At 42.2% G+C, this 72089-nt stretch overlaps 2 non-coding genes across 2 annotated transcripts; both read right to left on the reverse strand.

Moving 5' to 3' along the window:
* Nucleotides 1-30927: 30927 nt before the first annotated feature.
* On the reverse strand, nucleotides 30928-31060 carry LOC119944836. The gene has a single exon (XR_005455984.1). It is a non-coding gene; the product is annotated as a small nucleolar RNA SNORA7 (small nucleolar RNA).
* A 12707-nt stretch (nucleotides 31061-43767) lies between these two features.
* Nucleotides 43768-43905, reverse strand: LOC119944850. The gene has a single exon (XR_005455997.1). It is a non-coding gene; the product is annotated as a small nucleolar RNA SNORA7 (small nucleolar RNA).
* Between the last annotated feature and the right edge of the window lie 28184 nt (nucleotides 43906-72089).

Below are 72089 nucleotides of genomic sequence, written 5' to 3' on the forward strand. Positions count from 1 at the left end.
AGGCTGTCCATCACCTCGCCCCCTCCTACCTCACCTCCCTTCTTTCCTTCACCAGCCCAGAGGATTGGCAACCCTCCAATCCTCTGCCACTAACCTCCTCAATGTGCCTCCTTCTCACCTGTCCCACAGTTGACCCCCGGCCCATGTCCTCCCCTTGGCCTGGAATGCCTTCCCTCTGCACATCCACCAAGCCAGCTCTCTTCCTCCTTTCAAAGCCCTACTGAGAGCTCACCTCCTCCAGGAGGCCTTCCCAGATGAGCCCCCTCCTTCCTCTCCCCCTCCTCCCCCTCCCCATCCCCCTGCCTTACCTCCTTCCCCTCCCCACAGCACCTGTATATATGTTTGTACATATTTATTACTCTATTTATTTTACTTGTACTTATTTACTTTTCTATTTATTTTATTTTGTTAATATGTTTTGTTTTGCTGTCCGTCTCCCCCTTCTAGACTGTGAGCCCGCTGTTGGGTAGGGACCGTCTCTATATGTTGCCAATTTGTACTTCCCAAGGGCTTAGTACAGTGCTCTGCACACAGTAAGCACTCAATAAATACGAATGAATGAATAAATGAAAAGGAAGCCAAAACAGTCACTTCACAGCATTAAAGGCTGCTGGAGAAAATTTTCAAATTTTCACCACCCTTGCCTGGACATCCCTAGAGTTAAATCTCTCCTGGGTTTTAGATATTCTGCTAGCTTATTTTGACTTTTTTATTATTATTATTCTTACCCTTAATTTTGTTGTATAGTTAGTGAAGTATATGCCCTCCTGTTTTCTCCAGAGATTAGAGACTGTCTCCATGCAGATTAGCAATTCTCATTGTGGGCAGGGAACATGTCCACTAACTCTGTTATATTGTACTCCCCCAAGTACTTACTACTGTTCTCTGCACATAGTAAGTGCTCAATAAATGCAATAATTGATTGAATCCAAACCATCCAGTTGCTTACCAATCAATCAGTGGTCTTTACTGAGCACTTACTGTGTTCCAAGGACTATACTAAATGCCTGGGAGAGTCAATAATAATAATTGTGGTATTTGTTAAGCACTTACAATGCGCCAAGCACTGTAATAATAATAATATTAATAATAATAATAATAAAGATGGTATTTGTTAAGCACTTACTATGTGTGAAGCACTGTTCTAAGCACTAGGGGGATGCACGGTGATCAGGTTAGAACAGTGCTTTGCACATAACGCTTAATAAATGCCATTATTATTATTATTATCAGGTTGTCCCATGTGGGGCTCACAGTCTTAATCCCCATTTTACAGATGAGGGAACTGAAGCTCAGAGAACTTATTCATTCATTCATTCAATCGTATTTATTGAGCACTTACTGTGTGCAGAGCACTGTACTAAACTCTTGGGAAGTACAAGTTGGCAACATATAGAGACAGTCCCTACCCAACAATGGGCTCACAGTCTACAAGGGGGAGTTAAGTTACTTGCCCAAGGTCACAAAGCAGACATGTGGCAGAGCCGGGATTAGAACCCATGACCTCTGACTCCCAAGTCCAGGCTCCTTCCACTAAATGCTCGAGTGGATACAAGCAAATCAAGTTGGACGCAAGCCCTGTCCCACATAGGGTTTACAGTCTTAAGCCCCATTTTACAGATAAGGTAACTCTGCACCTCAGAAAAGTGAAGTGATTTGCCCAAGGTCACACAGCAGACAAGTGGCAAAGCTGGGTTGGGAACTCAAACTTTTGATTTCCAGACCTGTGCTTTATCCATTATGCTTTATTATTAAGCCCTTACCAGGTGCTCTTCAGTTTCTTTTTTGGTCAGCCTCATTTCCTGTTTCTGCCTAACCCTGTACTCTTTGTGAACTCACACTGGTGAGTTTTCTGGGTTTTTAAAAATATTTTTTCCCATTGATGCCATTGCCTTTTATCCATTAACCATGCAAGGTTCTGTTTGATCATCTGCTCAGTGGCACACTTCACCAGAGTTTCCTTTAACAGAACCCGATTTCCTTAGCCTATTTTAGCCTACACTTTGAGCTTTCCCTTAAGGTCCTTAGTAGTCAATTTCCTGTGCGTTCTAGCACTAGAAAGGATTTCTACCCTATCTTATCCTACCCTCTCTTTTCATCCTGATAACTTCTCTACCCTCCTTTCTAGCCAGATCAATCGATCACTGGCATTTATTGTGCAATTCTACCAACCAATCATTGGCATTTATTGAGCACTTTTTTATGATAGCATTTATTAATCAATCAATCGTATTTATTGAGCGCTTACTGTGTGCAGAGCACTGTACTAAGTGCTGTGGAGGTTACAAGGTGATCAGGTTGTCCCACGGGGGGTTCACAGTCTTCATCCCCATTTTACAAATGAGGTAACTGAGGCCCAGAGAAGTTCAGTGACTTGCCCGAAGTCACACAGCTGACAAGTGATGGAGCCGGAATTTGAACCCATGACCTCTGACTCCAAAGCCTGTACTCTTTCCACTGAGCCACGCTGCTTCTCCAACTTAACTATGGCCTAGTAGTTAGGTCATGTCCTGGGAGTCAGAAGGATTGGGGTTCGAATCCTAACTCTGCCATTTTTCTGCTCTGTGACTCTGGACAAATTGGTTCACTTCTCTGTGCCTCAGTTACCTCACCTGTAAAATGGGGATTAAGATTGTGAGCCCCATGTGGTACAGGGACTGTGGCCAACCTGAAAAATGTATATCTACTCCAGCGTTTAGTACAGTGCCTGACACATAGTGCTCAAGAAATACCACATAATTATTATTATTATCCCTTAATCATTGTCCCTGGCCCTAGGAGATGTTGCCATCAATTTGGGTAGACTGGAGGACAGAGCCATCAGATTTTATCAGCTTCACTGGAACACACTAAAATCTTGCAATCTCACTTTCCTTCTTGCACAGCCTCCAGAAGACATACCACTGTTCAAGCGATTCTCCAGCTCTGCTTCCTACTCTGTACGATGGCAAGAATGTTGAATAAATATGCATAGGTCCTCCAGGATTTCAGGATTCAAATGTAACCTGAAAAGCTTGCTTGAGCAGTGAGATGCATGACTGCTGAAACAATAAACAACAGCGAATTGTTGAGAGCAAAGGTAAAATTGAAAAAGCAGAGCCTGGCCCAAAAGGAACGAGCATAGCATATAAATAATAATTATAAAAATGATGGTATTTGTTAAGTGCTTACTATGTGCTAAGCACTGTTCTAAGCTCTGGGATAGATACAAGGTAATCAGGTTGTCCCTCTAATCCCGACTCCATCTCTTGTCAGCTGTGTGACTTTGGGCAAGTCACTTAACTTCTCTGTGCCTCAGTTATCTCATCTGTAAAATGGGGATTAAGGCCGTGAGCCCCATATGGGACAACCTGAGTTACCTTGTATCTCACCTAGTGCTTAGAACAGTGCTTGGCACATAGTAAATGCTTAACAAATACCATCATTATTATTATTATCATTATTACTAATCCCCATTTTACTGAGGTCACTGAGGCACAGATATGCTAAGTGGCTTGCCCAAGGTCACATAGCAGATGAGTACAGTGCTCTGCTCACAATAAGCGCTCAATAAATATGATTGAATGAATGAGCGGCAGAGCCAGGATTGGAATCCACGTCCTCTGACTTCCTCCATGTCAGTTCCTGCTCAACTTGGCTCATTTTTTCTTTGTTTCTCTGCCTCACTCTCTGCATCTCTCATGCTGTCTGCACCTCTGGCGTTTATTCTCTGCCTCTCTCTCTCATCCACCTCTCTCTTTCTATGTCCCTTTCTGTGCTTCCCTCTCTCTCTCTCCCTCCATCCCCCTCTCTACTGTATTGTGCTCTCCCAAGTGCTTAGTACACAATAAGCACTCAATAAAGACAAACAATTGAGCACAAAAGACAATCTTCAGAAGTCAAATGTGAAATGGAGAATCTGTCAACTGTCAAGTCTTTTCAGCTACATCCGGATACATACATAGTTTGCCATTACAAAAATCTCTCTATCTCTGTCTCTCTCTTCCTCCTTCCCTCTCCCCCCTCTCTTTTTTAGCTCTCTCTCTCTCCCCATTGTTGCAATGCCTAATATCAGGTTCTCAAAATAACATCTCTCAGTTGCACAATACTTATTCAGAGAAATCTGATATTTGGTTGATTTTATGATGCTGAAATGGCAGGAATTGAGGTGGACTGTGGTTTTGCCCTTTTCTCTCTCTCAGAGTCGGGGATTAAAACTGTGACTGTGGCATCAGGTGAGCACTGAGCAGAATTGATGAAAGAGACAGATACCTACTTATAGCAAATCTAGAGAGGCACTGAGGCCTAGGGGAAAGACCTAAGGTCTGGAAGTCAGGCGCTACAGGATATCAGGGTTCTAGTCTCAGCTCTGTAACTGGTCTGCTGTGTGACCTTGGATAAGTCATTTTACTTCTCCGTGTCTCCATTCTTTCATCTGAGCCGAAGCAAGCTTGGTGGTTTTTGGTGGGAAAAGGAAGACATCTCTAGCCAGAGGCATTTCATCCCCAAACTTTTCCTCCAGTTCTTCCTATTATTGTTATAATTAATAATAATGACAATAATTCAATCATATTTATTTATTTGTTATTGACAATAATAAAATAGTGTTATTTGTTAAGCACTTACAATAGCACTGTGGGCAGGGAATGTGTCTGTTTATTGTTGGATTTTCCCAGGAGCTTAGCACAGTGCTCTGTACACAGTAAATGCTCAATAAATATGATAGAATGATTGAATACTTACAAAGGATGTTTTCAGTGCTTATAATATCTCCTCAGCATCTGGCATTTGCATAAACACCACAGTGCTGCGGCCTCTTCATGGCATAATGGATAGAGCTTGGGCCTGGGAATCAGAAGATCGTGAGTTTAAATCCAGACTCTGCCGCATCTCCGCAGTGAGACCTTGGGCAAGTTGCTTTCCTTCTCTCTGCCTCATTTACCTCATCTGTAAAATGGGGATTGAAACTGTGATCCCTACGTGAGGTAGGGACTGTGTCCAATCCGGTTTACTTGTATCCACTCCAGTGCTTAGTACATTGCCTAGCATCTAGTAAGCACTTAACAAATATCACAATTATCATTATTATTATTATTATTCATGAGTCGACAGCATTTAAGGTTTAAGTCCAGGCAGCTTCAGACTATCTGTTATGAATCACTTTAGTACAATGGTGCTAAATGAAATAACTCAAGCACTGTAGTTTTAAGGGATTTTCCCATCTACAAAAACTGAAAGCTTGACAATTGCGATTCTTTTGACTTCTGATTAATCTCAATATTCCTTTCACTGCTAAACCTCTACAAAAGTCCATGCTATATGATTATTGTTGTTATTACTGCTATTCACTATTTTCTGGACACCCACCGTGTCCTTTGGGCTGTCCAAATCTAAAGACATGGTTATAATTTGAGGCAGCACAGGAGAAACTAAATATGTTGCCTAAGAGGTGATTATATTGCAGAGAATTACATGTCTTGGCATATATTCCCTTGGTAGTTTATATTTGAATATTATGGCTCTCCCTCCCCACCCCCCGCCCTTTTTTCCCATGAATGTAATCGGGAAGAAAGGGATGATTAGTTAAAACTGGAGAGGTTTAATAATTCCCAGTACAATTTTGTCTCAGTTGAGTATGTGTAGAAAGCATTCGTTGAGAACCCGACTGTGTGTGGAGCACTTCTGTTCATATTTTTAGATTCAGGTTTGGTTTTTTTTGTTAAATGATATTTAAGTGTTTACTATGTGCCAGGCACAGTATTAAGCACTGGAGTAGATACAAGCTAATCAGGTTGGACACAGACTGTGTCTCATGTGAGGCTCAGAGTCTCAATGTCCATTTTACAGATGAGATGTTAGACCCAGAGAAGTGAAGTGATTTGTCCAAGGTCACACAGCAGACAAGTGGTGGAGTCAGGATTAGAACCCAGGTAATCTGACTCCCAAGCTCATGCTCTTTTCACTAGGCCATTCTGCTTCCCTATCTGCCATTTACTTTTATATTGTCTCCACACCAGATTATAAACTCCTTAAGGATAGAGATCATGTCTCCTAACTTGGTTGTAAAAATAATAATAATAATAATGGCATTTATTAAGTGCTTACTATGTGCAAAGCACTTTTCTAAGTGCTGGGGATGTTACAAGGTGATCAGGTTGTCCCAAGGGGGCTCATAGTCTTAATCCCCATTGTTTAAATAGTAATTGTGGTATCTGTTAAGTGCTTAGTATGTTCCAGGCACTGTATTAAGCACTGGGGTGAAAACAAGCACATAAGGCTAGGCACCTCCCTGTCCCACGTGGGGCTCACAGTCCCGATCCCCATTTTAGTAAGCGCTTAACAAATACCAACATTATTATTAATGACGGTGTCTGTTAAGCACTAACTATGTGCCAGGCACTGTACTAAGCCCTGGGGTGGATCCAAGCAAATCAATTTGGGCACAATCTGTGTCCTATGTGGGGCTCACAGGCTCAATCCTCATTTTAAAGATGAGGTAACTGAGGCATGGAGAAGTGAAAGCACTTGCACAATAATAATAATAATGATGGCATTTATTAAGCGCTTACTATGTGCAAAGCACTTTTCTAAGCGCTGGGGAGGTTACAAGGTGATCAGGTTGTCCCACGGGGGGCTCACTGTCTTAATCCTTATTTTTTACAGATGAGGTAACTGAGGCCCAGAGAAGTTAAATGACTTGCCCAAAGTCACACAGCTGACAAGTGGCAGAGCTGGGATTTGAACCCATTGCCTCTGACTCCAAAGCCCGTGTTCTCTCCACTGAGCCATGCACAAGGTCACCCAGCAGACAAGTGGCGGAGCCCGGATTAAAACCCGGGTCGTTCTAACTCTCAGGCCAGAGCTCTTTCCAATAGGGGGTGTCCTGTAAACTCCCAGCCGGAGCCTGTAAGCTTCTTGTGAACAGAGATGGCACCTTTCATTCATTCATTCAATCGTGTTTATTGAGCGCTTACTGTGAGCAGGGCACTGTACTAAGCGCTTGGGAAGTACAAGTTGGCAACATATAGAGACGGTCCCTACCCAACAGCGGGCTCACAGTCTAGAACCAATTATGTTGTGATGTACTTTCCCAGACCCTTAGTAAAGTCTTCAGCTGATAGTAAACATTCAGCAAAAAACACTGATTGATCATTCATTCATTCATTCATTCAATTGTATTTCATTCGATTGTATTTATTGAGCACTAACTGTGTGCAGAGCACTGTACTATGCACTTGGGAAGTACATGTCGGCAACATATAGAGACGGTCCCTACCCAACAACGGGCTCACAGTCTAGAAGGGGGAGACAGACAACAAAACAAAACATGTGGACAGGTGTCAAGTCATCAGAACAAATAGAATGAAAGCTAAATGCACATCATTAACAAAATAAATAGAGTAGTAAATAGGTACAAGTAAAATGAATAGAGTAATAAATCTGTACAAACATATATACAGGTGCTGTGGGGAGGGGAAGGAGGTAGGGCAGGGGGGATGGGGAGGAGGAGAGGAAAAAGGGGGCTCAGTATGGGAAGGCCTCTTGGAGGAGGTGAGCTCTCAGTAGGGCTTTGAAGGGAGAAAGAGAGCTAGCTTGGCGGATAAGTGGAGGGAGGACATTCCTGGCCAGGGGGAGGATGTGGGCCGGGGGTTGATGGTGGGACAGGTGAGAACGAGGCCCGGTGAGGAGGTTAGCTGTGGCAGAGGAGCAGAGGGTGCAGGCTGGGCTGGAGAAGGAGAGAAAGGAGGTGAGGTAGGAGGGGGCGAGGGGATGGACAGCCTTGAAGCCGAGGGTGAGGAGTTTTTGCTTGATGCATAGGTTGACAGGCAGTCACTGGAGATTTTTGAGGAGGGGATTAACATGCCTAGAGCATTTCTGCACAAAGATGATCCGGGCAGCAGAGTGAAGTATAGACTGAAGTAGGGAGAGACAGGAGGATGGGAGATCAGAGAGAAGGCTGATGCAGTAATCCAGTCGGGATGTACTAAGCACTTGGGAAGTACAAGTTGGCAACATATAGAGACGGTCCCTCCCCAACAACCGGCTCACAGTCTAGAAGGATCGATTGACTGAAAGGTACCAAATGGGTTTGTAAACACCGCCACCATCAGACTCACCCTGAGTTCATTCATTCATATTTATTGAGCGGTTACTGTGTGCAAGGTACTGTACTAAGTGCTCGGGAGAGTACCATAGAACGATAAACAGACACATTCCCTGACCACAAAGAGCTCACAGTCCATAACCCGTCACGGGTCTATAGCCTGGGTGAAGTGTTTAGCGGATTTCCTAGATTTTTGGACCGCTGTTCAGAGAGAAACTGACCTGCTGTCATCTCTATCCCTCTAGGAAGAGACCAGAGGAACTGAATGGGAATTTCACACTTGGTTAGAAAGCAGACTGCTAATTTGCTTCTCCGCTTCTCAAATCAGTCTCTCAACCACCACTCCCGTCTCAGAGAGGGATTGAAACGAGAAAGCCGGCTTACTGCTGAGCTAATGCTCCCTCCTTTTCTTTTTAACCGGAGCAGGTTCTGGCCAACGAGCCCTGGAAAACAGAAAGGGAACAGAAGCCTGGCGCGCCTTGCCAAATGCATGTGACACGCTGCTCATCCGTCACTTATTCTCTGCCGATTCCCACTCTCTAAAATTGGGTCATAATTTGTACCCTGTTGACTCAAGTCATTTCAAGAAATCCGAAAATGCGCTGAGAAGCGTAAGCAGAGAGCTGCGTACGCCAATTTAGAAGCAGATAGGCCCAGCTCAGCAAGTGCCCAATTTATACAGATTACAGGTGCAATTAAATTAGCCTGGGGGTCTTGAAGGAAATAGGTGAAATGGGATTTTAACCAAGATTCCTCTCCCTGTTAATGAAAACCACACTACAGATCAGCCTTTGCTATCACTAAAACTTTAGGCATCTCATTTCCAGCAAGAGACCATGAATACTAAAGCAACCTTCCGTGACTAAATGCTCATTTTTCCCCTACCCACCCGCCTCCTCTGTGTTGCCAATGGATTTAGCTGTATACCCCTTAAGCCCTCTGATAAGCCCTCTGATAGTCACCCCAGTCCCACAGCACTTACATACATATCCTCATACTTGACTATTTCCCCATCTGTAATATATTTTGGTCTCTTCCCCCCTGCCCACCCCCCACCTCCATAAACTGTAAGCTCTTTGAGAGTAGAGGTTATGTGTACCAACTCCATTGTACTGTGATAATAATGATGGTATTTGTTAAGTGCTTACTCTGTGCAAAGTACTGTTCCAAGCGCTGGGATAGCTATGAGGTAATCAGGTTGTCCCACGTGGGGCTCAGAGTCTTAATCCCCATTTTCCAGAAGTGGTAACTGAGGCATAGAGAAGTGAAGTGACTGTCCAAAGTCACACAGCTGACAAGTGGCAAAGCAAGGATTAGAACGCATGACCTCTGATTCCCAAGCTCTTGCTCTTTCCACTGAGCCACGCTGCTTCTCTTGTACTTCCCCCAAGCATTCAGTATAGTTCTGTGCACTCAGGAAACAATAAATAGGTTCACCAACTACATTGCATTGTACTTTTCCAAATGCTTAGTACAGTGCTCCACAACCAGTACATGCTCAAGAGATACCACTGAGTGAGATGTACATTATACAACTTTCCTTGCTGAGGCTGAATCTCTCTGAGCCTAAATTACTCTGAATAAGTAGGAGAGATACTACTCAGGATTCCAGAAATTCATTCAGGACAGACCATCTAGCTTATTTGTGGTCTTTGCTTTTCTGCAAATCCCCACTGTTCCAGAAATCTTGAAGAATTTATGATTGTTTCAGAGCGATAGAAGCGGTTAGGAGGAAGATGGTTGGCAAATGACTGGACTAGCAATCCTCTCTTCCTTGTTAATAATAATAATAATAATAATGGCATTAATGAAGTGCTTATTATGTGCAAAGCACTGTTCTAAGTGCTAGGGAGGTTACAAGGTGATCAGGTTGTCCCACGGAGGGCTTACAGTCTTAATCCCCATTTTACAGATGAGATAACTGAGGCTCAGAGAAGTGAAGTGACTTGCCCAAAGTCACACAGCTGACAAGTGGCGGAGCCAGTATTTGAACCAACGACCTCTGACTCCAAAGCCTGGGCTCTTTCCATTGAGCCACACTGCTTTTCTAGCCATGCTGCTTCTCTTGCTCCCCTTGTTCTCCTACCCCTGTGTCTCCTCTCTCTTTCTTGCAGGTGGCCAACTCCAGGTTCATTCATTCATTGTCATATTTATTGAGCGCTTACTGCATGCAGAGCACTGTACTAAGCTCTTGGGAGAGTACAATAGAACAATAAACAGATAGAGGTAAGGAGGGGACATCTGACCTGAGTGGGGTAAGCCAAAACTCCTAGCTGGGCTTAGGGGCAGAGGGAAGAGAAAGTGATGTTTTCATTCATTCAGTTATATTTATTGAATGCTTACTGTGTGCAGAGCACTGTACTAAGCACTTGGAAAGTACAATTCAGCAGTAGAGACAATTCCTGCCCACACAGGCTTACAGTCTAGAAGGGGGGAGACAGACATCAAAGCAAGTAAATAGGCAGCAATTGCATCATTATAAATAAATAGAATTATAGATATATACACATTCCTCCTGGCCAGGGAGTGATGGCAACAAAGATGGTAAGTGTTAAGCACTTACTATGTGTCAAGCACTGCTCTAAGTGCTGGGGTAGATACAAGCTCATCAGGTGGGATCCAATCCTTGCGCCATGTGGGAGTCACAGTCCATTTTCGAGAACTGAGGCCCAGAGAAATGAAGTGACTTGCCCAACATCACACAACAGACAGGCGATGGAGTCAGGTTTAGAAGCCATGTCCTTCTGACTCCCAGGCCTGTGCTCTAATAATAATAATAATGATGGCATTGATGAAGCTCTTACTATGTGCAAAGCACTGTTCTAAGCGCTGGGAAGGTTACAAGGTGATCAGGTTGTCCCATAGGGGGCTCACAGTCTTCATCCCCATTTTACAGATGAGGTAACTGAGCTCCAGAGAAGTTAAATGACTTGCCCAAAGTCACAGAGCTAACAATCGGAAGAGCCAGGATTTGAACCCATGACTTCTGACTCCCAAGCCGTGCTCTTTCCACTGAGCCACGCTGCTTCTAACCACTAAACCATGCTATTTGAGGTGCAGGATGGGAGATACTCAGATTCAAGCTCCATTCATTCATTCATTCAATTGTATTTATTGAGTGCTTACTGTGTGCAGAGCACTGTACTAAGCACTTGGGAAGTACAAGTCGGCAACATATAGAGACGGTCCCTACCCAACAACGGGCTCACAGTCTAGAAGGGGTCCCCAGAGCTGACTAGTCAGGATGGGCAGGCCTGGGTGTTTCAACAGCTCCCTCCCAGACCCTTCTTGGAGTTAGTATTTTTCTGCAATTGCCTCAGCAACCAGAGATGCCCCACGCGACCTGGAAATGAGGACAGGCCTAGGAAAGGCAGCATGGCTTAGTAGAAAAAGCATGGGCTTGGTAGTCAGAGGACATGGGTTCTAATCCCGGCTCCTCTACTTGTCTGCTATGTGACCTTGGATAAGCCATTTTACTTCTCTATGCCTCAGTTCCCTCATCTGTCAAATGGGGATTAAGACTGTGAGCCGTATATGGGACAATCTGATTACCTTGTATCTATCCAGAGCTTAGAACAGTGCTTGCCTCATAAGAAGCGCTTAACAAATACCATCATCATCATTATTATTATTATTATTCTTATTATGGAGCCAATAAGATTCCTCCAGTTGTGAATCCCCAGCTTGGTGGCCTTTCTGAATTCATGGTCATTGGAATATTTTTACAGGGGCGACCGAATTTAGGTCGTTTTAACAGACTGCTCGGTGTATGACAGGTGTTCAGCTCATGAGAATAACGATAATAATGATTTTGCTCTTCAAGTGCTTACTAGGTGCCAAGCACTGTTCTAAGCCCTGGTGTGGATACAAGTTAATCAGGTTGGACACATCCCCTCTCCCACGTGGGGCTCACAAAATAAGGAGGAGGGAGAATAGGCATTGAATCCCCATTTTAATAATAATAATAATAATGGTATTTGTTAAGCCCTTAACTATGTGTCAGGCACTGTACTAAGTGCTGGGGCATTTGTTAAGTGCTTACTATGTGCCAAGCACTGGGGGAGATAAAAGGTTATCAGGTTGTCCCATGTGGGGCTCACAGCCTTAATCCCCATTTTACAGATGAGGTAACTATGGCTCTGAGAAGTGAAGTGATTTGCCCAAAGTCACACAGCTGACAAGTGGTGTAACTAGGATTTGAACCCACGACCTCTGACTCCCAAGCCCATGCTCTTTCCACCAAGTCACATTGCTTCTGAGGAAACTGAGGGATGGTGAAGTGACTTGCCCAAAGTCACACTTCAGGCAAGTGGCAGAGCCAGGATTAGAATTTAGGTCCTCATACTCCCAGGCCTGGGCTTTTTCTACTCTGCCACAGTGCTTGTCCAATGTCACTGATTGATGGGCTTATCATCACAATGATCATAAGTATTCACTCTTTTCCGTTAGATTAGAGAATTTGTTTGAGTACTGGGGACAAGCCATAGTCAAAGTTAATGAGCAACGTACCAGTGCCCGAATTAAACAGGGCTTCCTCCTATCTAGCTGCGGTCCTGTGCGGATCTCATGGGAGAATGACTTTACCTATTCACCTAGGACCCTTCTCAGAGCGGCACCAGAGGTTCCAATCCTCTTCCAGTCTCAGCTATGGGAGGGAGAGTCAAACAGAGACCTACCCATTCCACTCCTTGCTTGGGCAGTGGCTAGCGAGTGGAAGGCAATCCGCTACAAGTCAAGGCTCACCTGTGCTGGGCAGCTGGGGAACGGGGGAGAGTTGAGGAAAGAGTCTCAAATTTGCTGCATGGAAGAAGGAGATGGTCAACCACTTCTGAATTTTGACCAAGAAAACTCTGTGGATCCACTACCAGAACGATTGCAGATGGAGGAGGGCGTTTTGGGAGAGATATGTCTAGGGATGACTCGATGGCATAAGACAAGACAAAATTCACCTAGGGCCTCCATGCTGGCTGCCCAATTTCCCACTCTTCCAGTGAGATTCTCTCAAAGGTGGAAAGGGGAAGGTAAGGGATAAACAGGTTATTAGCTAACACATCCGTTTTAGAATCTGAAGGATACATAAAAGCTTAACAGAAAGGGCTTCCCCAGGTAGAATAAAAATAATAATAAATATTTATGGTATTTGTTAAGCACCTACTATGTACCAGGCGCTGAACTAAACGCTGGGGTGGATCATCATCATCAATCGTATTTATTGAGCGCTTACTGTGTGCAGAACACTGTACTAAGCGCTTGGGAAGTACAAGTTGGCAACACATAGAGACAGTCCCTACCCAACAGTGGGCTCACAGTCTAAAAGGGGGAGACAGAGAACAAAACCAAGCATATTAACAAAATAAAATAAATAGAATAGATATGTACAAGTAAAATAAATAAATAAATAAATAAATAAATAAATAAATAACTAGAGTAAAATAAAATAAATAAATACATGGAAAATCTGGTTGGACACAGTCCCTGTCCTGTGTGGGGCTCACAGTCTTAATCCCCATTTTACAGACGAGGGAATGGAGACCCAGCAAAGTAAAAAGACTTGCCCAAGGTCACACAGTAGACAACTGTCAGAATGGGGATTAGAACCCATGACCTTCTGACTCCCAGGCCTGTGCTCTAGACACTATAGCAGGCTGATTCTCTAATTATGAAATAAGTCTCTGTAAATACACAGCGATATGAACTAGCGATCTGATGCTTCAGAGGGTTATCTATGCCCAAATTTCTAAAATTAGGGAAGAGAGGGGAGCACTGTGTGCTTTATCCAGATTGGCCAAATAGACTGCTTTCCGTTTAATTTTGCCTTTATAGACCCAACTTGACAAAAGGCTCTTTCACTCTTTGACCTGGAAGATCGTTATCAAATATATGCTCTTAAAAATGAATCCATCATACTAATCTGTGGTACATAAATGTATCCAAGTAAAATTAACCAGTCACTATAATTATTTACCTGACGAACACAGTCTAAGCAGGGAGAAATGTGAAAATTTGAGCAGGACTTTTTAAAGTTCAATCTTTAACAACCCCTTTCTGCGGTACCTATATTCAGTGCTTGATACAGTGCCTGACACATAGTAACCGCTTAACAGATACAATTATTATTGTTACAGAAGATTTATTAATATATAATATTCTAGAAAATCAACTTGACTGACTTCCTCTAAAGTACCATAAGGATGTTCCACGTGTATTCTTCATTAACTTTAAATATACCATTGGCCAAATGCCAAAGTGATGACTAATGTTTTAAGTAAATATGATCTAGAATCCATTGAGCTCTGTGAGTTCTTAATTTCTTAGGTTGAGAGAAAATAAACAGCCACCTGCTCACATTGCACCATTGTGTTTGAATAATTTACCTGTTGTTGCAAAACTGACACCCAAGGCAAGGATGGTCAAAGATTGATGGGTTAGTATTTGCTCTCCGGAGGCAGCTGTATTCTCAAGCATTGTTTTGGCAGAGGTAACAGGTTGGGTTATATTTGCTGTCCAATTATCCCTGGACATATAATGCTTTGACTCATCTGAAAGGTGCAAAACAATGAAAACGACTGCAATGCAGCCAAAGTGACTCACATGGGTTAGGTGAATGAAGAAGATGAATCAAAGTTTCTGTATTAGTCATGAGCATATTTTGTCCCCAAAGCACTAAATCCATGTTAAATTGAAAAGGTAAAGGAGTATTTTTAATTAAGGGGAAACAAGGTTCTTTCACATAGACATAGCCTTTGAAAAGCCAGCAAAGATTCCTTTTTTTTTTTTACTAGTTGCCTCTTAGATAATGTTCTTTTTACAGTAATGGAGACATTTATATTTTAATGCAATACTTCTACCTTAACGAAGGATTCATATGTTTAATGTACCTATAGTAACATGCACATTGAACAGAATTGAAGGGAAGGATACCGCCTGTGAATTGTTAAGCATTTTCAGAGCACTTGGAACTCAATGTTGTATTCTTCGAAAGGGATTTTCTAACATTTTCTCTGAAGCAGGTCCCACATTCACAAAATGTGAAAAAAACAAGTCTTTTTTTTTAATCACGTTCTTTACATGCAGTACCATTAAGCCAGCCACTCATTCGCCTGAACACCAATACTTTAGGCACTTTCTATCTATTTCTGAAATTATTATATAAATACAACTGTAATACCTTTCCATTTTAAAAAGAATAATGCACCATCTGCAGCCAGTATACCGAATCGGTAAAACTCTCCTGTTTGTTTTCATTTGAGCGTCCAAACCGGAGCCAGCATTAATTAACGGTGCTCGGTCACACTGACCACTGAAAGACAAATGTCGAGTGCTTCCGAGTGGCCTCACCCTCTTCGCAACCGAAAGAATTTTTTTGCCGGCTGCATTTCGAAAACTCAGAGAACTGAAAGAGAGCAGCATTATTTAAAGCCTTTTCAAAGATCAGTGGAAGCCCATTTCTCCCTTCCTCGCCCTGCCTCTCGAGAAGATGGAGTGTGTTTCTCAGAAGCTTGAAAAAAGAAAGACCAGATGCAACTTTTCCATAGGAAGTCTAAATTACTTACATCTAACCTCAGCCATTCAGAAGATCCACAAAGGAGCATGTACAGTAAGTATATGTTGAATACTTTGGTCCTGCATGGAAAGAAGGCCTCTTCAGATATTCCATGGCCTTGAAGTGTCCAGAGCCTATGTATAGCTTTTAGTTCTTTTTGTGTGTGTGTGTGTGTATCTATGTGTGTGTCTGGATCATTGCCTGTTTACTATAGAGCTCCCACAGCCTGAAGAGATACAGGACTGAGATGTTTTATCTCTTGTCTGAGCTCGCTTCAATTAAATTAATGGATCCATTGAGCTCCCTCTTTCCCCTTTCAGTCGCATCACTGACGAATACATTAAAAAGATCTTAAGTCTCAAGATGGTACATCACGGCATTAGCCGGGGCACTCATTTCCCTCTGTCTTCTTTTTCTGTAAATCAAATAATTAATGAGAGTTCCACCTCAATAAAGCCCTTCATCAATATTTTGAAGCAATGGAGAAAAAAAAAAAGTATGTGCTCTTTCTCTGTTGCAGAGCTTTAATCTCCACGTGGGTAGGGATTTTGTGGATCACCGTAATAATTCTGAAAGGACAAAATATTGACCATTTCTTTCAGTTTACTCTGAATATCTGGAAATAAAAAAAGATGCTTGGAAGGGTTCAGAGGACTTCCCGGAGATGAGAAAGTGATGGGGTGTTACCGGGCCACTCAGCATTTGCGTTTCGAACGTTTGCGTTCAGAACGACCCCCGGAACTAATCTTGTTTTGGTAGAGTTTAGCGCTAGTGGAGGTTTTCATACCGAATGATGTTTCCATGGAAATGACTGTACATTGTCCAGAGAAAATGGCTTCATTTTGGAAACAGGATGGCTATAGTTAGCCCGCCGTTAATTATTTATTTACCCCAACTTGCAGATTTGGAGGTGGTAAAAATAGGATCAAAGAACTCTATTTTTGAAAGTACGTTAAATGAGTTCTGATGAATTAAAAATCCACCTTCAAACTTTCTGGATAGTGACATTATTCTAAACAATCACATATAGCTGCTTCTTGAAATATCGGATTGATTTTTCAGTAAGGAGAACATACTGACATTCATATTTGGTAAAATAAATTGGAAAGCTATCATCTGACATGTTTTGAGTCAATTCTATCATAACAGAATTAATGAGGACTGATTAAAATTAGATGAAATTCCTTTATTAATATGGTTATTTCAAAAATAAAGGCACGGGTAAAACACGCAACTAAATAAGAATAGAGGACATGTTTCATTAAGGCAGACAAGAAAATTCTCATCTTGATAGAATTCTCTGTATCACAATAAATCACCACTTATCGAGAGAAAGGTAGGATGTCTGACTTTTGAAAGAAATGGCCAATGAATAATTTAAAACAATGTAAAATTACAAAACAAAGTTTACTGAGACATTCATACTGATAAGAGATAATTGAGCAGCAAACGTTTAAAGAGGAGCTTTTTGTGGTACTTTTGAAAATACGCTAGATTTATTTTAATTTCCTAAAAACATGCTCTATATTTATATAACTTAGATGGATGAGGGAGTAAGAGCTGATCATACATATCCATAATTTATTTTAATTTCTGTCTTTCCACACCTCCTCATTTCCTCTTCTACACCTATCTGCTTCATCCTGATTTGCTCCCTTTATTCATCACCCTAGCCCAGCCCTTGGGCACTTATACCCCTATCCATAATTTATGTAAAATGTCTGTCTCTACTTCTAGACTGTAAACTCACTGTGGGCAGGGAATGGGCCTACCATCTCTCTACTCTCCCGAGTTCTGAGTCAATGCTCTGCTTATAGTAAGTATTCAGTAAATTAATTAATTCATTCATTCAATTGTATTTATTGAGCACTTACTGTGTGCAGAACACTGTACTAAGCACTTAGGAAGTACAAGTTGGCAGAAGTACAAGTTGGCATGTCATTGTATTCAATAAATGTCACTGAGAAGCAGCGTGGCTTAGTGGCAAGAACCCATGCTTGGGAGTCAGAGGACGTGGGTTCTAATCCCAGCTCTGCCACCTGTCTGCTATGTGACCTTGGGCAACCCATTTCACTTATCTGAGCCTCAGTTACCTCATCTGTAAAATGGGAATTAAGATTATGAGCCCCATGTAGTGACCCTGTATCTATCCCAGCGTTTAGAACAGTTCTTGGAATATAGTAAGCACTTAATAAATACCATCATCATTATACCTGAATACCAGATCAGGAGGAGTCCCTTCCCTACCTGGGAAGTCTAAGGGGAAGCAGGGGCAGAAGAACAGCTATTTTGGGTCTCTCAAAACACTAAACGATGGTCACAACAATTTCTCAATTATTTTAGTCAACTGCAAATAGTGGCATATTTCCTTTCTCTTTTACTGGAGAGGAGAAGGTTTAGAAGCATGTTCTGTATCTGCAATATGATGCTGCAGAAGCAAAATAATATTATAATTCCTGTTAATCGCTGGTATTTACTGAGTGTTTACAGTATGCAAAGCACTGTATTAAGTGCCTGGGAGAAGACAGTCGAGTTGGGAGACCATGATCCCTGCCTTCCAGGATCTTACAGTGACTTTACAAACTTAACACAGACTAAGGCCACAGTAAAGAATTCCCTTGAAAATCCCCTGCTCTTTCTCTCCCAAACCATTTCCTCTCTTAATTTGACAGCAAACTCCTCTGCATTAGCCTTGAACCTCGTTACCTAACACATCATCATCATCATCATCAATTGTATTTAAACACTTATGGCGTGCGGAGCACTGTGCTAAGCATTTGGGAAAGCACAGTACCATAGAGTTGGTAAGCACATTTCCTACACACAATAAACTTACAGCTTAGAGGGAGAGATAGTCAATATAAATCAAGAATTTAAAATAGATACTCTAAAAATATGTAAGTAAGTGCCATGGGATTGATTGCGAGGGGGGGTAAATCTCAAATCCCTGAAGGTCACAAATCCAAGTGCATAGATGACGCGGATGAGAGAGGGAGTCAGGGAAAACGGCTTATTCAATCAATCAATCAATCGTATTTATTGAGCGCTTACTATGTGCAGAGCACTGTACTAAGCGCTTGGGAAGTACAAATTGGCATCACATAGAGACAGTCCCTACCCAACAGTGGGCTCACAGTCTAAAAGGGGGAGACAGAGAACAGAACCAAACATACCAACAAAATAAAATAAGTAGGATAGAAATGTACAAGTAAAATAAATAAATAAATAAATAAATAGAGTAATAAATATGTACAACCATATATACATATATACAGGTGCTGTGGGGAAGGGAAGGAGGTAAGACAGGGGGATGGAGAGGGGGACGAGGGGGAGAGGAAAGAAGGGGCTCAGTCTGGGAAGGCCTCCTGGAGGAGGTGAGCTCTCAGCAGGGCCTTGAAGGGAGGAAGAGAGCTAGCTTGGCGGATGGGCAGAGGGAGGGCATTCCAGGCCCGGGGGATGACGTGGGCCGGGGGTCGATGGCGGGACAGGAGAGAGCGAGGTACAGTGGGGAGATTAGTGGTGGAGGAGCGGAGGGTGCGGGCTGGGCAGTAGAAGGAGAGAAGGGAGGTGAGGTAGGAGGGGGCGAGGTGATGGACAGCCTTGAAGCCCAGGGTGAGGAGTTTCTGCCTGATGCGCAGATTGATCGGTAGCCATTGGAGGTTTTTGAGGAGGGGAGTAACATGTCCAGAGCGTTTCTGGACAAAGATAATCCGGGCAGCAGCATGAAGTATGGATTGAAGTGGAGAGAGACACGAGGATGGGAGATCAGAGAGAAGGCTAGTGCAGTAGTCCAGACGGGATAGGATGAGAGCTTGAATGAGCAGGGTAGCAGTTTGGATGGAGAGGAAAGGGCGGATCTTGGCAATGTTGCGGAGAAGGCCTCTTGGAAGAGATGCAACCTTAATAGTGCTTTGAAGCAGGGGAGAGTGGTAGTCTCGTGAAGCAGGAGGGAGTTCCTGGCTAGAAGAAAGATGTGGGAAGAAGATTGGTGGTGAGCTAGAAGAGTTTGAAGCACAGTCAGTAAGTGGTGCTAAAAGAGCGAAGTGTTTACGCTGGGGTGTAGTAAGAAGTTGCTGAGGTAAGGTAGGAGGGGGAACACTGATTGAGTATTTAAAATCAATGATAAGGAGTTTGTGTGTGATGTGGAGGTGGATGGGCAACCACTGGAGGTTCTTGAGTTGGGGAATGTGGAAACTACTTTTCTTAATAAAAAAATGATCTCTGAATTATGGACTGGGGTAAAGAGAGACAGGAGGCAGAGAGGTAAGCAAGGAGGCTGATATGGTAATCAAAGCAGGATAAGATAAGAACTTGGGTTAGAACAGTAGTGGTTTTTGTTGGAGAGGAAAGGACACATTTTAGATAGGCCGTGAAGGTAGAACTTACGGGATTTGGTGCCAGATGAAATATGTGGGTTGAATGAGAGAGATGAGTCAACAGTGCCAAGGTTATGGGCTTATGAGATAGGGAGGATAGTGGTATTGTTTTTCCTAAACATTCTATTCTTAAAAATGTTTGTTCTTCCCTTTTTCTAATGGCTACATTTCTATAAAGTATTTATATTAATGTTTGTCTCCTCCTCTAGGCTGTAAACTCACTGTGGGCAGAGACCTTGTCTACCAACTCTGTTGTATGTTTGATGCGGATGTCAAGCACTTAGTACAGTGCTCTGCACACAGTAAGTGCTCAACAAACAATATCAATTGATTGCTAATTAACATCGCACCCCCTTTCAGATGACATTTATTAAGCATTCATGGGTCAAGCACAGGCTAAGAAAGAAAATCATCACACGTGCATCTCCAGCCCTGATCTATCTCCCTCTCTGCAGTCTCGCAATTCCTCTTGTCTTTAAGACAGCTCTACTTGGATGTCCCACCGTCAAATCAATCAATCAATCGTATTTATTGAGCACTTACTGTGTGCCGAGCACTGTATTAAGCGCTTGGGAAGTACAAGTCGGCAACACATAGAGACAGTCCCTACCCAACAGCGGGCTCACAGTCTAGAAGGGGGAGACAGAGAACAAAACCAAACATACTAGCGAAATAAAATAAATAGAATAGATATGTACAAGTAAGATAAATAGAGTAATAAATATGTACAAACATATATACATATATACAGGTGCTGTGGGGAAGGGAAGGAGGTAAGATGGGGGGATGGAGAGGGTGATGAGGGGGAGACGAAGGAAGGGGCTCAGTCTGGGAAGGCCTCCTGGAGGAGATGAGCTCTCAGTAGGGCTTTGAAGGGAGGAAGAGAGCTAGCTTGGCGGATGGGCAGAGGGAGGGCATTCCAGGCCCGGGGGATGACGTGGGCCAGGGGTCGATGGCGGGACAGGCGAGAACGAGGTACGGTGAGGAGATTAGTGGCAGAGGAGTGGAGGGTGCGGGGTGGGCTGGAGAAGGAGAGAAGGGAGGTGAGGTAGGAGGGGGCGAGGTGATGGAGAGGTGATGGTGATGATCAAACTTAACACGTCCAAAAGTGAACTCCTTATCATCCCACCCAAATCCTGCCCTTCCCCTGACTTCCCATTCCTGTAGAGGGAACCACCATCTTTTCTGTCTCACAAACCCGTAACTTTGGCGTTCTCCTTGACGCCTCTCTCTCATTCAACCCTTTGCACTGCTCCCTCAGCCCCACAACACTTATGGATGTATCTGTCTCCCCCTCTAGACCCTGAGCTTGTTTTGAACAGGGAGTTTGTCTATGAACTCTGTTAAATTATGCTCTCCCAAGCACTTGAGTACTCTGCACACAGTAAGCACTCAATAATTAAAATCGATTGATTATAATCTCAGCTCTGCCAGTTACCTGCTGTGTGACCTTGGGCAAGTCACTTAACTTCTCTGTGTAGCCAGAGAAGTTCGACCTTCACAACATCACTAAAATCTGCCCTTTCCTCTCCATCCAAACTGCTACCACATTAGTCCAAGCACTTTATTGTATCCTGCCTTGATTTCTGTATTGGCTTCCTTGCTGACCTTCCTGCCTATGGTCTCTCCCTACCCCAGTCCTTACTTCACTCTGCTGCCTAGGTAATTTTTCTACAAAAACATTCAGTCCACATTTCCCCACTCCTCAAGAACCTCCAGTCGTTGCCCATCAGCAACCGCTTCAAACAGAAACTCCTTATCATTGACTTTAAAGCCCTCAGTCACCTCGCCCCTCCCTACCTCACCTTGCTACTCTCCTATTTCAACCCAGCCCAGACACTTCTGGGCTTCACTTCACTTCTCTAATGCCAACCTATTCACTGTATAAGTGCTTAGTACAGTGATCTGCACACAGTAAGTGCTCAATAAATACGATTGAATGAATGAATGAATGTATCTCGATCTCCTCTAGCTCAGCACCTGCCTCTGGCCTGGAATGCCCTCCCTCTTCATAACTGAGAGACGATGACCCACCTTCAAAGACTTATTGAAGGCACATCTTCTCCAAGAATCCTTCCCTGACTAAGCCCTCTTTTCTTTTTCTTCCCCTCCCTTCTGCATTGCCCTGGCTTGCTCCCTCTATTCATCCACCCAGCCCCACGGCACTTATGTACATTTCTGTAATTTATTTATATTAATGATTGTCTCCCCCCTAGACTGGAAGCTCAATGTGGGCAGGGAATGTGTCCATTGTACTGTCGTGTTGTACTCTCCCAAGCACTTAATACTTAGCCCTGCACAAAGTAAGCACTCAATAAATAAGATTCATTGATCGATCAGACAGTCACTCTCCCATATGAGCTCAACAACACAGTTAGTAGACGCATTCCATGCTCACAATGAGCTTACAGTCTGGAGGAGGAGACTCTCCTGTTACTACTGTTTTGTTTATATATGGTATTTGTTAAGTGCTTACTATGTGTCAAGTGCTCTTCTAAGCCCTGGGGTAGATACAAGTTAATCAGGTCGGATGCATGCCTTGTCTCATATGAGGTGACAGTCTAAGTAGTGGAGAGAACAAGTTTTGAATCCCCATTTTACAGTAGAAGAAACTGCCACACAGGGAAGTTATGTGACTTGCCCAAGGTCACACAGCAGGTAACTGGCAGAGATGAGATTAGAATCAATCGATTTTATTTACTCAGTGCTTACTGTGTGCAGAGTACTCAACTAAGTGCTTGGGAGAGCATAATGTAACAGAGTTGATAGACACATTGCCTGGCCAAAACAAGCTCAGAGTCTAGAGGGGGGAAGACAGGTGTGTCCATAAGTGTGGTGCTGAAGAAGGGGAAGGATGCAAATCCAAGTGCAAGGATGACACAGAAGGAAATGCGGACTTAGGGCAGGCCGGTTGGAGGAGATGTGCCTTCAATAAGGCTTCGAAGGTGGGGAGAGTCATTGTCTGTCAGATAGGAAGAAGGAGGATATTCCAGTCCATAGGCAGGATGTGGGTGAGACATCAGCAGTGAGATGAGCTCAAGGTAGAGTGAGAAGGTTGGCGTTAGAGGAGTGAAGTGTTTGGGCTGGTTTGTAGCAGGAAAGCAGCGAGATAAAGTAGGAGGGAGCTAGGTGAGAGAATGCTATAAAGTCAATGGTAAGGAGTTTCTATTTAATAAAGAAGTGGAGGGACAAACCCTGGAGGTTCTTGAGGAATGGAGAAACATGGACTAAATGATTCTGTAGAAAAATGATCCCGGCAGCAGAGTGAAAAATGGACCCGAGGCTGGAAGGTCAGAAAGAAGGCTGATGCAATAATCAAGTCAGGTTAGGAGAAGTGCTGAAGGGCTTGATTAACATAGACGTTTGGCTGGAATAGAACCCAGGAACCTCAGCCTCCCAGGCTTGTGCTTTTTCTACTAGGCCAAGCTTCTTCCCTCTTCTCCCTCAGACTGATCTCTCTGAGGGATAGGGCCTGTATCCGGTCTGACTGCCTTGTTTTCACTCCAGACTAGCCCAGTGCTTGGTGCAGAGTAGGTACTTAATACCTACCATTATTAAATTCCACAGGGACATCCAGAGCACTAGGAGATTAACCTTTGGAGATCTGTGAACAGATATTCATACTGAGAACAAAGAATTGCCTTTCCATCGTTTTCCTCTCCACTAATCAGTCGTGGGAGGATAAATCTTAGTTTCATCACCTTTTAATTCATTAACACTCATTCATTCATTCAATCACATTTATTGAGCACTTACTGTGTGCAGAGCACTGTACTAAGCGCTTGGAAAGTACAAGTTGGCAATATATAGAGACAGACCCAGCTCAACAATGGGCTCACAGTCTATAAGGGGGAGAAAGACAACAAAACAAAACATGTGTACAGGTGTCAAGTCGTCAGAACAAATAGAATTAAAGCTAAATGCACATCATTAACAAAATAAATAGATATTTATTCATTTATTTATTATTTAATAACATTTAATATTTATTAACAGCCCCACTTCTTTAATTTTTTGAACAGAAGGTGTACCATGGCAACAGGCCATAAATGGAAAAGAAACTCAAAAGATCGAGAACTACCATAGAGCCACCCAAAATCTTCAAAGTGTTTAGAGCAGACGGCACCACCTGCACCCATCTAATTTTGGGTCTGACAGACTACCACCCCCTTCTGAAAAGGATGGCAAATTTGATACTGGCTTAGGCTGGAGGAGAAGAGGGAGCCATGGTGAGTGACTCTGGCTTGAGAACTGAGCCTGCTCCGGTGGAGAGGATTATTTTTATTAGTGCCAGTGGATAATTCTCTTTCTGTGAAACATCTGTGGGGATTCCCCTCTTTCAATCTGGCTTTGATATCTGTAAGCAATCAAAATACAAGGAGAAACACCTGTGTGCCAGAAAGGCCCAGCTGTATGAACCTCAACTGTTTCTGCTATAAATTCATTTGTCTATTCAGGGTGGACAGAGTCAAGAAGCAGGATTATCTATTAGGGCAGCTGGAGCCATGGCTAAATCAAAAATATATGGTTTTTGTCTGTGGCGTTCACATAATGTATAGTCATGAAAATATAGAGCAATGGCTTTTTTATAGTATTTGTTAAGTGCTTATTAGGTACTAAGCACTGGAGTTGATATGAGTTTATCAGTCCTTGTCCCTCATGGGGCTAACAATTTTATTCCCTGTTTTACAGATGAGGTAACTGAGGCACAGAGACATGAAGTGACTTTCCCAGGGTCACACAGCAGACAAGTGCTGGAGCGGAGTTAGAACCCAGGTCCTTCTGACTCCTAGGCCTGTGCTCTATTCACTAAGCCATGTTGCTTCTCCTTAGGATAATTTCCTGCCTGGTGTAATTCATTTGCTGGCACTAAATTAAGATCTTGCAAGACAATTATCCCATCTAGAGGATCCATTTAGCATGGCCCAGAGGAAAGAGGAAGGGCTTAGAGGCAAAGGACCTGAGTTCCAATCCCATCTCTGCCAATTATCTGCTTTGTGGCCTCAGGCAAGTCACAACTTCTTTGGGCCTCAGTTCCCTCCTCCGAAAAATGTAGATTCAATATCTGTTCTCCCTCCTACTTAGAATGTGAGCCCCATGTGGGACCTGATTATCTTGTATCTACTCCAGTGCTTGGCTCATAGTAAGCTCTTAAATACCACAATAATAATTCATAATTAGTAACTGTGGCATTTGTTAGTGCTTACTGTGTTCCAGGCACTGAACTAAGCAATGGGATGGATACAAGCAAATCTCTGTCCCACATAAGGCTCACGGTCTCAATCTCCATTTTACAAAGTACGTAACTGAGGAACAGAGAAGAGACTGACCCAAGGTCACACAGCAGACAAGTAGTAGAGTCAGGATTAGAACCCACAGCCTTCTGACTCCCAATTGCTCTATCCACTACTGCAAGCTCCTTCTCTTATTAACAAATCTTTAGATTATTATTAACTCCTTAGAAGGTTTTCCATTATCATTATCCTTGGGATTCAATGATGTTTCCAATGACCTTGGCATTTGAGCATATGTAAAGCTGGCCTTTTATGGCTTCTCATAGTCATGAAGCAGTGTGGCTTAGTGGAAAGAGCAGGCTTGGGAGTCAGAGGTCATGGGTTCTAATCCCGGCTACTCTGCTTGTCAGCTGTGTGACTTTGGGCAAGTCACTTCACTGTACCTCAGTTACCTCATCTGTAAAATGGGGATTAAGACTGGGTGCCCCACATGGGACAACCAGATTAGCTTGCAGCTACCCTAGCACTTAGAACAGTACTTGGCACATAGTAAGCGCTTAACAAATACCATAATTATTATTATTATTTATTATTTTCCGGTGCTTCTGAGAGTGTCCCTAGGCAGGCATCCCAGTAAGCCATCGCCTCATAATGGCTCATCAACAATGAACACCCTGAGGGATTTTAATTGGTGTTTCCATTTTGGATTTTTTCCCATTCACTTTTTTTTAATGGCATTTATTAAGTGCTTACTATATGCAAAGCACTATTCTAAGTGCTGGGGAGGTTACAAGAAGATTAGGTTGCCCCACGGGGGACTCACAGTCTTAATCCCTATTTCACAGATGAGGGAACTGAGGCACGGAGAAGTTAAGTGACTTGCCCAAAGTCACACAGCTGACAATTGGCAGAGCTGGGATTCGAACCCATGACCCCTGACTCCAAAGCCCGTGCTCTTTCCACGGAGGCACGCTGCTTCTTTGATCAAAATCATCATTCAGTTGTATTTATTGAGCACTTACTGTGTGCAGAGAACTGTACTGAGCGCTTGGGAGAGTACGACGTGACAATAAACAGATACATTCCCTGCCGATGATGAGTTTACAGTCTAGTGGACAGGCTTACAGTATGTGTGTGACTGTAAAAATCAAGACAATACTAATAATAATCATCATCATCATCATTTCAGATATTCTGAATGCCAAATCATCTGTCTCCCTTCTCTTTTTTTTCATGGTATTTGTTAAGCACTTACTATGTGCCGGGCACCGTACTAAGCACTGGGGAAGAGACAACACAATTCGGTTGGACACAGTTTAATAATCACTAGTAATTAACTGGGGCATTTTAAGCACTTATAGTGAATCAAGCAGTGTCTTATGCACTAGAGTAGATAGTCCCTGTCCAAATGGGGCATACAGTCTAAGTGGGAGAAACAACACAGTTATTCCTCATTTAGCAGATGAGGATACTGAGTCACAGAAGTCCAGTAACCTGCCCAAGGTTATTCAGCATACAAGTGACAGAGCTGGGATTAGGACCCAGCCCTGAGCTCTTTATATTAGAGAACATAAATATGGTCTAATAAATTAAATATTTTACATTTAAAAATAATAATAACTGTGGTATTTGTTAAGTGCTATGTGCCAGGAACTGTTCTAAGTGCAGGGGTAGCTATAAGTTAATTGGGTTGGACACAGTCCCTGTCCCACATAAAGCCCAAAGCCTTAATCCTATTTTGCAGACAAAGGAACTGAGGCACAGAGAAGTGAAGTGGCTTGCCCAGAGTCAGACAGCAGACAAGTGGTGGAACTGGGTTAAGAACCTATAACCTTCTGACTCTCAGGCCTGTGCTTAATCCATATTCACAGCTGTCCAGTTAGTCACCATGGCCAGTGTTTGAAGGACCTTTTGCTGTTGGGGTCCTGTTTTATCCCTCATCATAATCTACCCGGAACAATTGTCCCAAATAATCCAACTCACCTCTACGAGCCGTATGTGAGGAGTTTGGTCATTCTTCTTTTGTACTTCCCAGGAGTCCCCAGCTACAATTTGCCTCAAACAATAAACAGAGATCCTTCCAGATATTCTGAAGGCCAAATCATCCAACTCCCTTTCTTTTTCATGGTATTTGTTAAGCACTTTCTATGGGCCAGCCACTCTTCCCAGCACTGGAGTAGTTTACAAGATAGGCTGGGCCCAGTCCATGTAATAATAATGATAACTATGGTACTTGTTAAGCACTTACTATGTGCCAAGCACTGTTTTAAGTACTGGGGTAGAAATAGGTGAATCAGGTTGGACACAATCCCTGTTCTACATGGGGCTCATACTCCTCTAATCCCCAGATGAGGTAACTGAGGCCTAGAGAAATTAAATGACTTGCCCAAGGCCACACAGCAGAGCCAGGATTAGAGCTCAGGTCTCTCTGAATACCAGGCCCATGCTCTTTCCACTTAGGAGCAGCCTGGCTTATTGGAAAGAGCATGGGCTTCTGAGTCGGAGATCATGTGTTCTAATCCCGGCTCTGCACTTGTCAGCTGTGTGACTTTGGGCAAGTCACTTCACTTCTCTGGGTCTCAGTTACTTCATCTGTAACATGGGGATTAAGACTATGAGCCCCATGTGAGACAACCTGATTACCTTGTATCTATCCCGGAGCATAGAACAGTGCTTGGCACATAGTAAGCACTTAACAAATACCATCATTATTATTATATTATTAAATCATGCCGCATCTCATGCCCCACATGGGGCTCACAGTCTTAATCCCCATTTTATAGATGAGGTCACTGAGTCCCAGAAAAGTGAAGGGATTTGCTCAAGGTCACATAGTAAACAAGTGGCGGAGCCAGTATTAGAACCCAGATCCTTTCCCAGGCCTGGGCTCTATCTACTGGGCAACACTGCTTCTCATTAATAGGCACATGATATCTTCTTCATTAGTGAGAGCTCATCACCCAGAGAGCTTGGAATGGTTCTAACAGAGCCGTTCATTGCTATTCAGAGACAAGATACTATGGGTTATCTCTCTAGGAGTGGTCTTAATCCTCCAGGCTTGACATTCAACAGTTTGTTTATTTTCTCCTTCGTATCATGTTCTCAATTAACCTGCCTGATGCATAAAATACCTATTACAGTTTGGGCAGCTGTAATTACATAACAGTTGTATGTAATCCTCAACCAGGACTGGTCCAAGTGGAAAGAAAACCCCAGAGATTTCTTTCATATACAAAGTATCCAGTGGTACAAGAGCAATTATTGAGAGCTAACATGAGTTGCCTATGTTGGAAATAGTTAAAATTGTCTTTTGTAAGGTAATATGCTCTTCTGCTATTAAGAGTCATTTTATTATTATGTGTATTCCCGTCTCAAAGAATGAAAAATCTGACAGCCAAGGTGGTGTGAGCCCTCCTGAAGATCTTGTTACTAAAATTCCTTTTAGAGGCCTCGAGAACCTTCAAGAAAATGAACATCTTATGCTGCTGAATCTTAATGGATCAAAGGGGCATATAATTTGTGTAAAACACCGACATATGTGGCAAAGTATCAGGCATACCATGTAAAAAAAAACTCTCCTATTAGGGAAACCAAAGGGCCTCAGTCCCATGGCAACTGACAACAGAAACTTTAGAATCTATTTCTAGACTCCGTATTCAGATTGTCGGGTGCGATACGGCGATGAAGTCTGTCCTTGATGCGCCAGTCGAGTAACTAATCTCAGTTCACTGGTGACAGGTGCAAACGTTATGCTTTTGCTCTGCGGGATCATTATAAAATGGCACCTAATAACTAGACCTGTGTTTGAACCTACTGAGAGCATCTGCTATCTTTTATCTCTACCCCACTGAAGCACTAATTCACGGTGGCCTGCAAACGTTGTATCGCTTATCACTTAAAGTACTTTATTAATTGAGAGAGGATTTTTGAACACTCAAATAGTGTTGATCTATTCTAGGTGCTTACTCTGTTTTAGCTCATTGACAGATTGAAGAAATAAAAGTTGCTGTGGGCTGAGCACTGGTATAAACGCTGGGGTTGTAATAATAGTAATAATAATTCTGTTATTCGTGAAGTGCTAACTCTGTGCCAAGCACTGTTCTAAGAACTGGGGTAGATACAAGGTAATCAGGTTGTCCCACAAAGGGCTTACAGTCTTAATCCCTATTTTACAGATGAGGTAACTGAGGCCCAGAAAGTGAAGTGACTTGCCCAAGGTCACACAGTGGACAAGTGGCAGAGCCAGGATTAGAACCCATGTCCTCTGATTCCCAAGCCCGTGCCCTTTCCCCTAAGCCACATTGTGGGCAGGTACCATGTCTGCCAACTCTGTTGTACTGTAATAATAAAAACAACTGTGGTATTTGTTAAGTGCTTACTATGTGCCAGGCACTGTACTAAGCAATGGGGTGGATTCAAGCAAATTGGGTAGGACATAATCCCTGTCCTATTTGGGGCTCCCAGTCTTCATCCCCATTTTACAGATGAAGGAACTGAGGCCAAGAGAACTGACTTGTCCAAGTGACAAGTGGGAGAGTCAGGATTAGAACCCATGACCTTCTAACTCACAGGCCTGTGCTCTATCCACTACACCATTGTAGTATCCTATGTGGTTAGTACGGTGCTCCGGACACAGTACGTGCTCTATAAATAACACTTAGTGATTGTTTTATTACCTCGCTGTACAGACTAAAGGAAAGGGAGATGAGGCATTTAATCCCTATTTTATAGATGAGGAGAAAGAGGCACAGAAAAATTGACTCGTCTAAGGTCATACAGTATGCAAGAAGCAGAGCCTGGATTAGAATACAGGTCTTCTGGCTTCCATGCTCACACTCTTGCCATTCGTCCACATTGCTTCCAAAAATAATAGCAATATTTGTTAAAGTGCTAACTATGATGATGATGGCATTTGTTAAGCGCTTACTATATGTGAAGCACTGTTCTAAGCACGGGGCGGAGGGGGTACAGATTGTCTCACGTGGGGCTCACAGTCTTAATCCCCATTTTACAGATAAGGTAACTGAGGCTCAGAGAAGTTAAGTGACTTGCGCAAAGTCACACAGCTGACAAGCGGCGGAGCCAGGATTAGAACCCATGAACTTTGACTCCCAAACCCGTGCTCTTTCCACAGAGCCACACTGCTTCTTGTATGTGCTAAATGATGAGTTAAGCACTGGACTAGGCACTGACAATAGATATAAAATAATCAGGTCTGACAAACTCCCTGTCCCACATGGGGGTCACAATCTAAATGGGAGGGAGAGTAGGTTTCATCCTTATTTTACAGATGGGAAAACTGAGGCATAGTGAAATTATGACTTGTCCACGATCACAGAGCAAGAAAAAAACACTTAGATTTGGAACCCAGTTCCCCTGACTCCCAGCCCTATGCTCTGTCCAATAAATATGATGCTCCTTTGCAAATTTATTATTTGTTGCTCACCTACCTTGTGAATATACTGTCTTGTCTTATGCTGTCGAGTGGTCTCCAAGCCGTAGCGACTCCATGGAAACATCTCTCCCAGAATGTCCCCACCTCCATCTGCAATCGTTCTGGTGGTGGATCCATAAAGATTCCTTGGTAAAAATCCGGAATTGATTTACCATCGTCTCCTTTCACGCAGTAAACTGGAGTCTCTGCCTTCAACTCTTTCCCTTGCCCCTGTTGCCCAGCACAGGTGAGTTTTGACTTGTAGCAGATTGCCTTCCACTCACTAGCCACTGGCCAAGCTAAGAATGGAATGGGTAGACCTCTGCTTGACTCTCCCTCCCTTAGCCAAGCCTGGTAGAGTAAACTCTCCAGGTATGGCCCTGAGAGGAGCGAATATACCGTACAGGGTAAATTATTCATTTATATTAAGGTTTGTCTCCCCTGCCCCCCAGACTGTAAATTCATTGTGGGCAAGGAATGTGTCTGTTGATTGTTGTATTGTACTCTCCCAAGCGCTTAGTACAGTACTCTCTACACACTAAGTGTTCAATCAACACAATTGAATGAATGAACAATATAAGTGAAGGCAGGCCAACCTGATTAACTTATATGTACCCCAGTGTTTAAATCAGTGCTTGACAGAGTAAGTGCTTAACAAATACTATAAAAAAGTTTATGATTTAGTGAGGAAGACAAACATAGACAAACATAGGAAGACATAGACATAGACATAGGCATATGTCTAGACATAGACATAGACATAGGAAGACATCAAAAACCCATACCAATTAGACATCAAAGCTAATCCTTTTGCAACCTTTCATATCTCTAGCCCAGTAAAACCCAAGTCCTACAGTGTCCTAAATAGTTACCCATGGCAGGACCTCTTGGAAAGAGGATGGCCCTGTAATTCATCCTGCATATTTTCCTGGTGGGTGACCTTGGGCAAGGCAGTTAACACTTCTCTGTTCTTCAATTTCCTCATCTATGAAATGGGGATTAAATACCAGTTCCTGTTCCTTCCTACTGTTGGTTCCACCTAGACCAACAACCATATCTGGCCACCTACCTCAATGCCTAGAGGGAGAGACAATCAGGAGAAGATCATGAGACTACAAAAAGCTGTGGAACCATGTGATCAAGGTTTTCCTTAGGAAGTTCCACCAGGGCCATTGAAATATTTTGAAAACAAGCCAAATTCCTTGGAGAATTTACACCGAGGACCTCCATTCACGATAAATTGTTTAGAATTTTACATCTCTGTGTGAATATCAAGAATAACTGATAGAAAACCAATTTTTTTAAAAAAAAGAAGAGTCAAGGGTTAACTTGAAAGTGTAATGAAAAGGACAAACTGGATTTAGATTGAACTCTACATTGTAGAAAGAACTTCAGCCCTAATAAAACTGACCTTACATGTTATGTCTAAATTCAGTCCACTGTGGGCAAGGAATGTGTCTGTTTATTGTTGTATTGTACTCTCCTATGCGCTTAGTACAGTGTTCAGCACACAGTGAGTGCTCAATAAATGATTAAAAGAAGGGTCTTTCCCAAACTCTGGTGATGGATTGTTTCATTTGTAACTTGCTCAAAAAGCAGTGGAAATAGCCTCAGTTTGAGGTGGCAAGGGAGTTTGGTTTCATTTTGAAAAAAAAGTTCTTGTTCTGCTTAATGTTTATGTCATCATTTAAACTACATTTGTTGTGATCACTAAGTCTGGAGATTTTCAATGGGAGTCGGGCTGCCTTAGAGTATTTTGTCTCCAAAGAATCTCTTCGGCTCCACTTCCTAAGGAAGCTGACTCTATTTTAATCCCTTTGGCCCTTTAAGAGCAGTTTTAAAAATGTCTATGTCCAGCCTGAGGCAAGGGAAAGCTGCACTGCTAACTATGTTTTTTTCTGCCCACAGTCACTTGTCTTTGGGCAGGGAAAGAATGCTAATTACAACAAGGAGATGGCTTAAATCTTAACAGGGCAGTGAGAGTTGAAAGGGTAAATGACTTGTTAGGGGCCTTAGTCGAGGTTAAAGAGTATGCCCTTCTCCAAGGTCTTCAAACTGAGAATTGCCATATTCAGTGCTGAGGCAATTTGGTGTGGTGATGAAGAATGGGAACAAAGTTTTATCGGGAGTTGTCATCTAATAGTTTTTAAATGACCTTGTCTTGGGTCTGGTTTTCAACGGCCTGGGAATTTTATTATGATATGTAGGATACTCAAAGTGTTATCAGCCATGCATTAAAAACGTTTAGCTAACTATCAAGTTTCTTTTGCAGTCTTAAACTACATAGAGGACACAGCTGAATTCTTGTTACAGAAAACCCAAGACATAGAGTGTACCATCTTTTTTCACTGGTTAAAATACTTGGACAATTTTTATTGATAAAATTGTTGATCAGTTCACTGATATTGAAAGTGTGTGAAGAACTTGAATTTCTTTGGAATAAAAAAAATTCAAAACTACCAAAATCTGTACTGAGGAAAAATAGAAAACTTCATCCTGTGGTTCACTGTTTTTAGAAAATGTTACCAGTGAAAACACAAGGTATTAAAATAATTTTGTGAACATTTTAGTTGGAATGATCACCAAAATTTGGGATATAAATGACAGAGCATAGAACTACATCTGGAAAATTCATTCCCGACAGAGATAGTGGATATAGTCCTGTTGTTTTTAAGTAACAGAAATTTAATCCAGAGTATTTGTTGGTATTTTGCTTTCAGCCCAGTTAAAGAAAGTCATTTTGCAAATCAAGCCATTGGTAAGACTAAGGATTGTTGCCCAGGTTCACATCCTGGTAGCCTTTTAAGAACTACCCCACAATTAGAGTGTTTTCAGCAATTTGATAGGCCATCGTAACTGACTGCTGGAAATTATTTTGCTTCTCATCACTAATTGCCCTGCTTTCCATTCTAATGAAATTACCTAAAAATTATTCTCCCAGGATACATTCATACTCATATTTAGCAAGTTAGACTAAACTATTAGTGTGTATTTTTTTTAAAAAAAGGGTAGAAGTTAATATCACCAAAATCTAAGCAAACGGGCAATTTGAGACACCTTTGGTACATTCTCCAACTCCCACTGGTCTTAATTAGAAGAATTGAAAGTAACTGTTCATTTTGGTCAGCTGGGAAAATCAGTCAGTTCAACTTCCAGTTAGTTCATAAGCAAGAAGGTTAGTAAAAATGATTCTTCCTGGGAAATCATGAATACGAATGGTTCTTTCAAAATGATGACTTTAGGGTTCACTGAGTTGACTTTCTACTACAATCCAACCTGTACATTTCATTCTTCTAATGCCAACCTACTCACTTTGCTTCGACCTCAACCATCTCACTGCTGACATCTTGCCCACATTCTGCCTTTGTCCTGGAATGCCCTCCCTCTTTATTTGAGACAAATCACTCATTTAACCAAGAATTCATATTAAAAGCTCTTCCAAGAGGCCTTCCCTGATTAAACCCTCGTTTCTTCTTCCACTCCCCTCTGTATCACCCTTCCACTTAGTTTTGCACCCTTTATTTACCCGTCCCTCAGCTGCACAGCACTTGTATATATACCTGTAGTTTTATTTTTTACTTTTAGTTTCATTTTATATTTCATCTTAAATCTGTGTCCCACTCTAGACTTTGAGCTCGTTGTGGGCAGAGAATGTATCTACCAACTCTGTCATATTGAACTCCCCCAAGTGCTTAGTACACTGCTCTGCACACAGTACGTGTTCAGTAAATATGATGGATTGACCTGATACTGTGAATGTTTGTAGGGCTCTGTTTGATACCTGAAGTATTGTGCATGAGTTATTCTGCAGTGTGCTTTCTTAATTCATTCAATTATATTTACTGAGCACCTACTGTGTGCAAAGCACTAAGAGCATGGGAAAGTACAAGAAGCAACAGCATGGAGAAGCAGCATGGTGTGCTGGATACAGCACGGACCTGGAATTCAGAAGGTCATGGGTTCTAATCCCGCCTTGGCCACTTGTCTGCTATGTGACCTTGGGCAAGTCACTTCACTTCTCTGAGCCTCAGTTACTTCATCTGTAAAATGAGGATTGAGACTGTGAGCCCCACATGGGACAGGGACTGTGTCCAACCCAATTTGCTTGTATCAACCCCATCACCTGGCACGTAGTTAAGCGCTTAACAAATACCATCATCATTATTATTATTATTTTTACAATATAACAATAAACAGATACTTTCCCTGCCCACAATGAGCACATGGTGAAACTGTCTTTCATTACAGGGTTTGAGGTTTCTGAATCAATCAGTGGCATTTATGGAGTGCTTACTATGTACAGAGCTCTCTACTAAGCTCTTGAGTACAATACAGTGCAATAGAGTACAATAGACATGTTCCCTAACTACTATCATTACCCATAGAAAATTTACCTTTATTGAGAGAATGAAAATGTTTACATACTGTGTGTATTTTCAGGGACCAGTGATAATAGCCAAACAGCAAAACTTAAATATTTGGAAGAAGTAAATGAAAAATAGAACAGAATACTTTTGTTCCTTCACCTGTGCCCAAAACAGTACTTTTCAAATGTTTCTAAATGTCCTCCCTCCTCATATCCAACAGATAAAACTTTCTCTCCCTTCAAAGCTTTATTGGAAGACATCTCCTTCAAGAGGCTTTCTCTGATTAAGCCCTCCTTTCCTCTTCTCTCTCTTCCTTCTGCGTCACCCTAACTCCCTTTATTTATCCTCCCTCCCAGCCACACAGCACTTACGTACATATCTGTCATTTATTTATATTAATGTTTGTCTCTCCACCTCTAGACTGTAAGTTCGTTGTGGGCAGGAAATATGTCTGTTCATTGTTGTATTGTACTCTCCCAAGAGCTCAGTACAGTGCTCTGCACACAGTAAGTGCTTAATAAGTACAATCAAATGAAAGAATAAATAAGCTTATGAAATCCCAGAGGAAAATAATAAAAGTAAACTGTCATTACTTTCCCCAATTCTCAAAATTATGAAAAGTAGAGTATTGCTGAGTTGATAAACCTTTATATGTTTCAAAGTTGGCTGTACTAGAGAACACAAAACTCAAATTTAAATAAGGGAACTTGTACTAGAAGAGGTTTAGGGCTTGGATTAACTGAGCTCTCCCCATCTTGTCAAAAAATGACTTCTCCCCTAGCTGTAAGACTTGAGGAAGGGCGAAGGAGGAGTGAAATATGACCAATTATCCCACTTTAAACAGGATGGCCCTGAATTTTCAAGGTGCCAGTAGAATCTACCACACAAAGAGCTAGTCATCCACAGTAATCTGTCCTTTGCTCTCCATCCAAACTGCTACCGTGCTGATCCAAGCGCTTATACTTTTCCATGATGAATACTGCATCTGTCTCCTCGATGACCTTCCGGGCCTCCTGTCTCTCCCCACCTGAGTCCATACTTCGCTCTGCTGCATGAATCATTTATCAACAAAACCGTTCAGTTCATGGCTCCCCACTCCTCAAGAAGTGCCAGTGGCTACTCATCCACCACTGCAGCCAGGGGAATCTTTGTACCATTGACTTTAAAGCACTCAATGAGCTTGATCTATTCTACCTCTCACCTCGCTGATCTCCTACTCCAGCGCAGCCCGCACACTCCACTCCTCTAATGCCAGTTTACTCACTGTACCCCGATCTCATCCATTTCACTTTTGACTCCTTTCCCAAGTCCTTTCCCTCCAAATATGCCAGACCACCACTCTCCCATCATTCAAAGCATTACTAAAGTCGCATCTTCTCCAAGAGACTTTCCCTGATGAAGCTCAATTGCCCCAGCTCCACCTCCCTTCTGCCTCATCTACGCATTTCAACCTTTAACCTTCAAGCATTTGAAATGCACCCCACCCACAACCTCAGGGCCATGGCACTTAAGGACATATCTTTAAATTACAGCTGATAAAATATTTATTCATATTAATGTCCATCTCCCCCTCTAGACTACATGATCATTTTGGAATGGGAATGTGTCTGTTAAATTCTGTTGTATTGTACTCTCCCAAGTGCTTAGTACAGTGCTCTGCACATAGTAAGGACTCATTCTTTTATTCATTCAATCATATTTACTGACCACTTACTGTGTGCAGAGCACTGTACTAAGCGCTTCGGACGTACAAGTTGGCAACACATAGAGACGGTCCCTACATAACAACGGGCTCACAGTCTAGAAGGGGAAGACAGACAACAAAACAAAACATGCAGACAGGTGTCAAAATCGTCAGAACAAATAGAATTAAAGATATATGCACATCATTAACAAAATAAATAGTAAATATGTATAAGTAAAATACATACAATTGATTAATTAATGAGGAAACCACTGAATTCTTAAATGACTTCACTTTTGCATCTTACAGTGTGTTCTCCATTTTGAAGGGTTGCTTCTTCTCTACACTTGGAGTCCTGGGTGGACAGGGATTGTGTCCAACCTGATTATCTTGTATCTACTCCAGCGCTTAGTACAATGCTTGGCCCAAAGCACATAAGTACCATTTAATAAAATGAGTGGAGGAGTACATTTAATACCTGTACTATTGTGCTCTGCACTACGTAGCTATGAATTAGGTACTATAAATTATTTATTCACTTTAAAGTCTGTCTCCCTCTTTACACTGCAAACTTTTTATGGGCAGGGAACATGTCTACCAGCTGTGTTGTACTGAACCTTCCCAAGTTATTAGTATAGTGCTGTGTACTCAGTAAGCGCTCAATAAATAATAATAATAATAATAATAATAATAATAATAATAACTGTGGTATTTGTTGAGCACTTATGCTGTACCAGGCACTGTATTAAGTGCTGGGGTAGATACAAGGTAATTGTGTTGGACACAGTCTCTGTCCCACATAGGCTCACAGTCTTAATCCCCATTTTCCAGATGAAGTACCAGAGGACCAGAGAAGTGAAGAGATTTGCCCCAGGTCACACAGCATTCATTCATTCATTCATTCATTCAATCACATTTATTAAGCGCTTACTGTGTGCAGAGCACTGTACTAAGCACTTGGGAAGTCCAAGTTGGCAACATATAGAGACGGTCCCTACCCAACAATGGGGTCACAGTCTAGAAGGGGGAGACAGACCACAAAACAAAACCTGTGGACAGGTGTCAAGTCATCAGAACAAATAGAATTAAAGCTAAATGCACATCATTGACAAAATAAATAGAATAGTAAATATGTACAAGTAAAATAAATAGAGTAATAGATCTGTACAAACATATATACAGGTGCTGTGGGGAGGGGAAGGAGGTAGGGCGGGGGGATGGGGAGGGGGAGAGGAAGGAGGGGACTCAGTCTGGGAAGGCCTCTTGGAGGAGGTGAGCTCTCAGTACAGCAGTCGGGATTACAGTATGGCTTAGTGGAAAGAGGATGGGTTTGGGAAGCAGAGGATATGGGCTCTAATCCCAGCTTCACCACTTGTCTGCTGTGTGACCTTGAGCAAATCGCTTCACTTCTCTGTGCCTCAGTTACCTCATCTGTAAAACGGGGATCATGACTGAGAGCCCCACGTGGTACAACCTGATTACCTTGTATCTACCCCAGTGCTTAGAACAGTGCTTGGCACATAGTAAGCACTTAAATACCATACTATTATAATTATTATTATTATTTTAAACTCAGGTCCTTCTGACTCTCAGGTCTGTGCTCTATCCACTAAGCCGTGCTGCTTCTGTGTAATCATCATCAATATTGAGATTCATTTATTCATTCATTCAATTGTATTTATTGAACGCTTACTGTGTGCAGAGCACTGTACTAAGCACTTGGGAAGTACAAGTTGGCAACATATAGAGACAATCCATACCCAACAACAGGCTCACTGTCTAGAAGATGAGAGATGATACACATAGAAATGATATGATACACATAGTAGACTTAATAAATACAATTACTAAACATGATTACTTTCACAATTCTAGGTTTCCTGCTTATCTGGAATGAGGCCGAAACTGTCCATCTTCAATCTTCAGAGGATCAGTAATGGTATGTTCAGGCCATATAGTGTTTTAATATTGTGGAGCAGTCCTGGGTTTTGTGGCCATCAGCCATAAAATGTATGAATGTAACTTAGCAGGTTGCTGCAAGTTGATTCTCTGTCTTGGTAATTTGCCTGAAACCCAACTTGGTTCCTGGCAATGCCTAATGTCATGACATCTGCCTGGTAAAATGTGAAGGGAAAATGTCCACTTGTTTTTCATTTAGGAGACTGTGGTTGGAGTTTTCTGTTCTAAGAGGGCTGTCGCTGTGAAACTCCTTTCCAGTGTTCTCATTCACCAGGAGCTTATGTTCTAGTTGTCTTGGCAGATTGGAGGCCAACACAAGCTGAAAAGTTTATAGAGTCAGTGCTTAGAGTTCAGAGAGCATGAGAAGATGGTTCTACTCCCCATGAATGCTAGAATCCATACATCCTCTAGACTGTAAGCTTGTTGTGGGCAGGGAATGTGTCTGTTTATTGTTGTAGTGTACTCTTCCAAGATTTTGGAACAGTGCTCTGCACACAATAAGTCCCTTAAAAATGCAATTCACTGAGTGAATGAAATACCACTGTTTGTTTAAATTGTGGATGGACTCAGGATGTCCTTTTGCTTAGTAAATGGAAAATGATCCTGGTGATCTCTAGAGATGGTGTTTATCTAATAATAATAATAATGATGGCATTTATTAAGTGCTTACTATGTGCAAAACACTGTTCTAAGCACTGGGGAGGTTACAAGGTGATCAAGTTGTCCCACGGGGGGCTCACAGTTTTAATCCCCATTTTACAGATGAGGTAACTGAGGCCCAGAGAAATTAAGTGATTAGCCCAAAGTCACACAGCTGACAATTGGTGGAGCTGGGATTTGAACCTATGATCTCTGACTCCAAAGCCCGTGCTCTTTCCACTGAGCCACGCTGCTTCTATTTGCTGGGATGGACTATGGTTTCAGTGAAGGGATTTTATTACCTGGTTAATTTGACCCGGTTCTAAACCTGGCTCTGTCCCTTGTCTGCTGTATGACCTTGGGCAAGTAACTTCACTTCTCTGTTCCTCAGTCCTCTCATCTGCAACACGAGGATCAAGAGTGTGAACCCCATGTGCTCATATCTACCCTAGCATTCAGTACTGTGCCTAGATACAGTAAGTACTTAATACCATAAAAACCAAACAAAAACAAATTATCTCAGTGAAAGTAAGTTATTTCTCTGTATGGGCCTTGCATCAATGGAAGTGTTGGAAGTACCTATTATCAATCCATCAATCATATTTAATGAGCATTTACTGTGTGCAGAACACTGTAATAATAAATTAATTAATGATGGCATTTGTTAAGTGCTTCCTATGTGCAAAGCACTGTTCTAAGCGCTGGGGGGGATACAAGGTGATCAGGTTGTCCCACGTGGGGCTCACAGTCTTAATCCCCATTTTACCGATGAGGTAACTGAGGCTCAGAGAAGTTAAGTGACTTGCCCAAGGTCACACAGCAGACATGTGGCGGAGCTGGGATTAGAACCCATGGCCTCTGGCTCCCAAGCCCGTGCTTTTTCCACCGAGCCACGCTGCTGTATTTGAGAGTACAATGCGACAATCTTGATAGACACATTCCCTGCCCACAACAATTCTAAATAGCTCCTTTGTTGTTGGCATACTTATAGTGAGTTTAAACCGTTATCAGAAATGCCCTTCACTGCAATTGGTCATTTGGGGGACTTAGGCACTGACATACATATTTACATACATACACATATACATATACACATAGACATATACACATATCATTTGTTAAGATGTAAAGCACTGCACAAAGCTCTGGAGTAGATTCAAGATAATCAGGTCAGACACAGATCTACAACAATGGAGAAGCACCATGGTTTAGTGGATAGAGCATGTGACAGAGACAGAAATCAATCAATCAATCATATTTATTGAGCGCTTACTGTGTGCAGAGCACTGTACTAAGCGCTTGGGAAGTACAAGTTGGCAACATATAGAGACAGTCCCTACCCAACAGTGGGCTCACAGTCTAAAAGACCTGGGCTTTAATTCTGGCTCTGCCACCTGCCTGCTGGATTACCTTGGGCCAATCACCTCAATTCTCTGTACCTCAGTTGTCTCACCTGTAAAATGGGATTGAGACTCTGAGCCCTATATGGGACAGGGACTGTGTCCAATCTGATTATCTTGTATCTACCCCAGCACTTAGAACAGTGCCTAACACATAGTAAACACTCAATGAATACCACAGTTATTATTATCTCAACTAGGGCTCACAGTCTAAGTAGGCCAGGGAATAGGTATTGGATTCCCATTTTACAAATGAGGAAACTGAGAAATAAATGTTAAGTGACTTGTCCTAGGTCACTCAGCAGATAAGCAGTGTGGTGTAGTAGAAATAGCAAGGATTTGGGAGCCAAGGGACCTGGGTTTTAATTCTGGCCCTGGAAATTACTTGCTCAGTGATCTTGGGCAAGTAAAGGTTTATATTTCTTAGTAAAAGTTGACTTTCAGCTATTTGTTTTTGCATAACATATGTGGCACTCACGAGTCACATTCTACTGGTGAGACCATGTAATTTAGGTGAGGCTGGCAAGTTTTAGACAACTTTTCTGGCCCCTTCTCCATTTGGGGTGAGCAGTGTACTCCTAAATCAGTTGACTCAGCTTTCTAGGGTTTGGCTCAATGGCAATGACACCTCTTCAGTGACCAGGAGACTGGTATTTGTTCAGAACTTGCCAGATGCCAAGTACTGGCAGATAAAAGATAATCAGGTTGGCCACGGCCCGTGTCCGGAAAAATACTTAAACCCCATTCTACAGATGAGGAAACTGAGGCCCAGAGAAGTTAAGCGACTTGCACAAGATCACATTGGAGGCAAGTGGCAGAGCTGGGATTAAAACCCAGGTCCCACAGTCTTTCTACTAGGCCATACGACTTCCCAAACAATATCCTGAACAGCTGGTGTTTTAGGACTTTTTTGAATATAAGCTTTGTAGGATTACAACCTCCATATGATCTTGGCTTGAGTTGATTTTTCACCAAGGTGAGTCATACATACTTCTTTTCCCAATGCCCTTGTATCCAAAAATCAGTCATATTTATTGAGCACTTACTATATGCAGAGCTCTGTACTAAGCACTTGGGAGCATGCAATCGTCAGAATTGACAGATGTGTTTCCTGCCCACAAGGAATTTACAGTCTACAGGGGGAGACAGACATTAATATGAATAAAAAAATGCATAATATGTAATTTAAAGATTTGTCCATATGTGCTGTGAGGTTGAGGGTGGGAGAATATCAAATTCCCAGAGGTCCCAGATTCCTTGCAAGCTGGGTTTGGATCTGCTAATTTTATTGTACTCTTCCAAACACTTAGCACAGGGAGTAAGGGCTCAATACGTACGATTAGATGATAAGCAACCTAGGGTAGAGGTTGAACCCCATCTCCAATCTGATTTTCATATATCTACAACAGGGCTTAACAAAGTGTTTGCAGCATAGTAAATGCTTCATGAATACCACTGTCTTAATCATCATCGTAATATTAATGGCTTTAATATTTGACTGGAAAAAGTATATATCTGCACGACAAGCTATCAAAGCTATACAGTGGAATTCACTACCACTTTATGCAGCAGATAAAATGATTTCCATCAGCGGATAACATTTTAGTTGATTCACAAACTTTTTTTATGCCCAAGCTACACGTTTTCATTTTTTCCCTAAATAGAAAAGAAAAATCTGAATATCACTTGTCTGATATTTACAGAAGTTATCCATTTAAAAGGCTGTTACAAGGACATTCTCGTTTTCCAGAAAGAAAGAAAAAACCCTTATATGCTGGCTGGCAGAAAAGTACTCTCTTCCCACTTTTCCCTCTCAGTAAATGAAGACAGGATGAACAGCTAAAATTACTAATTGGTTTACTGATCAGTTGTACTTTGTTCGATTGATTTGCAATTAATTCTGGTTCTTGGTGGTCAGCAGAAGAAGGTTGGCGCCAACCTTTGTGATGGCTGATACCTAATACTCTCCCGGAGAGAGCCGGGGCAGAATGTTAATACCAAGTGTCGAGGGTCTCGCTGTTTTTCCCAGATCTGCAATATTGAGGGTCTAAGAGACAAGTTTCAGCAAATAGCCAACTGTGAAAACCCGTCCCTTTTCCCATTCCCTCCGTTTTTACTGAATGCAAAACTGTTCTTATTAGAAAACATAGCAAATCTAACAGACCCCCCGTTGGGTATGATCTTTCCATGAATTTCCATGGTTTTTAAGACATTTGTGAAATCTATTTGGACGCAAACCTCTTGCCTTTTCTGGCAAAGGTGGCATAAGTCCTTGTAAAATCTACTTCAGCTAGGGAGGCTGGGAGGCGGAACTTAAAACCCCAGAGACTTTTCTGTTTTGATCTGACCTGGGCTGACCTAACAATAGCACTTCTCTGAGGCTCTGACTTGGAACTCCCTCCTTTTATAAATACAAAAGTTGTATTTGTTAAGTGCTCACTATGTGCTGGGATCCGTAGTGAATGCTAGGGTAAATACAAGCTCATCAGGTTGGATGCAGTCCATGTCTCACATGGGACTCACAGTTTTAATCTTCATGTTATGGATGAGGGAGTGAGGCCCAGAGAAGTGAAGTGACTTGCTCATGGTCACACAGCAGATAGGTGGTGGAGCCGGAATTAGAACCCAGGTCCTTCTGCCTCCCAAGCCTGTGTTCTATCCACTTGACCATGCTGCTTCTCTACACCAGAGATGCTTCTCCTTCCCCATATCAGACAGCCCACACAGTTCTCCCCAGGTTCAAAGCCCTCCTAAAATCCCCCTCCTCCACCAGGCCTTCCCTGATTAATTTCCCTCACCTGGAGCCATAGCATTCTTTCTGTCAATTCCAGCCTTGTCTTATGCCATCGAGTCATTTCTGACCACCACAGACACATCTCTCTCAGAATGCCCCACTCTCCATCCGCAATCGTTCTGGTAGTGGATCCACAGAGTTTTCTTGGTTAAAAATCCGGAAGTGGTTTACCATTTCCTCCTTCCATGAAGTAAACTGAGTCTCTGCTCTTGACTCTCTCCCATGCCGCTGTTGACCAACACAAGTGAGTTTTGACTTGTAGCAGATTGTCTTCCACGCACTAGCCACTGACAAAGCTAGGAATGGAATGGGTAGGCCTCTGCTTGACTCTCCCTCCCATAATCGAGACTGGTAGAGGACTGGAAACTCTCGAGGTGAGACCCTGAGAGGGGTCTGTCAACTCTAGCACTTATTTTTAGACTGTGAGCCCACTGTTGGGTAGGGACTGTCTCTATATGTTGCCAATTTGTACTTCCCAAGCGCTTAGTACAGTGCTCTGCACATAGTAAGCGCTCAATAAATACGATTGATGATTAAATGATGTACAACCTCCTTCGCACTCATGTATATGTGAAGTCAATTATTTATTTTGACTGTCATTCAGTCATATTTATTGAGCACTTACTGTGTGCAGAGCACTGTACTAAGTACTTGGGAAAGTACAAACCAACAATAAACAGACATATTCCCTGACTCCAGCTGTGTTTTTATGCTTGTCTTTCCCATTAGGAAATATTCTCCTTGTGGACAGGGAATGTGTCACTGTAGGGAACATGTCTATGTATTGCCGACTTGTACTTCCCAAGCGCTTAGTACAGTGCTCTGTACACAGTAAGCACTCAATAAATATGATTGAATGAATTGAATGAATGTCTACAGACTCTGTTCTGTCGAACACTCCTAAGCATTTAGCACAGTGCTTTGTACACAGAAAGTGTTCAATAATAGTAATAACTACAGTTTTTGATCAGCACTTACTATGTGCTGAAAGAAGCAGTGTGGCTCAGTGGAAAAGAGCACGGGCTTGGGAGTCAGAGTTCATGGGTTCAAATCCTGGCTCCGCCACTTATCAGCTGTGTGACTTTGGGCAAGTCACTTCACTTCTCTGGGCCTCGGTTACCTCATCTGTAAAATGGGGATGAAGACTGTGAGCCCCACGTGGGACAACCTGATCACCTTGTATCCTCCCCAGCGCTTAGAACAGTGCTTTGCACATAGTAAGTGCTTAACAAATGCCATTATTATTATTTATTATTATTATGTGCTAGACACTTTACTAAGCACTGTGGTAGATACAAGCAAATCAGCTTGGACACAGTCCCTGTCCCACATGGAGCTCAGGGTCTCAATCTCCATTTCACAGATGAGGTAACTGAGGCAAAGAAATGAATTGACTTGCCCAAGGTTACACAGCAGACAAGTGACAGAGCTGGGATTAGGAACCATGACCTTCTCAATAAATACGATTGTTCGATTCTGCTCTTCCCAAGTACTTAGTACAGTTGACAGTGCCAACTAGAGAAGTAACATGGCCTAGAGGAGAGCAGGGACCCAGGAGTCAGAAGGACCCATGTTCGAATACCCTCCCAGCCATATATCTGCTTTGTGACGTTGGGAAAGTCACTTTACTTCATGTCTCAGTTCCCTCATCTGTAAAATGGGAATTAAGTGTGTGAACCCCATGTGGGATAGGGACTGGGTCCAACCTGGTTAACTTCTAGACTGTGAGCCCGCTGTTTGGTAGGGACCGTCTCTATATGTTGCCAACTTGTACTTCCCAAGCGCTTAGTACAGTGCTCTGCACACAGTAAGCACTCAATAAATATGATTGAATGAATGAATGAATTTATAGTCAGTCAATCGTATTTATTGAGCACTTACAGTGAGCACTTACAGTGCTTGGGAGAGTACAGTATAACAGACACATTTCCTGCCCACAAGCTTAACTTATTCCTACCCCAGTATTTAAAATAGTGCCTGGCACATATTACCACTAACAAGTGCCATTATTATTATTATTATTCTCATGAGACTAAAAGCTAATTATGGTCAGGGACCGTGTCTGTTATGTATGTTGTAATGTACTCTCCCAAGTGTCAGTACAATGCTCTGTACTTAGTAAGTGCTCAATAAATACCACTGATTAACAAATGCCATTAAAAAAACAACAATAATTTGGCGCCTAACAAAGTCCCAAAAAAATCCATCCAATAAATCCAATAGGCATCCAATAAATACTGCCACTACTCGAGAGAGAGGAAATCCCTTAACCCTCCTGCAAAAAGACACAGAGGCAGAAGAACATTCTTATATCTACCCCAGCACTTAAAACAGTACCTGGCTCATAGTGAGTGCTGAACAAATGCCACAGTTATTATTATCATTATTATTATTACACCAATTAGACCATCATTAGGCAACATCTCCCGATTTGTGCCGACAATGTTCAAAAACCAAACAGGATGGCCAGTGTCTGGCCTAGCCAAAACAGAGTGACTTGTCGCTGTATTTGTAATTGGACTTGTTAAGATGACAACCTCCCTGGCTATCTCCTCATTCTGGTTATCAGGTGGAATGATAGTTTATCATTTCAAACTTAAAAATGAAAATTCAGAACATGAATAACTGTAGAGATACCTAGTAGCATGCCTTGTATTTTTATCTCTCCTTTTTTCCACTAAAGCCCACTGATCAGAAAGCTTTGGGGGAAAAACTATTTTCTGCACTGATTCATTGTGTAATGGAGTCATTAGGACTCCAATTATATGATCAGTCCTTAGCACACTACTTTGGCACATAAGAATGATATTCATTAAGCTCTTCCTATATTATTTGAGAACTCGATTCTAAATGACACCCCTAGGGAAAAAATTGGTATGGATATTAACTGTGGACAACTAGCAACAATTAACGGTGTGGAAACTTTTTCTTAGAGTAGAATCTCTCTGAGGACAAGGAACCCGTCCATTAGTATAATTGCCTCTGTATCATCCTGACGAAGAGAATCTTGAATTTTAATAATGTCACTCATTTTTTTCTCAAGTTTGCCTTGTAAAGACACCACCACAATGAACGTCTTCAAAAAGTTGGGTGACTTGACTAAAAGCTTTTGATTGGCAGGAAGATCCTATCCAGAATCCACCTGGCCAGGCTGCTAGTGATATTTGTTTACCTTGCACTGTGAGTGCGGATCATTCTGTTTAGGGGACCAAAATCCAAACACTCGACTAAACACTGGAGTAAATAAAAGATAATCAGGTCAAACATAGGCCCTGTCCCACATGGGGATCGCGGTCTAAGTGGGACGGAGATTCATCCTTTAATCCCCATTTTACAGATGAGGAAACAGAGGCCTTGATAAGTTGGGTGACTTGCCCAATGTCACACAGCAGGCTAGTGGCAGTGGGATTAGAACCCAGGCTCATGCTCAATCCAGTAGGCCCTGCTGCTTCTCAGTTATTCCAGGAGATGCACTTCCAAATGATAATTCCAGCACATAGGATTTGTGCAGTGTCTTTATTTTTATCAAAGGTGCTTTAACAATGTTTTCCTCACTTTATCCTCATGAGATCCTTGTGAAGTGGGGGAGAGGTAGATGTTATTTACCCATGTGGAATCTGAGACTTTGACATCTAATCAGTGGCATTTTTTGAGAACTTACTGTGGGCAGAACACTAGAGAGAGTATAATATAGCAGAAATGGTAGACACCCCCCAGCCACGAGAAGCTTACCGTCTGGAGGGGGAGACAGACTTTAAAATAAATTACAGTTATGTACATAAGTCCTGTGGACCAAGGGTTGAGTGACTATCACTTGTCCAAAGGGTATAAATCTAGCCACAAAGGCAAAACAGTAGGGTGAGGGAGTAGGGGAAATGAGGGTTTAGTCGGAGAAGACAGCAGGAAACAGCTCACCCCAGTAGAGAGGACACACGTCTGGGACCCGGAGGACCTGCGTTTTAATACCAGCCCCACCATCAGTCTCCTGTGTGACCTAGGGCAAGTCACTTAACCTCTCTGTGCCTGTCACCTCATCTGTAAAATGAGGATTCAATCCCTATTCTTCCTGCGGCTTAGACTGTGAGACCCACGTGGGACAGGGACGGCTTCCAACCTGATTACCTTCCATCTACTTCAGTGTTCAGAACAGAGTGTAGACTGTAAGCTCATTGTGGGCAGGGAATGTGTCTGTTTATGATTGCATGGTACTCTCCCAAGTGATTAGTAATAATAATAATAATAATGGCATTTGTTAAGTGCTTACTATGTGCAAAGCACTGTTCTAAGCGCTGGGGAGGTTACAAGGTGATCAGGTTCTCCCATGGGGGGCTCACAGTTTTAATCCCCATTTTACAGATGAGGGAACTGGGGCACAGAGAAGTGAAGTGACTTGCCCAAAGTCACACAGCTGACAATTGGCGGAGCAGGGATTTGAATCCATGACCTCTGACTCCAAAGCCCGAGCTCTTTCCACTGAGCCATGCTGCTTCAAGCCATGCTGCTAGTACAGTGCTCTGCACAAAGTAAGCCCTCAGTAAGATTGAATTGAATGAATGAATGAACTGTGCTTGACACATAATAAGCGCTTAACAAATACTATGATTAATCATCATTAAAGCCTCTTGGAGGTGATGGGACTTTTAAGGAGGCTTTGAAGGTGAGGAGTAACAGAACTAGAGCTAAAACTCAAGTAGCCTCACTCCCAGACTTGGCTTCTTTCCTGGAAATCAGATAGCCTTCTGAACACCAGGTGAAGCCCTGGAATATTATCAAATCTCTGATGGATAAGGAAGTGCTCTGCTCCAATAATATTTGGGAATCTTCAACCTAAATATTTCATACATGTCCTCATCCCTCTGACTCTAAATTTTGAATCTGCCCTATCTTCATACTTACATTCCCTCCAACTTTGCTTTTCCCCAAGTCTTTGGCAACAAATTTTCCTCCCCCTGCTAGAGTATAAGCTCCTTGTGGGCAGGGAGCATGTGTACTAATACTATTATGCTCTCCCAAGCCCCTTTGAGATCACAGGAGAAAAGGGGAACTCCTGGAATAAAACATAGCAAGAATTTTCTAGAAATCCATGAATTAACCAAGCTTAATTAACGCCTGGAGTCTTTATATAACCGGACCTCAGCTCCAAATTGTGTCACATCTGAAGGCCTATTAGTGTTCAGTTACAATCTGGTATCAGCAAATGTCACTGGAACTTATTCACATCTGCACTTAAGCACATACCATAAAAGAAATCCATTAAACTAAGCAAAATATGTCAAGAAGCCAAGTTGGCATTTAGCCTTATTATGCCTTCTTTCTATTTAATATATCAATAGACACTGGGTGGTTACCTTTCAGCGGTTTTCACGTTGTTTTTCTTTACATTTCACTGTAATTAATTGAGAATTTAAGGAGTCTCAAGAGATTAACAGTGTTCTCAGAAACTACTCTGTGCACAAAATTTGCACTTTTCTAGAGATATTTCTTGGTTCCTATATTTAACCTTGGGTGGGTGTTAACTCCCTTTTTAAATGTTCTGAAGTGAAAAAAATTTCCTCACCCTTTTCCATGATCCTACACTTTGGGGGCTGTCCATTTGAATCAGAAAAGTCGCCCCTTAGCTTACAGATAATACCATGAACTCTCTCTGCTGAAAGACACCTGTTTCCTCTCTGCTCGTATTTAATGACATGTTACAATTGTGATCGGGAAACAAATAGAAAGAGTAAAATGAGGTAAATACTGAGTGACCATTCATTCCACTACTGGGCTTCTGATAAATAAAACCGCCTGATTCAAGCTAGAACAGAACAGTGATAAGAAAACTGACTCTTAGGGTGCTGCTTAAGAGTTGGGCTTTTCATTATGGACGGGATCTTGTTTCAAATGGTGAATGAGTTACAAACTGCATTTTAGTGGCTACATTAGGGAGACAATTGTAGCAGCTGAGCATTCCCGTGAGAAAGGAGAGTGGGTTTAGTGACTCCGAGGATAAACTCTGTCCCGGAAATCAGGTTATCAGATTGAGATCTGGGCTGATGTCGGACCTTAGCCATTCCACTTTCTGAGACCTTTTGCTACTTACAAGATGCTGACAGAGACATGGGGCAAGTTGGTTGCCTGGGGAACTTTATGGTGCTCAGATAAAATTAAGTTTTCAAATGGGGACTGTGAAAGTCTGTAAAATGGCGACTAAATCCTTCCTCCTTCTGCCTTAGCCTGTTAGCCTCGTGTGGGACAGGGACTGTGTCCAACCTGATTAACTTGTATCTTCTCCACTGTTTTGGTACAGTGCCTGGAACAGAGTAAGCCCTTAACAAGTACTATTAAAAGAAAAAAAAAGTGTTCCCTGTAGTTTTTTGTCTTAGAAGCTAGCCAGAGTGTTTTGCATGAGCCTCCTCTCTGATCTCCCATCCTCCTGTCTCTCCCCACTTCAATCTATACTTCATGCTGCTGCCTGGATCGTCTTTGTGCAGAAATGCTCTGGGCATGTTACTCCGCTCCTCAAAAATCTCCAGTGGCTACCAATCAACCTATGCATCAGGCAAAAACTCCTCACTCTTGGCTTCAAGGCTCTCCATCACCTTGCCCCCTCCTATCTCACCTCCCTTCTCTCCTTCTACAGTCCAGCCCGTACCCTCTGCTCCTCTGCCACTAACCTCCTCACTGTGCCTCGTTCTCACCTGTCCCACCATCGACCCCCAGCCCCCGTTCTCCCTCTGGCCTGGAATGGCCTCCCTCCACACATCCGCCAAGCTAGCTCTCTTCCTCCCTTCAAAGCCCTACTGGGAGCTCACCTCTTCCAGGAGGCCTTCCCAGACTGAGCCCCCTCCTTCCTCTCCCCCTCCTCCCCCTCCCCATCCCCCTGCCTTACCTCCTTCCCCTCCCCACAGCACCTGTATATATGTATATATGTTTGTACATATTTATTACTCTATTTCACTTGTACATATTTATTCTATTTATTTCATTTTGTTAATATGTTTTGTTTTGTTGTCTGTCTCCCCCTTCTAGACTGTGAGCCCGCTGTCTCTATATGTTACCAACTTGTACTTCCCAAGCGCTTAGTACAGTGCTCTGCACACAGTAAGCACTCAATAAATACGATTGAATGAACGAATGAAGTGTGTGATTTCTGAACTTTCAGTGAAACTCCACACCTTAAAATGTGTTTTCCCACTTCATTTAATGTCATGAAACATAGTCAAGAAGCTCATTCTTTTGATTCAGTTCATTCAGTTGTACTTATTCAGCAGAGCACAGTACTAAGTGCTTGGGAAAGTACAATATAACAATAAACAGACATTTTCACTGCCCACTATAAGCTTACAGCTTAGCCATAAGCTCGCTGTGGGCAGGGAACATATCCACCAACTGTGTTATATTGTACTCGTCCAAGTGCTTAGTACAGTGCTTTACATAGAGTAAGTGCTCAGTAAATGCCAATTACTGATTTGATAGTCAGTTATATTTATCTGAGAAATCTAGGTTGGCTACTTTAGTATGGGAAACTACACCTTATATATCTCATATAAAACTCTCTCTCTCTCTCTCTCTCTCTCTCTATATATATATATATATATATATATAAAATCAGTCATCAGCTCCGAGATCATTTAAGCTAATTTTATACCTGTCTTTTCAAGACAGCATATCAAATGCTAAATTTAGCTAAAGCTATATTTTCTCCAGAACATCTCTCCATATATTCATCTTCCAATTACATATCACAAGCAGTGTATTTTGCCATGAGGTGTCTTTTTAAGAACTGCCTAATCTTGCTATATATATTTTATGCATAGCCTTTTGTCTAGGTACCATGCATTTTATGTGTTACTATGAATTGGAGAAAAATTTACAGGATGGTCTCAGCAAGGAGATTAATTTTTTTGTCCTTGTCTTTCACCAAACTTTTGCCAGGTTAATTTTTTTTTCCTCAATTTCTTCCACTTTTGGAACTGTGAGGTTTTTTTTTCCAAAACCAACTCAGTTATTTGAAAAGCTTGCAAGTTCATTTCATTTTAAAATGTCAGTCCCATCCAATCATCAATCATATTTATTGAGTGTTTAATGTGTGCAGGACACCATTCAGCACTTGGAAGAGTACAATATAACAGTGTTGGTAGACACGTTTACTGATCACAAAGCCCACTGTGGGCAGGGATTGTCTCTATTTGTTGCTGAATTGTACTTCTCAAGTGCTTAGTACAGTGCTCTGCACACAGTAAGGTGCTCAATAAGTACAATCGAATGAATAAGTTTATATGCTGGAAGGGGAGACAGATGTTAATATAAATAAATTACGGAATATACACGTGTTGGCAGGGGGGTAAATAGAGGGAGCAAATCAGGGTGATGAAGAAGAGAGTGGAAGAAGAGGAAAGGAGGGCTTAGTCAGGGAAGGCCTCTTGGAGGAGATGGGTCTTCAATAAAGCTTTGAAGGTGAGGGGAGAGTAATTGTCTGTCTGAAATGAAGGGGGAGGAAGCAACCGTATGCTATACTCTGGCTTCCCAAATTTGGCTTATCTGCTTCTGAACACCTGTTTGTACAATAATAGTACTACTTTTTATTAAACTCTTATTGTGTGCAGAGCACTGTACTAAGCTCTGGGAGATAATACACAAGTGAGAATTAAACATGGTCAGTGTGCTTTAGGGAGCTCATAATGTAAGTACAGTTGAAAGAGAACAGTTATATATAAAATAGGTAAATAATAATAATAGATAATAAATAAGTGCCAAAGTTGTTAATGGGGTGTCAAACTGTGAAGGTAAGAATTAATCAAGGAATACTTCTTGGAGGAGGTGGGTTTTAAAAAATTCTTGTTACAAGAAAAAAAAGGCCAAACCACTGCATTACTATGATTTTTTTTCTTATCATTTTTTTGATATTTGTTAAGTGGTTACTACTTGCCAGGCACTATATTAAGCGTGGGGTAGATACAACCTAGTCAGGTTGGAAGCAGTCCCTGTCCCACATGGGGCTTACAGTTTTCAACCCCATTTGACAGATGGGGCAACTGAGGCCCAGAGAAGTGAAGTGACTTGCCCAACGTCACACAGCAGACAAATGTCAGAGCTGGGATTAGAACCCAGGTCCTTCTGACTCCCAGGCCTGTGTGCTAGCCATTAGGCTATGCTGCTTTCACAGGTTAAAACCCCCACTTTATTCATTTTAAGACCCTCTTTCTAATACTTTTTTTGTTTTTTTCATTTATTAAAGGGGAGGGCTTAAACCTCCTAACCGCACTTGTGAACATAGGTCCATTCTGTTTGTCTTCTATGTGTATATCTATATGTACATATATTTCCATAAAATGATTCTATTGACTGAATACCAACTACGCCATTTCTAGGTGAAGGTTTTCTGGAGGTATTAGGACATTTGAGTCACTGACTTATTCATTCATTCAACCATATTTATTGAGCACTTACTGCGTGCAGAGCACTGTACTAAGTGCTTGGAAGAATACAGCCAACTGAGAATGCTGCTATCCAACTCCTCTAATGAATGTATCACCGACCCCTTCTCTACCTCTTCAGAATTCAATCTGATTGAGCCAGGTTGTCTTCCAAAGCCAGGATAGCAGAATAATTTTTTAATCACTTAGAATATTCACCCTTACAAGTGATTTCATATTGAGTCACTCCCGTGCCAGGAAGCCAAGCAGCAGACCAGAGAATCCTGATCAATAACTTGGCTGCTTTTCAGATCTCAGTTTACACAAGGTTTTGCAGTGATCAATCAAACTATTGGTTTGACAAAAGAAAAATGAGTGAGTTAATAGCAGAAATATCAAGTCGTCGAGTTTCCTTACTTGGTTAGTTCTAGTAAGCAAAATGGCATAGTGGATAGAGCAGGGATCTGAGGGTCAGAAGGATGTGGGTTCTAATTCCGGCTTGGCCATTTGTTTACTGGGTGACCTTGGGCAAGTCACTTCACTTCTCTGAGCCTCAGTTCCTTCATCTGGAAAATGGGGATTGAGACTGTGAACCCCATGTGGGACAGGGACTGTGTCCAGGCCTATATGCTCATATCCACCTGAGCGCTTAGTATGGAGCCTTCACACAGTAGGGGCTTAACAAATACTTCTATTATTATAATTGTTATCAGTAGTGTTTATTAAACACTTATTATGTGCCATTCTTGGAACTGAAGAAATTCAAAGAAGTGTTTGGCAATTCTTAGATGTCTGTTTCACTAAGAGCAAACAAGGAAATTCAAAATTCAAAATAAGCCGCATCTAAAAAATAATCAAGGATATTTACTGAGCTCTAACTGTTCTCAGAGCAATCAATCAATCATATTTATTGAGCACTTCCTGTGTGCAGAGCACTGTACTAAGTAGTTGGGAGAGTACAATATAACTGAGGTGGTAGACATGATCCCTGCCCAGGAGGAACTAGACAGTCTAGTTAGGAAGATGGATGTGAAATAAATTATGGATATCCATGTAGCACTGTGGGGCAATCTCCCTCTTCCCATGATATATGTGATGGCTGCCAGAATTTCATCCTCAATCAGTTAATCAATCAATCTTTGGGGTTTATTGAGTGACTTCTGTATACACTGTACTAAAGGTTTGGGGGAATGTGATAGAGTGAGTAGTTGGGAATCCTGCCAACAAGGAGTTTATCTTATCAGATGTAGGAGCCAAAGACTTGATCCCTGCCCTCAAGGAATTCACTATCAGATGATACTGAAGACATGAATTAGCTAATAAACCCTAGTTAAGAATGAAATAATAGATATGAATAATAGACCTGGATGAATTTAAAAAAATTAGACTTGATTTTCACATCTGATTGAATTCATTCATTCATTCGTATTTATTGAGAAGCAGCATGGATCAATGGCAAGAGCCCGGGCTTTGGAGTCAGAGGTCGTGGGTTCAAATCCCTGCTCCGCCACTTGTCAGCTGTGTGACTGTGGGCAAGTCACTTCACTTCTCTGGGCCTCAGTGACCTCATCTGTAAAATGGGGATCAAGGCTGTGAGCCCCCCATGGGACGACCTGATCACCTTGTAATCTCCCCAGCACTTAGAACAGTGCTTGGCACATAGTAAGCGCTTAATAAATGCCATCATTATTATTATTATTATTGAGCTCTTACTGAGTGCAGAGCACTGTACCAAGTGCTTGGGAAGTACAAGTTGGCAACATACAGAGACAGTCCCTACCCAACAACAGGCTCATAATCTAGATTGAATGGTGTTACAAGGAATGTGGGAAATTAATCAAACAGAGGTTGTCTCCAAGAAAAGCAGCGTTGTCTAGTAGTTAGAGCACAGGCCTGGGAGTCAGAAAAACCTGGGTTCTAATCCCAGCTCTGCCACGTGTCTGCTGTGTGACCTTGAGCAAGTCACTTCACTTCTCTGTGCCTCAGTTACCTCATCAGTAAAATGGACATTGAGACTGTGAGCCCCACGTGGGACAGGGACCATGCCAATCCAGTGCTTAGAACAGTGCTTTGCACATAGTAAGCGTTTAATAAATGTCATCATCATTATTATTATTATTATTTCCTTGTACCTGCTTACCCCAGCACTAAGTACAGTGCCTGGCACATACTAAAGTACTTAAAAAATACCATAAAAAGATACCTTTTCATGAGATTTGGAAGAAATGAAGGACCAAGGTTTAGCAAAGCTGAGGGTGGTGGGCATTCCAGCAAAAGGGGAAAATGTAAGAAATTAGGGGAAGGAGATGTTTGCTTTCCTGAGTAGGAGCAAGACGTGGATATTGGATATTGGAATTGGAGAGCCCAGACCCTTTCAACAGCAGATCTGACACCATGGAACCCCCAGAGGGGAGCAAAATCTGGAAGGGAAATGAACGCTGACGTGACCAGGCAGACCCGGATAAGACAACTCAGGTTTCAAGTGAAAATGCAGCCCTCACTGTTATTGTAGAAGCAGCTAGATAGCAATGTGCAAAATAAGCAAAGGCTAGGACTCAGAATCAATGTCATCTTATTCTAGCAATGCAAAACCTGTTACAAATGCTAAAGGACTTGTGAATTACTAAGTGCTGGGGTAGATTTAATTCTAATAAGACTTAATTATATTGATACCTATTTACTTATTTTGATGTCTGTCCTCTCCCCATAGACTGTAAACCCAGTATGGGCAGAGATTGTCTCTCTTTATTGTTGTATTGTACTTTCCAAGCGCTTAGTACAGTGCTCTGTGCTCAGTCAGAGCTCAATAAATACGATTGAATGAATACTGTCAATGCCCGCTTATAATAATGGCATTTGTTAAGTGCTCACTATGTGCAAAGCACTGTTCTAAGTGCTGGAGGGATACAAGGTGATCAGGTTGTCCCATGTGGGTATCACAGTCTTAATCCCCATTTTACAGGTGAGGTAACTGAGGCTCAGAGAAGGTAAGTGACTTGCCCAAGGTCACACAACAGATATGTGGCAAAACTAAGCTGAGGGCCACTGTCCCAGGGAAAGAACAGAGAGTCCCTGTCTGAGGCAGGGCTCACTAGGTCTCAGAGCTGCAAGTTTTTATTTGTGTATTAGTATTCAGCAACCTGGCACTGGATGACACAAACTGCACACTTTTTTGTGGCACTTGTTAAGTGCTTACTATGTGCCAGCCACTGTACTAAGCGCTGGGGTGGACAAAAGCTAGTCAGATTGGACACAGTCCGTGTCCCCCATGGAGTTCTGTCTTAATCTTCATTTTACAGATGAGGTCACTGAGGCCCAGTGAAGTTGTGACTTGCCCAAGGTCACACAGCAGACAAATGGCGGAGCCGGGTTTAGAACCCAGGTCCTTCTGTCTCCCAGACCCTGGCTCTAACCATTAGACCATGCTGTTTCACAACCAGTCAACTGTGTTTATTGAACACTTCCTATATGAGGAGTACTGTACTAAGCACTTAGGAGAGTACAATATAAGAGTATAACAGACACATTCCCTGCCAACAACGAGCTTACACCCATAGCACTTTTGTACAAATCTTTCACAACCTGTGACGAGCACCAACTGCTACACATATTCTCTTTCCCATCTTCTCCTTACCTGTAAATTATAATAAAAATTATGATCTTTATTGAGCCTTTACTATATTCAAGCACAGGAGAAGGTTCACAAGACTCTAATCAGGCACAGTTTCTGTTTCACAACAAGGGCTCACGCAGTTCGAGCAAAGCTCACGAGCAAAAAAAGAAAAAGTATCAAGGAAAAACCCCTCACTGTTGGCTTCAACGCTGTCCATTCGCTTGCCCCGTGCTTCCTCACCTCCCTTCTCTCCTTCTCCAGCCCAGCCCGCACACTCCGCTCCTCTGCCGACGCTAACCTCCTCACTGGGCCCCGTTCTCACCAGTCCCACCATTGAACGCTGGCCCACATCCTCCCCCTGGCCTGGAATGCCCTCCCTCCTCACATCTGCCAAACCAGCTCTCTTCCTCCTTCCAAAGCCCTACTGAGAGCTCACCTCCTCCAGGAGGCCTTCCCAGACTGAGCCTCCCTTTTCTTCTGCTCTTCCTCCTCTCCTCATCACCCCGGCTTTCCCCCTTTGCTCTCCACCCCTCTCCACCCCACAGCACATATGTATATATGTAATAAAATTATATATCTATAATTATATTTATTTTTATTAATGATGTATATACATCTATAATTCTTTTATTTATAATGATGCTACTGATGCCTGCTTATTTGTTTTGATGTCTGTCTCTCCCATTCTAGACAGTGAGCCTGTTGTGGGAAGGTACTGTCTCTTTTTGTTGCTGAACTGTACTTCCCAAGTGCTTAGTACAGTACTCTGCACACAGTAGGCACTCAGTAAATATGACTGAATGAATTGAATTTCACTCAATCATATTTATTGAGCACTTACTGTATGCAGAGCACTATACTAAGCACTTGGGATGAATAAATGAATATGACAGAGGGAGAGTGAGTATTTTATCCCCATTTAACAGATGAAAAAACAGAGGTATAGAAAAACTCTGTGACTTGTCCAAGGTCACACAGTCAGCAAGCGGAAGAGTGAGGAGTAGAACTCAGGCTTCCTGACTCTGAGTTCCGAGCCCGTTGTCGGGTAGGGATTGTCTCTGTTACCAAATTGTACTTTCCAAGCACTTAGTACAGTGCTCTGCATGCAGTAAGCGCTCAATAAATACGACTGAATGAATGAACTAGGCCACAGAAGCGTCTATCTCCTTTACAGGATTGCAGCTCCCGAGGGAAGATGTCATGTCTATGATGTCTATTGGCCTCTCCCAAGTGCTTAGTATAGTGTTCTGCACACAAAAAGGGGGGAAGCAGTGTGACCAAGTCACTTAACTTCTCCATGCCTCTGTTTTCTCAGCTATAAAATGGGGATTCAATACCTGCTGTGCTCCCTGTTGTAGACTGTGAGCCCCATATGGGACAAGGTCTGTGTCCAATCTGATTAACTCGAATCTACCCCAGTATTTAGAACAGTGCATGATACGTAGTGTAAATGCTTAACAAATTTCATTTTTTAAAAAGTAGGTACTCAGATATTATTGATTGATAAACTAAATCATTATTTATTTCAAACAAGAGGATTTAGTTTTGATCTTGGTCATCTTGTTGTAAGATTGATATTACCACCCTTAGCAGTATGATAATAGCTCCAGCTTTGATGTTGGCATGGACTGGGTTTTTAAAATCCTGGTCTTTCATTTCTGTTAAGGTAAAATGTTGGAATAATAAAATGTGACAAAGATTTGGAAGATGTGATTTTCCTTGAAGATATCGTTCATACTGTAATAAAGGTCAAGTTAAGATATAACAGTAAGCTCATTATGGGCAGAAAACGTTTACTAACTCTCTTGTACTGTACTCTCAAGTGCTTAGTAACCCGATTTGCTTGTAATCACTCCAGCGCTTAGTACAGTGCCTGGCACATAGTAAGCATTTAATAAATACCATAATTATTATTATTATTATTATTATTATTATTATTATTATTGTGCTCTGCACACAGTAACACTCAATAATAATAATAATGACATTTATTAAGCTCTTACTATGTGCAAAGTACTGTTCTAAGAGCTGGTATTGTTCTAAGTGCTGGCACTGTTCTAAGCGCATAAATATGATTAATTAGTTCATCTCACACCTCCTGAAATTGGTATTTTGTTTTATTCACTCTTATTTTGACCAACCAGCTCTGTAGCTCACATTAAAGAATTTTTTTTCCGCCAACTTTGAGAAATCAAAATGAACCTTTGGTTGATTTCAAATAAGCCTGGATCTTCTTTCTGATTTGCTCTTGTCTTCCCTCTGTCTTCCCATTGCTGCTTTTTACTAAATATGTTAATAAACGATGTTTATTGAGCAACTGCTATTTGTAAAACACTGTAATAATAATGTGATATGCAAGGCCCTATACTAAGTTCTAGGGTAGACACAAGACAATGAGGTCAAATTATCAGCACTGTAGTAAGTCCTTGGGAGAATACTATAGATTTAATAGTCATTATTCCTGACCTCAAGGGAGAGTGATGACCAATATGAAAAGAAATATAAAAATAATCACCAGTGATCTGGAGGTTATGGGAAGGGAGTGGTTCAGTGCTGAAGTGGGAGATGGATGGTGGGGTGGTGAGAGAGAAATCAGGGGAGGCCTCATGGAGGAGATGTGATTTCAGAAGGGCTTTGAAGAGCTGGAGAACGGTGGTCATCTGGATCTAAAGAGGGAGGGAATTCCAGGCAGTAGGGAAGGGGTTAGCAAAACGTTTGCTGGGGAAAGACAAAGGTGAGGCCAGAGAACTGTACTAAGCACTTGGGAGAGTACAATACGATAGAGTTGGTAGACATGACCCCTATCCTCAAGGAGATTATGGTCTAGTGAGGGAGGAGGACATTGAAATAAATTACAGATAAGGGAAGTGGCTATTAGGTTATGTACATAAGTGCTGTGGAGATGGAATGAGTAACAAAGTGCTTAGGTATCCAAACCGACATGCATAAGTGACATTGAAGAGAGGGAGAATATAGTGAGGAGACAAATCAGGGAGGACTTCCTGGAGGAGCTGAATTTCCTCCCTCTCTTCCTCTCTTGGAATCCTTTTAGAGGCACATGTGGAGCCAGAAGATGAAGGAAGTCTTTCATCGAAGAAACAGGTGACTTTCTCCTGGGTCTAACTCTACAGACTTGTAAATCAGACTGACTCCAGACTGAGCCCCAGAGAAAGGGTAAATTGAATTGGAAAGAAGTGCTTATTAGGAATCCTGGTGAAAAACCTATTCGTGGGTCAGCATTTAATTCCCATTCCCCAGTAGGACACCATTTAATCCCAGGTAGAGCTCTGCTTCTTACGCTGGAGTAGATGACTCTCACAGTTTACTTTCCTGTCCTGTGGTGCAGCTGAAATCAACTTTGTCTGTAATTCTCCTCACCAACTAAGTGTCCGATAAATCAGTCTATGAATCTAAAAATGCTGACTCAAAGTTAACATTGAGCCACTGGAACAAACCCAAGGGCAGTTTAGCGAAACAAAGTAGTTCTGAAAATGGTCCAAGTGATAGTTGGGAGATATTTCAAAGAGAATTTGTTCTACTTCATTGTATTTACCATAAGCCTGACAGTAGCAAGGCATTCCACTTATTCTAGGATTTCTATTTTTTTATCGTGTTTGTTTTGTTTCATTGTCTGTCTCCCCCTTCTAGACTGTGAGCCCGTTGTTGGGTAGGGACCGTCTCTATATGATGCCGATCTGTACTTCAAAGCACTTAGTACAGTGCTCTGCACACAGTTAGTGCTCAATAAATATGACTGACTGAATGAATGAATGCTTACTATGTGACAGGCACTGTACTAAGTGCTAGGGTAGAGACAAGCTAATCAGGTTGGACAGAGTCCACGTCTATTACAGGGCTAACAGTCTTAATGCTCATTTTACAGATATAGTAACTGAGGCACAGGGAAATTAAGTGATTTGTCCCAGGTCACACAGCACACAAGGTGCAGAGCCAGGATTAGAACTCAGGTCCGTCTGGTTCTCAGGCCCGTGGTCAATTCCCTAGGCCATGCAGAGTGGTATTCAAAGTGCTGGGAGAAAGCATACAATTGGGAATTAAACATGATCCCTGCCCTTCGTGGGACTCACAACCCACCAACTGTAATGTATGAACCTTCAGGCAATCTGATCGGAGAGTTTGGCATTAGGGAAGCAGCATGGCTCAGTGACCAGAGCACGGGCTTGGGAGTCAGAGGATGTGGGTTCTAATCCCACCTCTGCTACTTGTCTGCTGGGTGACCTTGTTGCAGCCACTGAACTTCTCTGTGCTTCAGTTCCCTCATCTGTAAAATGGGGATAAAGGCTGTGAGCCCCACGTGGGACAACCTGATGACCTTGTATCTACCCCAGTGCTTAGAACAGTGCTTGGCAAATAGTAAGAGCTTAACAAATACCATCATCATTAGTATTATTATTATCCTCTCGCTTTTGCATTTAATGGAATATTTCAACGTATTTAGCTTCAGTAATTATGAAAACCAACACTATGAGCAGAAAAGTCAGATGATAAAGCCCTAAGATATTGTTGTCACTGTCATCTAACAGGGAAGCAGTCTGGCCTCGTGGATAGAGCACAGGACTGGGAGTCAGATGGCTCCAGCTTCACCACTTGTCTGCTGTGTGACCTTGGTCAGATCGCTTAACATCTCTGTACCTCAGTGACCTTATCTGTAAAATGGTGATACAGACTGTGAGCCCCATGTGGGACACGGATTGTGTCCAACTTGGTTAGTTTATCTCCACCCCAGCGCTTAGTACAGTACTTGGCACATATAAGTGCTTAAAAGCCATAAAAAATAAGTACAATTACTACTATTAATGGAATGTCTGTGAAATGGGAATACTGACAGTGAGCTGCACGTAGGGCAAGGACTGGGTCCACCCTGATAAGCTTATATCTGCCCCAGTGCTTAGCACAGAGCCTGGCACAGAGTGAGGACTTAACAAATACCATAAAACAACCAAAAAATTGCTTTATCTTGTCATAATAATAATAATTATGGTATTTGTTAAGCACTTACTATGTGCCAAGCACTGTTCCAAGCATTGCAGTAGATATAAGGTAATCAGATTGTCCCACAAGGGGTTCACAGTCTTTGTCCCTATTTTACAGATGAGGTAACTGAGGCCCAGAGAAGTGAAGTGACTTGCCCAAGGTCACACAGTAGACATGTGGCGGAGCCTGGAATTAGAACCCATGTCCTCTGACTCCCAAGCCCATGCTTTTTCCACTAAGCCGCCCTGCTTCTCTTGTAATAATGATGATGATGATATTTGTTAAGCATTTTCTATGTGCCAAGAACTGTTCTAAGTGCTAGGGTAGATACAAGGTAATTAGGTTGTCCCATGTGGGGCTCACAATCTTAATCCCCATTTTACAGATGAGGTAACTGAGGCATAGAGAAGTTAAGTGAATTGCCCCAAGACACACATAAACACATTGTCATCCATTCTAAGTATGTGTTCCATCTTCAGTTTAGATTCATCATCAATCCAATCCACAATAATACTAATAATAATGTTGGTATTTGTTAAGCACTTACTATTTGCCAAGCACTGTTCTAAGCGCTAGGGGGAATACAAGGTAATCAAGGTTGTCCCACGTGGGGCTCACAGTCTTAATCCCCATTTTACAGATGAGGAAACTGAGACACAGAGAAGTTAAGTGGCTTGCCCAAAGTCACACAGCTGACAAGTGGGGGAGCTGGCATTTGAACCCATGACCTCTGACTCCAAAGACCGGGCTCTTTCCACTGAGCCACGCCGCTTCTCTGTGCAGACATCTGTAGTCTGGTTATGAGACCCAGAATTGAGATGGATCCCACTTCAAACTTCTACATTATGGCCACCACTGTCAGCACTCACCACATGGCAAGGCCGAATCTCAAAACAATCAATGAATAATATCCTCTATACTCTTAAACTCCTTGTAGGCTGAGGACATGTCTACCGAATCTGTTATACTGTACTCTCCCAAAGTGTTCTTCCCACAGCAAGCACTCAGTGTATCTGATTGATTGATTTGGTAGTATCCACTGAGTACCTACGCGGTGAGGAACACCATACTAAGCATTTGAGAGCATTCAGTAGAATTGGTAGGAACCAACTCTCCCCTTAGACAGCTGATAGTCCAGCAGGAAGATAGTCCAGAAAGATGTTGAAGTAGTTTGCAGGGAGGAGGAAGCAATGGAGTAAAAATTTCAAGTACAGTCCCCTAGACTGTAACCTCTCAGGGTCGCACCTGGAGAGTTTCCAGTCCTCTACCAGTCTCTACTATGGGAGGGTGAGTCAATCAGAGGCCTACCAATTCCATTCCTATCAATCAATCATATTTATTGAGTGCTTACTATGTGCAGAGCACTGTATTAAGCACTTGGGAAGTACAAGTCGGCAGTCCTAGCTTCTGTGTGGCAGTGGCTAGCGAGTGGAAGGCAATCTGCTACAAGTTAAAACTCACCCATGCTGGGCAGCAGCAGCATGGGAGCGAGTTGAGGGCAGAGACTCAAATTGACTGCGTGGAAGAAGGGAATGGTAAACCGCTTCTGGATTTTTACCCAGAAAACTCTATGGATCCGCTACCAGAACGACTGCAGATGGACGTAGGGTGTTCTGGGAGAGATGTGTCCATGGAATCACTATGGGTCGGACACAACTTGACATCATAAGACAACAACAACCTCTAAACTGTAAGCTCATTGTTGGCAGGGAACATGCCTCTTATAGTGTTCTATTGTACACTTAGTAGAATAGCACTTAATACTGGGCTCTGCATACAGAAAGTGCTCATTTCATTCAATCGTATTTATTGAGCGCTTACTGTGTGCAGAGCACTGTACTAAGTGCTTGGGAAGTACAAGTTGGCAACCTATAGAGACGGTCCCTACCCAATAAATACGATCTATTGATCTGCTGTCATAAGGATGGGCAGCAAAGTAGGCAACTATCAACATGGTTCCCCCAATCTACCTGGAACCATTCAACAATCAATCAATCAATCATATTTATTGAACATTTACTGTGTGAAGAAACGTTCCTTAATGCTCCCTGACACTCAAGAGCCACCAGCTATTGTGGGTAGCGAACGAGACAACCAATTCTGTCGTATTCTAATCTGCCAATTGCTTAGTACAGTGCTCTGTACACAATAAGCGCTCAATAAATGCCACTGATAGATTGATGGATATGTTCCTTAGTGTATTGAAGTGGGGAAGGTGGCAAAGTGTGATTATCTGGTCTTTGCCCTGGTAGCAGGACTTGGGAGAAGCCTAGATAAGATGTGATTCAGTACTCCTTGGTCACAATGTTGTAGTTGTTTCTCCCTTCTTTCCTTCTCCAGCCCAGCCCGCACCCTCCGCTCCTCTGCCGCTAACCTCCTCACTGTGCCTCATTCTCGCCTGTCCCGCCGTCAACACCCAGCCCACGTCCTCCCCCTGGCCTGGAATGCCCTCCCTCTGCACACCCGCCAACCTAGCTCTCTTCCTCCCTTCAAAGCCCTACTGAGAGCTCACCTCCTCCAGGAGGCCTTCCCACACTGAGCCCCCTCCTTCCTCTCCTCCTCCTCCCCCTCCCCAACTCCCCCGCCTTACCTCCTTCCCCTCCCCACAGCACTTGAATATAAATATATATGCTTGTACATATTTATTGCTCTATTTATTTATTTTACTTGTACTTATTTATTCTATTTATTTTATTTTGTTAATGTGTTTTATTTTGTTGTCTGTCTCCCCCTTCTAGACTGTGAGCCCGCTGTTGGGTAGGGACCGTCTCTATATGTTGCCAACTTGTACTTCTCAAGCGCTTAGTACAGTGCTCTGCACACAGTAAGCACTCAATAAATACGATTGAATGAATGAATGAAGTGTGATCATCTGGTCTTTGCCCTGGTAGCAGGACTTGGGAGAAGCCTAGATGACGTGATTCAGTACACCTTGGTCACAGTGTTGTAGTTGTGACTTATATTGGTGTCAGCAGAGCCTTGTGTTCCTCTTTCATGGTGAAATCCATGACCGAAAGTGCTGGAACAGGTATTTGGGTTTTGAGAGAAGCAGAGTGGCCTAATGAATCGAATATGGGCCTGAGAGTCAGAGGACCTGGGTTCTAATCCCAGCTCTGACATTTGCCTGCTGTGTCAGCTCCAGCAACTCACTTAACTTCTCTGTCTCAGCTCTGCTTCATTTGCAATAAGGGGATTAAATACCTGTTCTCCTTCTTAGACTCTGAGCCCCACAATGGGACCTGATTATCTTACATCTACCTTGGTACTAAGTACGGCAAGGAGAGGCACTGCCATTCCTACCTTGGGAAGTGGCTAGTGAGTGTTAGACAATCTGCTACAAGTCAAAACTCATCTGTTCGGGGCAGCAGCAGCACGGGACAAAGTCAAGAGCAGAGACTCAGTTTTACTGTATGGGAGAAGACAATGGTAAACCACTTCCGAATTTTTACCAAGAAAACTCTAAGGATCCACTACCAGAAAGATTGCAGATGGAGGTGGGATGTTCTGGGAGATATATGTCCATAGGGTGGCTATGGGTCAGAGATGACTAGTTAACATAAGGCAAGACAAGTGCACAAATAGATCAAAACAGAAAACAAGAAATCATATCCAAGACTGTTTCAAAAGGAAAGAAAGATGAGCTTGGGTATATCATATAAACTGCTGGAGCACAGGTGAAAACTTGAGGATGAATAATGAAAATAGAGAAGGACAAGTTGCTTTAAGAAGTTTAATTTGAAGTTAGAAGACAACTGGAATGACTAATTAAGCATTTGACAGCATTCAGTAGAATTGGTAGGAACCAACTCTCCAGAATGACTAATTAAGCACTTAGTACAGTGCTCTGCACACAGTAAGCACTCAATAAATATGATTGAATGAATTAAAATTCTATAAAGCATTTACAATACATGCTAAGGCTAGAACATAGAATATACCAAACATAGGTTCCAAGTCCCCAGAGGCAACTGGGAATGTTGTCCCCATGAACTTCTGGCTTTGAGGCACAAATCAATCAATCGGTCAATTGTATTTACTGAGCACTTTCTGTGTTCAGAGCACTGAATCAAGTGCCTGGGAGAGCACATGTTCCCTGCCCACAGTGATCTTACCTGCCCACAACTTACACTCTCAGTGAGAACCTGGGGGCGATTGCCTTTTGCTTCTTTAAAATGAAGAAAACCAAATAAATAGTAGGAAGCCAAGCAGAGGGAGAGTCTGACATTCAAGGCGGTTTTATTGGGTTCATTTTCTGGTTACTGTTTCTTTAATGTTTGGAATGGTTGGCAACCACCCTAGTGAAAGTAAAGCAGCTGGGAAGTCTTGCCTGATTTACATCCTGAGCTCCAGTGACCCTGAACCTTGAGGTCAAAAGTTCTTTTTAATCCTGACTCTACATGACTAATAAATCTTCCAGGCATATAATGAGGGTTTGTTTTCTTCACTGGTACACGGACTGATATATTTGTTCCAAATTACTCATCAGAGAGAGGGGTGGCCCTGACATTCTTAGAAGCAGGGTGGCCCAGTGGAAAGAGCAGGGTGTTGGGAGTCAGAGGACTTGGGTTCTAATCCCAGCTCTGCCACTTCTCTGCTGTTGACCTTGGGCAAGTCACTTAGCTTCTGTGTGGCTCAGTTCCCTCATCTATAAAATGGGGATTTTCTCTCCTACTTAAATGTGGACTCCATGAGGAACAGGGACAGTGCTTATCTTATGTCTACCCCAGCACTTAGTACGGTGTTTGGCACACAGTAAGTACTTAACAAGTATCACTAAAAGAAAAGGAAAATGTTTGGAATATAAATGGTTTGCAAATACCAACACTGTTATCATCATCATTATTAATAGTAGTAAAATAAATGATGATAACAACTCAACTGAGGATAGAGCAGGATGAAATTGTGAGATTTAGGTTAGCAATCACATAGTGAGAGTTAGCCGGTTAGAAATGAGTTATGAAGCAAGGCCATGGAATCACTGAGATCATTAACAAAAAAATTATGGTATTTGATAAGTGCTTACTATGTTCCAGGCACTATACTAATGTACTAATGTAGATACAAGCTAATCAGGTTGGACGCAGTCCCTGTCCCACATGGGGCTCAAACCGTTAATCCCTATTTTACAGATGAGGTAACTGAGGCCCAGAGAAGTGAAGTGATTTGCCCAAAGTCACACAGCATACAAGTGGCAGAGCTGGGATTACAAACAAGTTCCATTTTCAGTAGCAGAGTTTTGTGAGGGTGTGAAAGCAGCAAACCCGATTATAAGCCTCCCAAGATCCTTTCCTGGTCCATGATTGAATGAAATTGATGATTAGAATTGATCAGACCATGAGAAACAGCATGGCCTAAGGGCCCAGTATGGGATAGTGGACCAGTGAAAAGAGACTGTGCCTGAGACTGAGAGGACCTGGGTTCTAATCCTGGTTCTGGCAATTGCCTGCTGGGTGAACTTGGGCAAGTCACTTAGCATCTCTGTGCTTCAGTTTCCTCAACTGTAAAATGGGGATTCAAAAGCCTGTCCTCCCTCCTACTTAGATTGAGAACTCCATGTGGGACAAGGACTGTGTTTGACCTAATTAACCTGGTTCTTAGAACAGTGCTTGACATAGTAAGCACTTAATGATTACCATAAATTAATAATAGTAATAATATTTAGCGGGCACTAACTATATATCATTGCTGTGATGACTTTAGAATTCATGATACTCAAAAGGATATCCCTTCTAACTTTCTATTATGAATGATTCTGTTGCGTATCAGAAGCAGCATGGCATAGCAGATTGAGCCTAGGTCTAGGAGTCAGAAGGTCATGGGTTCTAATCCCTGCTCTGCCACTTGTCTGCTGTGTGACCTTGGACAAGTCACTTCACTTCTCTGGGCCTCAGTTCCTAATCTGGAAAATGGGGATTGAGACAGTGAGCTCCATGTGGGGCAGGGACTGTGTCCAACCCGATTTGCTTGTATCGACCCTAGTGCTTAATACAGTGTTCCCCCCTTCTAGACTGTGAGCCCACTGTTGGGTAGGGACTATCTCTATATGTTGCCAACTTGTACTTCCCAAGCGCTTAGTACAGTGCTCTGCACACAGTAAGCACTCAATAAATATGATTGATTGATTGATTGATACAGTGTCTGGCACATAGTAAGTGCTTAACAAATGCCATAATTATTATTATTATTATATCATGAGTTTTACTCATCAAAGTAGGGTGGAACTGGAGGAAGTGTAAAACCTATGAGATTGATTTTTGCAAGAGCAGCTTCACATTTCACTTCTCCTATTTGGCAAAATCTTACCATCTTCAGGGTAGGAAAAGTTGCCATTTTTAATTAACTAAATAGGGGAAGAAATTGCTTTTCACAGAAAGAAAATTTACTTACTCATTTTTGAACCTCGCTGCTGCAGAGTGACCCAGAACTGAGGTGTGAGGTCTTTCTTTGGAGTTTCTTTCACTCACAAAGTTAGAAGTAAACGGAAGAAAGAAGAAACTCAGCATTATTTGCCCATTTTCGTGCTTAATAAGGCACTTTTGCAGAGACTTGGAGAAATGTTCCACAGCCTGATCAGCTTCCTAATTAGCATTTGCCACCTTAATGCCACTAGACAGCCCTCCCAAAATAAAGCCAGAGAATATTGGAAATGAGAACGATAATTGTTCTCTGCTTTCGATGTTGCTTTGAAAACATCACAAAGAAACAGAGAGGATAACTTGTGTGTTAAGATTTGTCAGGGAAGAACTCTGGGACAATATTTCTTTGGGAAAAGTAGTCTTCAGGTCCCTCCTGTTCAAAAGTTTACAGAGAAATAAACGAACATTCCTGTCCATCCCCTTAGAATTTCATCCTCCAGTCTTCGGATTACACCACATTTTTAGTTAGCGGTGGCTTAAGTCAGACGGCTAATTCAGCTACTGTGGCAAAGGTCTCTGCAAATGATGTCTAAATAATAGAACAGAGATCCATGCCTAACTTCCATGGATTGGCAGAGTGTCCACCGCAGTGAAGACGAAAGACCTGGTAGTTACTAGGTGCCAAAATCCTGCCTGCTTATTGAGGAACTGATATAGTTTTTTCTCCCTGCTAAGATGACAAAACGGTAATTAGAGATTAATTGAGAGCTACAGTAGGACTACAGTTTCCTGCAGTCTGAGTTTTGTGGCTCACCAGCAGTTAAGTGCATCTGCCTGTATTTTCTAGTTCTGTGGAGATTTGGATCTTTATTGTCATATTTACAGGGACAGCTAACATGCAAGTTGTCAAATCAGAGGAAAAACTCAAGAGGATACATGTAATTAACTACTCCCTCTTTAGCCTAATTCTTTTAGAAAATGAGGCTCCCTCTCAAAGGATTGTGTTCCATTCCTAGTGATTTCCTTGTCCACACACTTTAGCTGTTTATATCGAGATGTAAGTACATTAACTGCATGCTGATCGATCACGATGATTAAAAATCAATACCAGGAGGAAAAACTAAAATTGTAGTAATTAGAATTTGTGGTGGTGTTTTTTCTATGAGTGGCAGTTGGATTCTTAGCCATAAACATGATTGAAAGGAATGAATTATTTTGCTATTATAAGAATAAGGATTCTACTTCCATGTTAAAATGATCATCTTTGGCTAGAAAAGACTTCATTCAGTTTCCCCTTGCTTTTTTTTTTCCTCAAAAAAGTGTCTGAAACTTGCTGTTGTAGTGAAAGACTGGCAGCTAATTTCTTGTAATTTTGCATGATTTTAAAATATTTTTTTCATGAAAAAAATCAAGAACCTTAATTATAAAATTCATAACATTTTTCACTACTGCTTGCTCTTTTAGAGCATTTTCATGTCTTCCTGTATTCTTCTTGACTTATCATGTGTGCTTTTTTAAAAAAATTAGCCCATTAAATACCACTAGAAAACAGGAATGAATGTAAAAAAGGTGCCCTGAAATTTAACCACAAAGGAGGACTAGGAATAGAATTATTAATACAAATTGCCCAAATTTCTAACATTTTATTAATACCTAATAAATACTGATCTTCAAATGATGACCCGTTGTTGGGTAGGGTTTGTCCCTATCTGTTGCCGAATTGTACTTTCCAAGTGCTTAGTACGGTGCTCTGCACACAGTAAGTGCTCAATAAATATGATTTAATGAATGGATGAATGGATGAATGAATGAATGACATTTGGGTAAAATGTGAATTCTTAGACTGAGAGGCCCTTCTAGACAGGGACTGCACTTAATTTTACTCTCTTGCATTGATTCTTGTGATTTGCACATAGTAAGCCCTCAAATACCCTAGTATTTTATTATTTTTATTAATTTAAAATATATTTTATTCTCATTGTTTTGTGTTTTGAGATAGTCTACTCCTAACAGGGAAAATCAGATTAACATAAATTAATGTATTTCACATCAGTCTGTGAACACATATGAATATACCTGCTTCCACTATAGATACCCAGATTTTTTAACACTTCTACAGTGCATGTGTTATTCCAGAGCTAATGACAACTTGTGGGATTCTGTGCAGTTGTTACAGCTCTTAAGGCCAAACCTACCTGCTCAATCCTTACCACAAAATCATTTCCATCTTTTAAAACTGTGGTTGCTTCTGAGTCAGTAAAGAAGATCATATATTTTGACACAATTATCCTACACCGTACTGAAGCCAAAATTCAAAATCCTCTCGGGTGTATAGTTTGCTCATTTCTATGTGTGAAAAGACTGGTGCCAGGGCATATAATTTCCTCAAAATAGGCTGTTCCATACTTTCTGAAAGGTGAAGGAGATGTGGACGAAGGTTTTTATTTTTGTCCTTTTGTGAAGCATACGTTCAAGTCCACAAAAATAACTTTTCCCCTTAACAGAAAGGGGGTTACTTTTGAGAATAACAACGTGAGGGAATTACAACCCTGACTAAGGCTCAGATCACAGGTTTGGGGCTGCAGGAAAAGACCTGTTCAAACAACAATGCTTTGAAGGTTTTTCTTTATTCGATCATACTTATTGTGTGCTAACTGTATGCAGAGTACTGTACTAAGCGCATGGGAGAGTACAATGTAACAATAAACGGACACATTCCCTTCTTCATGGTCAGCGTTATTTCCTCTTAGCCAAGACAACTGAGATAAACCAGCCACATCCAAGTAATGTCGCCAGAATAAAGGAGAAGTTCCAATTTCTGATAGATTGTAAGACCCTTGGGGGTAGGGAATGTGTGAACCAACTCTGCTGTATTGTACTCTCCCACACACTTAGTACAGTGCTCCATACACAGTTAGGGCTCGATAAATACCATTGATTTGTTGCAGGAACGTGACCATCAAGCAGTGTACTCTAGTGAATAGAGAACGGGCTTAAGAGTCAGAAAGACCTTGGTTCTAATCCCGGCTCCATCATGTGTCTGCTGTATGATCTTGAGTGAGTCACTGCACTTCTCTGTGCCTCAGTTCCCTCATTTGTAAAATGGGGATGAAGACAGTGAGCCCCATGTGGGAAAGGGACTGTGGATAACTTAATTTGCTTGTATCCATCCCAGTGCTTAGAAGAGTGACTGGCACATAGTAACTGCTTAACAAATACCACAACTCGGTTGTGTTGTATTCTCCCATATGCTTAGTACAGTGCTCTGCACACAGTAAGTGCTCAAAAAATATGATCGATGGATTGATGATTGACCTTAGGAGTGCTCTGGCATAGCCATCTATTAAACTTGGTAAATGTAAAGCAAATGCCTGTTTCGAGAAAACATTTTGAAAAGCCACGCTCCTGAATGGCCCAGAGAGCACCGGCCTGGGAGTCAGAAGGTCATGGGTTCTAATCCCACCTCCTCCACTTGTCTGACGTGTGACCTTGGGAGAGTCACTTCACTTCTCTGTGTCTCAATTCTCTCATCTGTAAAATGGAGATCAAGACTGGGAATCCAAGGTGGGACAGGGACTGTGTCCAACCTGATAAGCTTGTATCTCAGCACATGGTACAGTGTCTTGAACATAGTAAGCGCTTAACAAGTACCACAGTTATTATATTCACCACCTCATTCTCAGCGATGTGGGAGGTGCAGCCTGATTTGGGATCTACTGCAGCAAGATCCTTCCTGAGAGCCTGGAAGAGGTTGTCGTCATCTTTGCGGGAAGGTTTATTGTGATGCCGTGGTTTTGTCTGTCGATGTTGCTCACCTGAAACCTTCCATGCCTGACATGGCTACCCACAGGGGTCCTCTGTACTTCCACCATCCATCAAATACGGTACAGCTTTCTCTGAGCCCTTTGATTTTTTTATGGTATTCCGTAAGTGCTTACTATGTGCCGGGCACTGTACTAAACTCTGGGGTAGATAGACGGTAATCACGTTGGATACAGTCCCTGTCCCACATGGGGCTCATAGGCTTAATCCCCATTTTGCAGGTGAGGTAACCGAGGCACAGAGAAGTGAGGTGACTTGCTCAAGGTCACACAGCAGACAAGTGGCAGAGCCGGGATTAGCACTCAGGTCCTTCTGACTTCCACGGCAGTTCTCTATCCACTAGGTCATGCTGCTCAGGAAGTTCAGGCTCAGGAAATAGGTGTGTTGGAACT

The sequence above is a fragment of the Tachyglossus aculeatus genome, chromosome 23 (assembly GCF_015852505.1).
Source record: "Tachyglossus aculeatus isolate mTacAcu1 chromosome 23, mTacAcu1.pri, whole genome shotgun sequence".
Taxonomy (NCBI): domain Eukaryota; kingdom Metazoa; phylum Chordata; class Mammalia; order Monotremata; family Tachyglossidae; genus Tachyglossus; species Tachyglossus aculeatus.